At 38.5% G+C, this 58,380-nt stretch overlaps 1 protein-coding gene across 1 annotated transcript; it reads right to left on the reverse strand.

Annotated features, from left to right (window-relative positions):
• Nucleotides 1-12,952: 12,952 nt before the first annotated feature.
• On the reverse strand, nt 12,953-48,864 carry LOC116894373 (vomeronasal type-2 receptor 116-like). Its single transcript, XM_032896079.1, has 5 exons — nt 48,595-48,864; nt 47,453-48,259; nt 38,701-38,928; nt 37,201-37,324; nt 12,953-13,890 (listed from the first exon to the last, which is right to left on the reverse strand). The coding sequence occupies exons 1-5, from the start codon at nt 48,847-48,849 to the stop codon at nt 12,953-12,955; spliced, it is 2,352 nt and encodes a 783-aa protein (XP_032751970.1). The 5' UTR covers nt 48,850-48,864.
• Nucleotides 48,865-58,380: the final 9,516 nt, after the last annotated feature.

The raw sequence follows: 58,380 nt of genomic DNA on the forward strand, positions 1-58,380 counted from the left end.
CCAGCAAAATGAAAATAAGCATTTCTAATAGCTCAGATAGTGTCCTGAAAAGGGTAAGGGGAAATAATCAGAATAGAAAGCGAAAGGTAAGGGTACCTGGGTTCAGTTGAAGCTCCAGTCTGCTATTCCCCAAGAAACACACTTTGACAACAAATGGGAAAGATCCTGAGCCGCCTGATCCTAGTCGCTGTGGATCAGAACTTAATGTTCAAAAAAAAAAGTGTGGAAAAAGAAAAAAAAATCCAAATAACAAAGTGAAAAACTCCAAACCATAAATAAATAAATAAATAAATAAATAAATAAATAAATATCCAAATGATAAAACCACAAGAAAAGGGACTGAACAGGCAGAGAATTCTCAGAAGACATACTTTTAATAATTCTCTGTAGTGTTATAACCTAACATGTAAGGGAAAGGCAAATTAAACTGGTTTAAATTTCCATCTCACATGGGTCAGAATGCTCATCATAAAAGGACAACAAGGTCTGCTTAGGATGTGAAGAAAAGGGAGCCCTTATACACTGTTGGAGGGGAACTTAGTTGTGGCAATGTTAATGAAGTCAGTAGGGTTTTGGTTGTTGTTCTTTGGTTGTTTGTTTAGATGTGTTTTTGAGATAGGGATTCATTATGCAGCCTCAATAGTGTTTTCTAAAATTACTAAAAGTAGATCTACCCTGTGATCCAGCTAATCATGTCTAGCTACACATACACTGGGAATCCATATCATAGCAAAGAGATGCTAACATATCCATGCTTACCACTACTCCTTCCACAATTTTCACAAATGCAAATAAATGGACTCAGTCTATAGGTTCAGCAACACAGATAGATGTATAATGAACTCTGGCATAAATTTAATGGAATTTTTTATTGGGTCATCAAAAATGAAACTCATAGAAAGATGGAGTAAATTGGAAAATATGAGTGAGGTACTAGAGGACTAGAAAGACAATCCCACCACGTTCTCTCTCGTGTACAGATACTAACTGCTGATTTCATGCATGTGCAGCTTCAGCTCTGTCTCTCTTCAGTGACTCATCACTGTGTATGAGGCAAGCACTCCATCTTCTTGGGGAGTGAGCTGTGGTTCAGTCTAAAGATGGATGGGCATTGTGAAATGTTTACTGACTACAGTGTAACAGTAAGGAAAGAAATTCTGGAAAACCAGGTGGTGCTTGTTCCCTTCTGTCCTCCTGGTGTGTACACAGACATATAAAACATCCCTGTAAAATAATAATAATTTTTATTATTAGAAAGAATAGACTGTTAAAAAAATCTTTTTCCCCAGTGAGCTACTTTCTACAAGTAACCCCCCCCCCCATCTTTTGGGACAAGAAGGAAAGCCAGAGGATGAGATTCCATACTAGAAAAAGTACTTTAAGGAGGATATAATACCACAGTCTCCTAGAAATAGATACAAATGCTGGTGGTAAACAATGCCCCTGGCCATGTGAGACAGCGTTGGACTTTCAGTGCATCACATTCCTTCGGCCTTGTCCCATTGTAAGGAACTTTGATGGCGTCCTCTTTATCATTGGAGCGTGAGTGCAGCTGTGGTCTTTCTGAGAGAATAAGAATCACTAGATGAGCCATTGTAAGTACTGGCAAGATTTACCTCTGTCAGTGGTAGCGCTCATGCATGCCTTACCACAAGTGGGAGGTGTGTATGCTGAGGTAACCATTAAGAAAGAACCGGAAGTGACCTAGGGGACACACCCTCTTGGATCCTAAGGAGTTTGTGGTTAGGACAGCGCGTGTGTTTTGATATGGACCATTGGAATTGTGGGTGTCTGCGGGCGGAGTTTGTTCCCGGCTCTGTGGGCTGCAGCATGAGGTGAGTGGTGGCCGGGCTGGTAGGAAACTGGGTTGTCACGCCTCGGTTTGTGCTGACTGACAGCTGCAGATGAGTATCAGCCCTGTTTTCATTCTTGTCTTTTGCTTCTCTTTTGTCACTTCCCCATGTGTTCTGCCATAGGATTTTGCCATGTCGTTCGCGAACGTTGTGCATTCAGGACACAGTTTGGGACAGACTCAGTGCCTGGGTGCTGCAGTGTCCGAGCCTGGGACCAATGAATGGTGCTTGGGAAGGCGACCGCGGTGCTTGCTGAAGGTGACCGCGCCATATTCTGGTCCCTTATTATTTAAGCGAAAAACTCCAAGGAGTAAGAGAAAACGGGAAAATGAGTTTATGTACGTTTGGCCCAAACTACGGACACAGTATCTATGATCAGCCTAAGCAGCATTAGCAACAGATTGTTTCTATTAAATAGAAGGACCTGTGTGGAAGCCAGGAAATCGGGGTAAGCTATTTAGTATGGTCCCAGTCATCTGAGCTGGGATATAAGGCTTAGTGTTTGCCCTAGACACCAGGCATTCTGATCATTTCCCTTCCCTGTGTCATATTTCCTACATGGAGCTGAAAACAGAAAGGGGATTAAAAAAAAAAAAAAAAAAACCTAAACCGAATTCAATTTCTATTGAGTTTACCTAACTATTGGGGTCCTGTAGCAGATGTGTGGCTAGGTTGGGTAGTCTGGCCTGTCCTTCTGACCCGTGGATGTAGGGAAGGGCAGGGGTTGGTGGAAGGAACAGAAAGGTGATCTAAAGAGGTTTTAGGTCAGAAACCTAGGTTTTGCATCCAAACAGGCCTGGGCCAGCCTCAACTAGTATGTCTCCTGTAGAGACCAGTGATGAGGAAGGGCGGAAAGAGGGAGGGAGCTGAGATGTGGATGAGCAGTGTTGGGTTCCCAGCACCCACATTCACACTGTGGCTTTGAGCTGCCAGGAACAGTTCATAGGAATCCCTTGTTCCCTTCTGTCCTCCTGGTGTGCACACAGACATATAAAACATCCCTGTAAAATAATAATAATTTTTATTATTAGAAAGAATAGACTGTTAAAAAAATCTTTTTCCCCAGTGAGCTACTTTCTACAAGTAACCCCCCCCCATCTTTTGGGACAAAAAGGAAAGCCAGAGGATGAGATTCCATACATTGCTCATGTTAAGAAGAATAGTTAAAGTGACCGAGTGTCCCCATGTCTGTCTCTGTTGTACAGAGATCCAGTGTCCCCATGTCCGTCTCTGGTGTTCAGATGTGAGGTTAAGTTTAGAAACAAGAATTATGTATTAAAGTAGTTCGGCAGGCTGTGGCAGCACACAACTGTCCTGCAACCTTAGCACTCTCCATGCAGAGGCTGGGGGATGACTGCATTGTGGAGACCAGGCTGGGCACGAAGGAGGTTAGAGTCAGCACAGAGTAGGAGTCAGAACCAAAGAGGACAAGACATACATAATGCTTTTTAGTAAAAGCAGATTCGTGTGTGTTTCATTTTTAAGTATTTTTGTTTTATGTATATAAGGGTTTGACTCGATATATATAGGCACATCAAGTGTGTGGCAAGTGCCCAGAGAAGCGAGGAGATCTGAGATCCTGGAATTAGAGTTTCAGGAGGTTGTGAGCCACATGTGGATGCTGAACCTGGGACCTCTGTAAGATCACCAAATGCTCTTAACCTCTGAGCCATCGTTTTCAACTTTGTTTTGTTCTCTTACTACAGCAGCTTTGACAAGCGTAGAAGACAGACAGCATTTGGTTCAAGCGTGGGAGAGCCCAAGTTTGTCAAAATTACACATCACGCTTGCCAGCCTCATGTCTATAAATCAAACTAGATTAGCTCTGGGAACATGGCCAGTCAGAGACATGCGTCTTTGACATGCATTGTCCTTGATTTTAAATTAAAAGTTGTTGAGGTTTGGTCTTCTGCACTGCGTATTCAGATGCTGATTTCTGTGTGCTGAGATCTCATTAAAGCCCGGACATGGGAATGGTCATGAATTTTGAAGAATCTCCTATATCAATGTGGTGTAATGAATGCTCCCCAATTAACTCAAATGAGTGTGCAGAGAGCCAGGGGTCCCAGGGAGAAGAGCAGGGAGAAGGTGCTCACCACAAGGCAGGTGAGGGTACAAGAGAAGAAGGGCCATGAGGTAGAGGAAGGAGGAGATTGTTGCTATGGGATCAGGCACGATTCACCAAGGGGGTTCTCCATGGGGACACCCAGGTACACCAAGGAGCCAAGCAGAGACCGAATGCAAGTAACTCAGAGTGTGGCTGGGAAGTAGCGAGGTAGCATAGGGGCTTAAAACTTGTGCTAAGTTATTCTGATTAAAAACTTATTGAATAAATCAATAGGTCTCTGTCTCAAATATTTGGTTGCTAGTCAGGTTAGGAAAACTGTCTCTTAAATCGAATCATGTGTGGTGTTGAAACTCACAGTGACAGCCTGGCACGCGGTGTGTGGTGCCTTCTTTGCATGGCCCGAGCAGACTGTTCCCTGAACCTCAGCGAGTACAGCGTGCGTTCTGCAGGCGTGGAGTCGGCACCGTAGAGTCAGAGAGGAGAGGACATCATGCGTCTAATAGCGGTGCCATTAAATCTTCAGAGATGTCTTTTTAGTAGCTATTATTTCAAATTCAGTTACCCAAGAAATGACTGTGACCAAGACTCTGAGTTAATATGGGTTTATCTTCCTGCCTTCACTCTGAGTAAGGGGAAGCATAGCTGTGTTGCAGGAGAGCACGGATGCTCTCATTGTAGTCCTGCCAAAATCCCTAAATGCTGGGTCTTTTTTAATTTTATTTTTGCCTACAAAGAGGTTGTTTTGTTTTGTTTTTATTTCCTTCCTCCTACCATGGTGTGGGGAGCGGGTGTGGCGGCAAGCCCAAGATGGCGCACAGGACTGCTGCCAAGTCTTATGATAGCACTTGACTTCCTCATACACCCAAAAGTAAGCCACGCCCATCGTGAGAGCTGCGCAAGCGCACCATGACACACGATCAGGCCGGTTGGCATAGACCTATGAACTGAGACTACATAGACTGGACTGATGGGGCATGGTTACAGGTTTGTTAGTAGGGGAGTGTGCTTGGGGGTAAGAGATTGCTGCTTGCATGCAGAAAGAAAGGTTCCTGAATAAACTGCTTTGAGAAGAACATCGTGGTGTCGCTCCTTTCTGCGGGACGGAGACGGAGATGACACCATGGGCTGCTAACCTTTCTTTTTTTTTTTTTTTTTTTTTTTTTTTCGGAGCTGGGGACCGAACCCAGGGCCTTGCGCTTCCTAGGCAAGCGCTCTAACCACTGAGCTAAATCCCCAACCCTAACCTTTCTTTTTTGACAGTGTCTTAGAGTGCAAAATTGGACGTTGGTGTAGAGGCTTACTTTATGTTTGACGTGCTTCCTATGAGATGGTGTTGGAACAGTTTGTCTTTAGGGCCTTTTAAAGTTAAGTTTCCACTTTCATTTCTAACTCAAGGAATTGATTATACACAGGAACAATATTGAGCTCTTAAAATTCTATGGGTCTTTATTACTTATAATAATTTAAAACTTACCAGTTTTCTGCGACTTTGGGATTGATGGGAGAAAGTATGTGTGGTGTCTGAATGATGCACAAAGTCATTTCTCAGTACTGTGCATTACATTCTTGGTGCAATTGAATTAATGAAGTCCTGCTTTGCAAAGAAGACTCAAACATGAGAGAATATTTATCTTTTAATAGATGTTGAAGTGCCAACAAGGACAGTGATGTTGGCGGATGGAGGTTGGGCATGTATCTTAACAGCAAAGGTATTTTACAATACTGAGATCTCATGTTTTGGTATGAATTTTGCTTTCTGTTTCTCATGTGTCTCATGTGCTTTTGACAGTGCATTCAGGAGAAGCAATGGTGTTGTGAAAAGGAAACTTGTGAATGAATCTACTCATGAATCTCACTGCAATGTTTCAGCATATGATATTTTAGGCTGGGACATGGAAACCCAACAGAATACCTCAGTGGAGGCAATGGTGGAACATTGATTTCCTCCTTCTTGGTCCTAAGCATCTAGATTTTTCACCCAGATTGAGAGATTGTTTCAGCTGCTGCTAAGCTGCAGATTTCATTAGTTATTCTCAGTAGAAGCATCAATGTTGTTTTATACAAATGCCCCATGGAAATATAAACCAAGGAGTTCTTTGGGTGTCTGACTGATAGCCATGTTCAGGCTCTTTGGAAATGTAGGTCTGCATGTGTAATATATCGCAAGTCAAGTCACCTGCACAGGTCCACATTGTAGTCCTTCCTCTTGCTTACAAATCAGGGTACCTAAGTGCCAAAATGGCAGACCCTAGGCTTGGCCTGCCTCTAGGACCTTGTGGGGAAGTACATCTGCCTTTGTTCAGGGAAAGGGGTGAGCTCATGTAGGATTCCTGCTTTCCAGTCTTTGGGTATAGTAGGAGGTGGGAGTTTGTTGTTGGCTTCAAATCCAGATTATCAGGAAGGTGAAATTTTGAGAAGCAGTTTCTTGCAAAGATCTGAGCAGAAGGGTAATGGTAGATGCCCTGTTCTCAGGTAAACGTATACTCTCTGTGCATGGGGAGTGGACACATTGACTGTTCTTACAGGAATGCTGGTTTGCAGAATCCATCACCTTTCCTACTTCCTCCCTTTTTACAGTGCTTTGTTTTCCTTTTCTCAAATGACTGTCAATGTCAACTCCTGTGAAAAGCATGTTACCTGTTTGCCTTTGTCTGTTTTCCATTTTCTATTCTTCAGGATAAATTCTCCCCAGCATACATAACCTGCAGTGTCTTTAAAATTTTAATTTTATAAATAAAAACAGCCTACCGATAATGGAATTGGGTCATCATTTATGAATAAGGACCCATTTTTTTAATGGCTCTTTTATCTAGAGTTCTATTGGACTTGGTATTCAAGTCTGAGAAAGAGACACAAAGAAATGGTGTAATTCCTTGACAAGAATGATGTTTGAAGCCAAAGTATCAGAAGAGACTTCTTCCCTCCTATACTAAGATGAAATATTTAACTGTGTTATAAACTTGCAGGTCAGAAATGTGTTAGTCATAGGTAGTGTCAACTTTTCTTAATTTGTTCTCGTTACCAATCATCTTGACTTTATGTGACTTGAAACAGGGAGTCCTACAAATTGTTCTGGTTGTTACCTACCAAATCACCCTGAACAAGCAATGCCCTTCCTTATGCTGACACCTGCCAGCAATCTCTCCAGTGGGAGTTGGTTCTAATTTTCTTGCTGTGGCTGAGGACCTTCCCCATTATTTACCTTCACCATGATTTTTTTTCCTCTTTACCAGTAGTATCAGCTTTAAGGAAATTTACAGAGAAATGTGCAAAAGTTAACACACCTAATATCACCAAAACATTACTTTTTTTTTTTTACAAAGCTAAAAAGTAGGGCATTCAGGAAAAAAATACTTACTGAAATATGATCATGAGAATCATTCTCCTTTTCACCAAAACAATTTATTAAAATCTCAAATGGTAGAACTTAATATTTATACTCACCTTCCCTTTATTTTCTCATGAGCTTTCTTATTTGTTTGTTTGTTTATTGTGTGTGAGTACATGATCGCTGTCTTCAGAAACACCAGAGGAGGGCATCAGATTCATTACATGTGGTTGCAGGGAATTGAACACAGGACCTCTGCAAGAGCAGCCAGTGCTCTTTACCTCTAAGCCATCTCTCCAGCCCTCTCATGAGCTTTCTATTCTGCTGCTTTTCATAAATGAATGGTTATTACCTCTTTATATAACCAAGTTGTGTTTAATTATTATTTGATCAACTTCTGCTACCTTCTTATTGTAGTTTTCTGTTGAGAACAGAAAGCATATGTCAAAATTCCATTTTATTTATATGCATGGGATAGAAGAGTACATATGTTTTTACATTCTTACCACTCTATTTGGCAACATGACGCTGGAGTTGGAGAACCTAAACATGAAGGAGACTAAGGTCTCACATATCAAACATCTTTTTTCAGGGAATAGGATAGTATATACTTTGAGGGTTAGGCACTTATGAGCAGAGTTCACTTGAGCTGAAGCTACACACAGTTTCAAGGGTGAGGTCACATGAATTAAGGCTGTGTATTGTTACAAGGGTAAGGTCATTAGTTCAAATTGTATATAGCCAAGAGGGCAAGGTCACATTAGGCCAAGCTGTATACCAGTGGTTCTCAACATTCCTAATGCTGTTATAGGTTAATACAGTTCATACATGCTCATATGTGGGTATACCTGTGTGTGGGCAGACCCACCTGGACCCACCTGGCAATTCCCATGACCATCAGGAATAGTGTTTTCTAATGTTTTAGGCAGAGTCACAACCTACAGTTTGAGAAATGCTGTTAAAGAACTTTCGGGTGAGCTTTTAAGTTGCTAGAAGAGATTGTCAGGTTGTGTTATGTAGGCACTTAGTGCTATGAATTTTTTTCCTCTTAGCATTGCTTTCATTGTCTTCCATAATTTTCAGTATGTTGTGTCTTCATGTTCATTGAATTCTAGAAAGTCTTTTATTTTCTTCCTTTATTTGTGTCTTGACCCATTTTTCTTTCTGTTTCTTTTTATTTTTTCATACAATGCATCCCAACCATAATTTCCACTCCCTTCACTGCTCCCAGTCTCCTTCCCTCTTCCTCCCCTCCTGTTTGCCTTCAGAAAACAGCATGCCTCCCAGGTACGTCAGCTGAACATGGCACGAGAAGACATGATAATATGAGGCAGAGGCCTTCATATCAAAGCTGGATGAGGCAAGCCAGTAGTGGGAAAAGGATCCCAACAGGCAAAAGATTCAAAGCCCCATCCCCTATACACACATAATACATACCTACTGTTAGGAGTCCCACAAGAGCACCAAGCTAAGCAACCATACATATATGCAGATAAGCTAGCAGAGACCTGTGCAGTATTCATGATTGCCTCTACAGTCCCTGTGAGCCCATTCGGGCCCAGGTTAGTTGATTCTGTGGGCTAGCTTTCCTGTTATCTTCAACCTCCTTGGCTATGATAATTCTTTCTCCTCCTCTTCCACATGGTTTCTTCAGTACTGCCTAATGTTTGACTGTGAGTGTCTGCCTCCGCAAATATCAGCTGTTGGAGGAAACCTCTTTGATGAAATTGGAGCTAGTCACTGATCTGTGAGTATAGCAGAATATTATTAATAATCATTTCATTGATTTTGATTTTCTTTTTCCAGTCATATTTGGTTCTATCCTAGGTCTCTGCACTCTTCACTGCCCAGCTCCTACCTATCCAGGAACTGTCTGTCACGGCTTCCTCTTGTTGCATGAACCTCAAGATAGTTCAGTCAATGGCCACTCCCACAAGTTTAGTGTCTGCATTGCTCCTGCACATCTTGCAGGCAGGAAAGACTGCATGTTGGACAGATTGTGGGTTGAAACCTTTGTGACTGGATTGGTGTCCCAGTCCCACCACTGGTAGCCTTGCTTGTTTGCAGAAGATGGTTTGTTAGTGCTCCTTACGCCCCATTACTATGGGATTTCACTAGGGTTACTCCCATAATTTCTAGGGAATTTTCATAGCATTAGGCTTCTTTCTCACCCCACCCCCAAATACGCCCCCAATTTAGTAGACTCCATGTACTCTCTCCTTCCATCAATCTCCCCATACCTAATCCCTCCTGTTCTCATCCCACCCATGGAAAATCTATTCTATTTACTTCTTCCAAGGAAATCCAGAGAGATGTCTCAGGCATTAAAAGGTTAGGCTCACAACCAAAATATCCTTAACCCATTTTTTGATTCTATAGATTGTTGTTCAGTTTTCATGGTTAGTAAGTTTTCTGTTTCTGTTATTCTCTTTCTTTTCCAACTTTAATCCATGGTGGTATGATAGGATGTAGGAGTACTTCAGTTTTCATGTATTCTAAAGACTTACTTTTTACCCAAGTATGTGGTTAATTTTGGAGAAAGTTCAGTTAAATGTCAAGAAATTATATTGTTTTTTGTTTGGGTGAAATGTGCTGCAAACGTGTGTTATGCCCATTTGGTTTATAAAATCCGTTAGCTCAAGTATTTCTCTGTTGTGACTGGATGACCCTTTCCACTTTCTGGTTTTTAAAGATTTTGTTGAGAAGTAGGGTATAATTTTAGTAGGTCTGACTTTATATATTATTTCATATTTTTCACTTGCAGCTTCTAATATTCTTTCTCTGTTTTGTATGTTTAGTGTTTGATTACTATGTGGCAAGTTTATTTTTTATCCTGGTGCAATCTATTTTGTGCTCTGTATACTTCTTGTAATAGTATAGACATCTCCTTTAGGCTAGGAAACTTTACTTCTGTGATTTTGTTAATGTGTAGCAATGAACATATATGTGCAAGTATATCTGTGTCAACAAAATGGTATACCATGTGACATACTATGACACACTATAATTTCCAAAATGAGATGTTTTTGTTTCCTTTTGTTTTTTTTAAAGATTTATTTATGCACATCAAAACAATCATCCATCATGATCAAGTAGGCTTCATTCCAGGGATGCAGGGATGGTTTAATATACGGAAAACCAACAACGTAATCCACTATATAAACAAACTGAAAGGTAAAAACCACATGATCATTTCATTAGATGCTGAGAAAGCATTTGACATAATTCATCATCCCTTAATGATAAAAGTCCTGGAAAGAACAGGAATTCAAGGCCCATACCTAAACATAGTAAAAGCCCTATACAGCAAAACAGTAGCTAATATTAAACTAAGTGGAGAGAAACTTGAAGCAATCCCACTGAAATCAGGGACTAGACAAGGCTGCCCACTCGTTTCCTACTTATTCAATATAGTCCTCGAAGTCCTAGCCAGAGCAATCAGACAACAAAAGGAGATCAAAGGGATACAGATTGGAAAGGAAGAAGTCAAAATATCACTATTTGCAGGCAATATGATTGTATACTTAAGTGATCCCAAAAGTTCCACCAGAGAACTACTAAACCTGATAAACACCTTCAGCAAAGTGGCTGGGTATAAAATTAACTCAAATAAATCAGTAGCCTTTCTCTACACAAAAGAGAAACAAGCCGAGAAAGAAATTAGGGAAACAACACCCTTCATGATAGTCCCAAATAATATAAAATACCTCAGTGTGCCTTTAACCAAGCAAGTGAAAGATCTGTATGATAAGAACTTCAAGCCTCTGAAGAAAGAAATTGAAGAAAATTTCAGAGATGGAAAATCTCCCATGCTCATAGATTGGCAGGAATAATATAGTAAAAATGGCCATTTTACCAAAAGCGATCTACAGATTCAATGCAATCCCCATCAAAATACCAATCCAATTCTTCAGAGAGTTAGACAGAACAATTTCCAAATATATCTGGAATAACAAAAAACCCAGGATAGCTAAAACTATACAATAAAAAGGCTTCCGGGGGAATCACTATCCCTGAACTCAAGCAGTATTACAGAGCAATAGTGATAAAAACTGCATGGTATTGGTATAGAGACAGACAGATAGACCAGTGGAATAGAATGGGACCCCTGTTGAAGGAATCAGAGGAAGGACTGAAAGAGCTTGAAGGGGCTTGAGACCCCATATGAACAACAATGCCAACCAACCAGAGCTTCCAGGGACTAAGCCACTACCCAAAGACTATACATGGACTGACCAGGGCTCTAACTGCATAGGTAACAATGAATAGTGTAGTAAGAGCACTAGTGGAAGGGGAAGCCCTTTGTCCTGCCAAGACTGAACCCCCAGTGAACGTGATTGTTGGGGGGAGGGCGGCAATGGGGGGAGGATGGGGAGGGGAACACCCATAAAGAAGGGGGGAGGAGGGGTTAGGGGGATGTTGGCCTAGAAACCGGGAAAGGGAATAACAATTGAAATGTAATTAAGAAATACACAAGTTAATAAAGATGGAGGAAAAAAAGAAAATATGTAAGAAAAATAAATAAAAGCACATTGCTTTTCCAAAAAAATTATTTATTTATTATATATAAGTACACTGTAGCACCCATATAGAAGTGGAGGTGGAAGGGTTAGGGGGATGTTGGCCCAGAACCCGGGAAGGGGAATAACAATCGAAATGTAAATAAGAAATACTCAAGTTAATAAAGATAAAAAAAAAAAGAGAAGGGAGAGTGCTTCTGGTAGACCAGCCTTGTGCAGGTTGGTTTTGGTTCTGAAGGACTGTGGGACAGCCTTAGCACTGGGCACATATGAAGACTCTATGATAACGTTTTTCAACATTCATTTTTCAACATTCAACATTCAACATTCATTGGAATTTATACATTACTTTCATGTCTCTAAGAAAGACTTTTAATTTTTCAATGAAGTATATAACCTCCATATTACGTCTGCTGTAGAGTTTTACTAACTCCATCTTCCATAGTGCTCTTAGTAATCTGAGCTAACCTGCATGCTTCTTTCCAATGTGGTGTGCACATAACAGCCTATGAAAAACCTAATCAAATCACTCCCATCTTGTTTATGAGCTCTAAGTTTGTAAACAAATGCTATTTACAACTCAGGCTCTTTTGTAGTTCCCCTGAGTAAGAGGCTTCATTTTCTCTCATGTAACAAAAGAATGATATATTAAAATAGAAGGAACTTGTACTGCATTCAACACCATACTATTTTTTTTTCTGATCATTGGAAATAAGAACCTGTTAAATTGAATCTTGAGAGACACTTTGTTCTAATAATGGTCAGCCTTCAGAGTAGAATATAATAGAATATTCTGGAGTCCAAAACTAAACAAATCAATTATATGATTTTTTTAAAGGAAAGAAGGGCACAAAGATTACACCATGGCTGGATATGGTGACACATCTTCCACAGCAGCACTTCGAATGCAAAGTAAAACACATTGTGTCCATTAGTTGATGATACATTGGTATAAATATGGCAAAGTAGGGCAATAAAGGGTACATAGTAAAACAAAAAAAACCATTCAATGAATCTAAAACATAAAATAAAATTAATGGTTTCAGTACAAAGGGAGTTTAATAAAATTGGATAAAGAACTATGAGTGTACACAATCACATCATATTATACCTGAATAAGACATTTAGAATGCTGGAGCACTGAATTAAACCATAATATTTAACTTACTATCATAGATATATTTTAATTTTTAACTAAATTTAAATGGATATTTCTTCTTGAATGTTTTTTGTGCCTGACGCCAAGACAGGAATTTTTTTCTGGCCTTAACAATATAATGTAGCACTTGGGTGTAAAAATCAATCCAAGGAGTGCTATACTGGAAGCCAAGATGGAGAATACTTCCATAGCCACCATGACCTTTCCCTTCGTGCTGTGATAGACAGGGAGGAATGTGATCCAAACACAGAAGAATACCTGCATGCTGAATGACAGGAACTTGGCTTCGTTGAATGTGTCAGGCAGATTCCTGGACAAGAAGGCCATGGCGTAGCTCCCAAGTGCTAAGGAGCAGAGGTACCCCAGGACAGTGTGGAAGGCAACTGTTGAACCCATGTTGCACACAATGATGATGTGACCATGCTCAGCATGAGTATCTTGATCAATGAAGGGTGGAGAGGTAACCAACCAGATTCCACAGATAATAAGTTGGACCAGTGTGCAGAAGGGAATGATGAAATTAGGGGCTCTTGATACCATTAACCACCTCACCATTCTAGCTGGAACAGTGGCCTTGAATGCAATAACCACTGTAATGGCTTTGGCCAACACTGTGGAGAGAGCCACAGTAAACAAAACTCCAAATGCTGTCTGCTGCAAGATGCAAGTGGCTGTGCTGGGCTGTCCAATGAAGAGCAAGGAACTGAGGAAACAGATGAAGAGTGTCAATAGCAGGATATAGCTGAGAGACCGGTTGTTAGCCTTGACAATGGGTGTATCTCTGTGCTTCACAAAGACTACAAGAACCACCGCTGTGAGTACAGAGAAGCCCAGTGCTGTGATCGTGAGTGCCATCCCCAGTGGCTCTTCATAGGCCAAAAAGCTCACAGATTTCCGGAGGCAGTGGTTCTGCTCTGCGTTGGCATAGTGACTTTCTGGGCACTTCACACACTGATCCATATCTGTTTACAAATGAAAGTGACTGTGTATCAAGTGTTCCTTTCTTTCTTTTCTTTTTCCTTTTCTTTTCTTTTTTTTTGGAGCTGGGGACCAAACCCAGGGCCTTGAGCTTGCTAGGCAAGCGCTCTACCACTGAGCTAAATCCCAAACCCCAAGTGTTCCTTTCTCCCCTTAATAAATTAATTATGCCCAGCTCATTGAAGTACTTCCTGATTCACCTCTTTTTATTGTTTCAGAAAGGCATTTTTAAGGATTCTGTGCATTATTTCAAATCTATACTGTGCTCTTTGCCTATGCTGAAAAAAATCAAACAGCCCACTGCCTTTGCTCTCCCTTTGTATGCTTTCCTGCAATTTGTGACTCTGTTGCATATATTTTATGAGTCATAACATTTCAGAGCAATATTGTATAATTGCAATTTGATTCTGACATCACCTTATGAAAAACGTCTAATCCTGGACATATTTTTTTTTACAATACTGTCATTACTGTTTGAAATTCACTACTTAAATTGTGTTGTCAGATTTGGGACCCATAGTTACTTATTTTCATAAAATCTCTTGGGAACTCCAATTTGGTTAATACCCTGAATGATTTCAAACTAATAAACACTATTACATTTTTGGAGCTTAATTCCTTCACTAGTATAATGTTGTAACATTTATCTATGGCATTATTTGTTAGCACATAGGTAGAGAACTATTACTAGGTATTAAAAATAGTTTTTGAATATTCTGCTCCTAAACATTTGTGAATTTTACCTTGAAATAAAAAACATGTACCTCAGTTTATAATGCCATATTTCTATTACATTAAATCTTTATATTTCTGGACACTATCAACCTTATCAAGGGATTTTCTCTGCTTTATATTTTTTTAAAGATTTTATTTATTCATTTTATATATGACGAGTGCACTGTCACTGTCTTCAGACACACCGGAAGAGTGAATCGGGTGGTTGTGAGCCACCATGTGGTTGCTGGGATTTGAACTCATGACTTCTCGAAGAGCAGTCAGTGCTCTTAACTGCTGAGCCATCTCTCCAGCCCTCTGCTTTATATTTTGGGCTAGCATTTATCAAGGTTATTTTTAGAAGTATCAAGTTTCTTCTCTGATATCTTGCTCTCTTTTCTTTAATGACCATGGAACTCTACTCATATTTTCTCAAGCTTTTTACACATACACAACTTGTCCCTTTGCTACTATTATGAGCATTTTGCTGTTGCTTTTATATTGTACAGTATATACTTCAAGAGTAGAATTCTATCTTTGACTTACTTAAGAAACATGATGTCTGTGTCATTAACTAATTCATGTAATAATGACACTTTATTTGAAAATTAGGTTTTGCTTATTCTACCAGCTTGCATCAATTATATCTTGAATTGTAAATTGTTATCATGTGTATTTTCACCCTAATATGTCTTATGTATGGCTTGGAAATATATTCACTAAAATAAAATTGTGCAGGACTTTGTATCCATGAATGAAGTTCTCCTATTCTGTTCATACTGAAAATATCTACGGACATTCCCTATAGCTTAAGTGCAGGCAAGAGACATTTATCAAAGTAGTATTTCATTTCAAAGTTACTATGAGCGCCCATGAAAATTCATGGTGGTAGGAATTCGTATCAAAGAAGGATGAACTCAATGCTGTCCTTGAGCTTAATCTACTTATTGTAAAAAAATCTAAATGTTTGTTTTTATGTACATCAACAGGTGACATTTTCATTCAAACTCCAAGAAACCTATCTTTTTTTAAAAAAAGAATTATTTCATTTATATGAGTACTACATTGTACATGTTTTCAGTGGGTCCCATTATAAATAGTTGTGAGCCACCATGTGGTTTCTGGGAATTGAACTCAGGACCTCTGGACGAATAATTAATGCTCTTAACCACAGAGCAATCTCTTCAGCCCCCAAGAAGCCTATCTTAAGTGATCTGTGATGAAGGCCAAGAGATCTGACTGTGGAAGATTCTGAAGTAAGTGATGTCTATCCATACACAAGTACTTTATAATGCATAGGCATTCTAAGGCATAGTGGAAATAAAGTCATAATGATTATAAGATGAGGACTGAGAGTTGCATCATACCAGGCAATACACACATAGCTTTAAGGAACTCTCAACAATTAAGGATAAATTTTTTGGTTGTTTCTGCATAAGTATGGGTAGTAATAAAATGAGCAAATTATATTATCCTTCCTTGCTAAACTATACCCTGCAAAACAGTCAAAGAAATAAGTTAATCATTTCATTTACATAACAGTTGATAACTACACTGGTCCCCAAGTACATTCTAAATGCAAAGGTCGTGAGGATGATGATGATTAAACCAAAGAGGTGATGTACCAAATGAAAAACATCATGAAACTGGCAAAGAGATGATGAAAGATGGAATTACTTGACAAGTGCTAGAAGGAGTGAGTGAACCTCAGAGGTATTGAATACATGTGGGAAACTGTCAGAGAATGACATTGACAAAAGAAAAAATATGGAGGATATACTCAACAGAGAATGAGGTAGATTACCTGCAGACCTTCTCTTCTCTTATTCCCCCAGAGCTTATTCTTCAATGTCGTCTTTAGTGATGCAACAAAACATCAGCTGCACCCTTCCTTCCTCCCACATTTCTGTGGATACCACAGATCATCCCACACATATAACAAAAAAGGGTATTAAAAACAAGTGGAAAAGATGGAGCATATAAAGCAGACACAATACAATTTCAACTGATACCTCATTAGAAACTCTAAGTCCAGAAGGCTCTGGAGGGATCTACTGCAGTCTGTATGATTCTCACACATATGACTCTACCCAGCTAAATTTTTTTTTTAAGTTCAACTTTCTCTTTAAATAAGACATTTGGGAAGGGAATCAAACTTGAAAAACAGTAACACTTATTGTGGCAAGATAGTAACCAAAATCTAAAGTACAAGATTTAAATTATTATTTTAATTATTATTAATTTAAATTTAAATTAAAACATATTAAAGAATAAACCATAATATGGGGGAGGGGAAACACTGCAAACATAAGATACAGTATGTCTAAGAATTTTGAAATAATAATTTAATGGTAAAAACTGAAAATTTTTGCTGTTTTAGCCAGAGATTAACTGTATCTTTTGTTTCTCCCAAATATAATCAGAGTTTATGATTTAATCATACCTCATAGCTTTTTTCTCAGTACAAAGCAACCACCAAACACACACAAAATACTTATTTGCTAATAATTTTCCTGCTCAATCAACATAGATGCAAAAATACAATAAAGTCAGATTTAAATACTATCTATCTACAAATCTAGCCATAGAAAAATGTGTGAGTGGCAAAAGTCTAATTTATTGAGGTTAAATACATTGACAAAACCCAGGAAACAGAATACTCTTACTGAAAAATTAATAGAAACAAAACACATATGACCACCACTACTACCACCACCACCAGCAGTCACAAGAGTACAATAAAAGAAATCAACAGTTATTGGTCATTGATATCCCTCAATATCAATAATCTCAGTTTATGGATTCAGAGATACCAAATATAGGAACACAATAAAAAACTTCCTGGCTGTTGAGTATACAGAGAAAGTTGATAAGCTTTTCTTTTCCTGACATAAAAGGCGGAGTTCCTCTGGGGAGTCTTTATATAAAGAATTCAACAGCATACCTGAAAGCTCTAGAACAAAAAAGATAATCTGAAGAAATAATAGAAGCCTTATTCATAATAGCCAGAAACTTGAAGCAACCATCATGAATTTTGTAGGCAAATGGGTAAAAGTAGAAAATATTAACCTGAGTGATGCAAACAGGACCCAAAAGGACACACATGGTCCATACTTACTGATAAGTGCATATTAGCCAAAGTGAATACACATGATACAACCCACTGACCATAAGAAGTTTAGCAAAGAAGTTTAGCAAAAAACTTCCCAAGTGAGGAAGTTTCAGTAACACTTAGAAGGGTAAATAAAATAATCACAGGAGACAGAGGGAGGAAGGGAGTAGAAAAGGGAGCATGCTCAGGTATTGGGAGTGGGAGACAGGAGAGAAGCGCAGAGGGCCAGGATAATGAATGCAACTATGTGAATGCTGGAGATGGTTGGGGAGAATCTCTACAAAGTGCCAGAGACCTGTGGTGTGAGAGGCTCTCAGGATTCAATGGGGGTAACCTTAGCTGACATGAACCACAGTGGGATCAGAACCTACAGACACCACCTTTAGTAGATAGTTAGGACCCCTAAGGAGGGATGGGTCACCAATTCACCTCCAAAAATTTTGACCCAAAATTGTTCTTGTCCAAAAGAAATGCAGGAACAAAAATGAAGCAGACTGAACAAAGGCAGTCTAGGGTTAGACTGGCCCAACTTGGGATCCATTCCATGGATAGGCACCAACCTGACACTGTTATTGATGTTTTGTTGTGCTTGGAGACAGGAGCCCTAAACATGGCTGTCCTCTCAGAGATTCTACCAGCAGCCGACTGAGACAGAAGCAGATAGGTTGGGGACCCATATGGAAGAGGTAGGAGGATTGAAGGAGCTGAATGTAATGGCAACCCTGTAGGAAGACCAACAGTGTCAATTAACCCAGACCCCTGGGAGCTCCCAGAGTCTAAGTCACCAAACAAAGAGAATAAATGGCCTGGTGGATGCCCCCAGTACATATGTAGCAGAGGGACACCTTGTTTGAGCCCAGTGGGAGAGGATATGCAAATCCTATAGAGATTTGATGCCCCAGGGAAAGATCATGCCCTCCCTCCTCCCTTGTGGGGCAGCCTTTCAGAGGTGAAGGAGAGGGAAGATGGGGTGAAGAACTCTGGGAGGTGGGATAGAAAGGAGGGTCAACATAGAAAGGAGGGATGTGTGAAAATAAAATAAGTAATTAAAAAATAAAAAAAATTAGGGCTCAAAACAATACAATAACAATAAACAAAACAATCCAAAGAATCAATAAAATAATTTGTTCTTTGTGAAAAAATCAATAAGAAATCCTTCTCTAAGTTAATAAAAGATAAAAGTGACTTTTGAAAGTTTTAAAATCAGAAACAAACAAACCAAACAAGCCCCCCCCAATCAGAAATAAAAGACTTCTAAAAAGAGACAATTTATAGGATAAGGAGATTCTTTTAAAATTTGTATCCTACCAAATTGAAAATCTAAATGAAGTGGAAATTTTTATCATTTGATACTACTTACCAAAGTTAAATCAAGATCATGTAAATAATTTAAATATACCAGTAACCCACAGCTAGATAGAAGCAGTCATTAAAATCTCCCAAACAAAAACATGCTAGGGCAAGATGGTTTTAGTGCAGAATTCTCCTAGATTTTTCCAGAAAATTTAATGCCAGTATGTCTTAAATTATTCCATAAGAAGCAACAACAACATGCCCATTTTGGTCATGCTTCTTCTTGAGTTTCATGTGGTTCATGGATTGCATCTTGGGTAATTTGAGCTTTTGGGCTAATACCCACTTATCAGAGAGTGCACACATTGTGTGTTTTTTTGTGATTGGGTTACCTCATTTAGCATGATATTTTCTAATTCATTCCATTTGCCTATGAATTTCATGAAGTCATTGTTTTTGATAGCTGAGTAGTACTCCATTGTGTAGATGTACCACATTTTCTGTATCCATTCCTTTGTTGAAGGGCATCTGGGTTCTTTCCAGCTTATGGCTATTATAAATAAGGCTGCTATGAACATAGTGGAGCATGCATCTTTGCTCTATGTTGGAAATTTTTTGGGTATATGCCCAGGATTGGTATAGCTGGATCCTACGGTAGTGCAATGTCCAATTTTCTGAGGAACCTCTAGACTGATTTCTAGAGAGGTTTTACCAGTTTTCAATAGCAACAACAATGGGGGGGTGTTCCTCTGATGAATGATGACCAAAAAAATTGTTCTTTCAAAGAGGGGACCAAAAATAATATTTGATGCCCCAGGGAAAGATCATGCCCCTCCCTCCCTCCCTTGTGGGGCAGCCTTCAGAGGTGAAGGAGAGGGAAGATGGGTAAGAAAGGGGGATAGGGAGGGTCAAAAAACAATACAATAACAATAAACAAAACAATCCAAAGAATCAATAAAATAATTTGTTCTTTGTGAAAAATCAGTAAGAAATCCTTCTCTAAGTTAACTAAAGATAAAGACTTTTGAAAGTTTTAAAAATCAGAAACAAACAACCAAACAAGCCCCCCCCCCCAATCAGAAATAAAAAGACTTAAGAAGAGACACTTATAGGATAAGGAGATTCTTTTAAAATTTGTATCCTACCAAATTGAAAATCTAAATGAAGTGGAAATTTTTATCATTTGATACTACTTACCAAAGTTAAATCAAGATCATGTAAATAATTTAAATATACCAGTAATATGCCAGATAGAAGCAGTCATTAAAATCTACCAAACAAAAAAACATCAGGGCAAGATGGTTTTAGAAAAGCAGAATTCTCCTAGATTTTTCCAGAAAATTTAATGCCAGTATCTCTTAAATTATTCCATAAGAAGCAACAACAACATGCCCATTTTGGTCATGCTTCTTCTTGAGTTTCATGTGGTTCATGGATTGCATCTTGGGTAATTTGAGCTTTTGGGCTAATACCCACTTATCAGAGAGTGCACACATTGTGTGTTTTTTTGTGATTGGGTTACCTCATTTAGCATGATATTTTCTAATTCATTCCATTTGCCTATGAATTTCATGAAGTCATTGTTTTTGATAGCTGAGTAAATCCATTGTGTAGATGTACCACATTTTCTGTATCCATTCTTGTTGAAGGGCATCTGGGTTCTTTCAGCTTATGGCTATTATAAATAAAGGAACTATGAATGAGGAGCATCCTCTATGTTGAAATTTTTTGGGTATATGCCCAGGATTGGTATAGCTGGATCCTACGGTAGTGCAATGTCCAATTTTCTGAGGAACCTCTAGACTGATTTCTAGAGAGGTTTTACCAGTTTTCAATAGCAACAACAATGGGGGGGGTGTTCCTCTGATGAATGATGACCAAAATGAGGATGCTTCACTCCTTCTTAAAGAGGGACCAAAAAAATATCCCAAAAGTTTAGAACAGAGATCAAAGGAAACAACATTCAGAGGATATATATATATATATATATATATATATATATATATATATATATATATATATATACCAAAACAAGATACAATGGCTGAAGCTAAGAAGTTCATGCTGACAGGAACTGGATATAGATCTCTCCTGAGAAACACAGCCAGAACATGTCAAATACAGAGGTGAATGCTATCAGCAAACCACTGAACTGAGAATGGGATCCCTGTTGGAAGAATTAGAGAATGGATTGAAAGAGCTGAAGAGGCTTGCAACCCCATAAGAACAGCAATGCGAACCAACCAGAGCTTCCAGGGACTAAACACCTACCCAAAGACTATACAAGGAATGGTCCATACCTCCAACTGCATATGTAGCAAAAGATGGCCTTGGTGGGTACCAATGGAAGGAGAATCCCCAGTGTAGAGGATTGTGGGTGGGGGGAGGGTGGCTGGATGGGGAGGGGAACATCCTTATAGAAGGGGAGGTGGAGGGGTTTTGGGGCTTATAGATTGGACACCAGGAAAGGGAATAACATTTGAAATGTAAATAAGAAATACCCAATTAAAAAAACAATGACTTCATGCAATTCATAGGCAATGGATGGAACTAGAAAATATCCTGAGTGAGGTAACCCAATCACAGAAAAACACACATGGTATACACTCACTGATAAGTGAATATTAGTCCAAAAGATGGAATTATTCAAGATATAATCCACAAAGCACATGAAGTTCAAGAAGAAGGATGACCAAAATGCAGATGCTTCACTCCTTAAAAGGGGGAACAAAATATTCATAGGAGGGGATATGGAGGCTATGTTTGGAGCAGAGACTGAAGGAACGGCCATTCAGAGCCTTCCCAGCATGTGGCATATATATATATATATATATAGCCACCAAAACTAGATAAGATTGATGAAGGTAAGAAGCGCATGCTGACAGGAACTGGATATTGATGTCTCCTGAGAGACACAGCCAGAGCGTGTCAAATACAGAGGTGAATGCTAGCAGCAAACCATTGAACTGAGAAAGAGATCCCCATTGGAAGGGTTAGAGAAAAGATAGAAGGGGCTGAAGGGGTTTTCAACCCCATGAGAACAACAATACTAACCAACTAGAGCTCCCAGTGACTAAACCACTACCCAAAGACATGGACAGACCCATGAATCCAGCTGCATATGTAGCAGAGGGTGTCCCTATTGTGCCCCAATGGAAGGAGAAGCTCTTGTTCCTGCCAGTGTAGGGGAATGTTGGGGAGAGGAAAAGGGGTTTGGATGGGGGGGGTAACACCCTTATAGAAGAAGGGGAGTGCAGATGGGATAGGAGGTTTATGTCCAGGAAACCAGGAAAGGGAATAATATTTGAAATGTAAATAAAAACTATCCAATAAAAGAAAAAAGAGAAAAAATTTCATTACTTAACAACAAGACAAAGAAATTGTAAAAAAAAAAAAAAGTCCTACTTGTTCTTTGTGTATTCACGTACCATTAACTGCTGGAAGTAACTCTTAGTGTACCCACAGAAATGAAATCTGACTGATGGATGTATTTTGCTTTGCAGAATTTGGGAAACTAGAGTGTGTATATCATACAATTGATGTATTTGAGATTTCAATAGGCTTCTGCTTTGAGTTCTGAAAAGGCTGATTCTGTAATTGCCCACTTGTTGCTAGTGATGCTTATCATGGGGAAACCTTTACAAATTTAGACTGATAACGCCTCCGCAAACATTTCCAATAATATAAAGCTATTTTGTCTATTATAACATAAAGCATATTTCAGGTATACCAGACAATCCAACAGGACAAGCAATTATACAAAGATGTAATCATACCTCAAAGGAGATGCTTAATAAACAGAAAGGGAGAATAAGAACTCCCAGAAATAGACTTAATACTGCCTTATTAGCTTTAATTTGGAATTTGTTGAATGCCAAGGAATGATGCAGGGACAACAGTTGTAAAAAACAAAAAGAAGCAACAAAAACAATATTCTGAAATCATTTGATATGGTACAGTTACCCTGGTACTCAATTCACATAGCACCTGAAAGAAAAATAATTACAGAGTAATATTTTTATGTACATGGTTGCAAAAATACTAAATAAAATTCTTGAAACTGGATGTAACAATACATCCACCAGACAGGATGAATAAGCTTTATCTCAGTGATTCAAAGATAGTAACATACAAAAATAAGTAGATTCAACATTTCATATAAATTAACTGAAAGAAAAAATGAATAATCATATCATTCGATACAGAATAGGCCTTTGATAAAATCCAATGTACCTTCATTATAAAAATTCTGAAGAGATGAGGGACACAAGGGCCATACTTAATTGTAAGGAAGGTAATTACAGCAATCATATAGCCAAACATCAAACCAAATGGATAAAAACACACAATGTAATTCCACTAACATCAGGAACAAGACTAATTAGTGTATTCTCTACATATCTATTCAGTATAGTACTCCAAGTTTTAGCTAGAGCAATAAGACATCTGAAAGAGATCAATGCAATAAAATCTGGAAAAGAAATCAATGTACTGTCATTTGCAAATGATAGGATATTATACATAACTCAATATAAGACTTCCACTAGAAGACTCCTACATCTGAAAACCACTTTCAGCAATGTGGTTGGATATAAGATTAACTAAAAATAAATCAGTAGCCTATCTATATACAAAAGGCAAATGGACTGATAAAGAAATCAGAGAAACACAACCAATTCACAAAAGCCTCAGATAATATTAAATATCTTGGCATAATTCTAACCAAGGAAGTTATAGTCTTCTGTTTAAAGGTTCAAGTGTTTGAACAAAGAAATTGAAAGAGATATGTGAAAATGAAACATTATTCTATGCTCATGACATCTATAGGATTAACACATTAAAATGAACACCCTACCAAAAACATTTTAAAGATTCCATGCAACCCCCTTAAAAATTCTAGCATGGTTCTTTGGAACTTTAGAGGATAATTCTCAACTTCACATGGAAAAACACACAATACCCAAAATAGTCCTGAACAATGAAATCATTGCTGGATATATCACCATCCTTGATTGAACCCTGTTTAACAGAGATATAACAAAACCTGCATTGTATTGGCATAAAAACAGACACTTTGGTCAATGAAATTGAACTGAAAACCAAAATATAAATCCCAATACATATGGACACCTGAATTTGATAGAATTCAAAAATACATACTGGGAATAAGGCAGCATCTCCATCAAATGAAAATGGTAAAATAGATTTCTGCATGGAAGACAGAAATAGCTCCATATTCATTGCCTTGCAATAACCTCAATTCCCAATGTTCCCAGACCAGGACATAAAAGGAGAGACACTGGATCAGAGAGAAGATAAAGTGGGGAGTAACCCTGAATTCATTGGAACAAGTGAAGACTCTTTTCACTGATAGCATAGGCACTAAGGTGAACAATTAATATATGGGACTTCATGGAAGTGACAAATTTGTAAGACAAAGGACACAGTTATTTAGACAAAGCAGTTGCTTACTAATTGATAAATCTTTTTTTTTACCAAACTATACATCTGACAGAGCACTAATGTCCAGAATCTATAAAGAACTCAATAAGCTAGATATGGAAAACAAATTATCCAACTAGAAAATAATGTAGAACCCTAACAAAGGATGTTCAATAAGTTGAGAAAAACGTTAATGTTCAACATCGTTAGACAACATGGAAATCTAATATAAATCAGATCTACTTTTGGTTTACACCCCACATTGATAACTGAGATCAATGATACAATGATACCTCATGTTGGCAAGGATATAGAGTGGGAACACTTCTCCATTGTTGGTGGAAGTGAGACCTTGTATAACCACTCTGGACATCAATAAGTTAACTCCTCAGTACATTAGGAAGTGAGCTATCACAAAATCTAGCTATACAACTTTTTAGCAAACAACCAAAAAATACCCCATCCTAAATATTAAAACACTTCCTCAAACATGACCAATGTAGACTTATTATTCAAAATAGAAACTAGAAATAAATTACATGCCACCCAACTGAAAATGGATAAAAATCGTGGTATGGTTAAACATTGGAATATTATTCAGCTGTGAAAAAATGACATCATGAAATTTGCAGGAAAATGGATACCAGAAAAAAACATTCTCTTGAGTGAGATAACCCAGACCTAGAAAGACAAATATGATACTATCACTTACAAGTTGATATTTGTCCTTAAGTAAATAATAAGCAATTTACAATAACTTGACTCAGAGATGTTAGGTCAGTGGTTCTTAACCTTCTAATGCTGTGATCTTTTAATCCAGTTCTTCATGTTGCTGTGATATCCAGCAAAAAGTTACTTTTTTGTTATTTCATAACTGTAATTTTGCTATTGCTATGAATCATAATGTAAATATATTCCCCTTAATACTCTTAAATGACCCTTGTGAAAGAGTTTTTCAATCCCCACAGATTGAGAAACGATGGACATTTTGAATCTCTGAAAGTGATTCTATTGAGGACTCCTAGTAATAGATGATAAGGAATCTCTTGTAGCCAGGCTAGAAGTACTGGAACTAAATGACATTCATTCAAGTTTTTGGCCAAGAAAGTCTTATGGAATCACCAAATAATTCAGGCTGACAAAGGCCTAGTCTCCAAAAACTGACAGAATGGGTCCTTGTTTCAGAGGACAACATTCATACAAATTATTGAATATAGAAAAGTTGACCTGGTGCCCACATGGAGCCTTGATGCCTGCGTTTTCTCAGCCATTTGTGATTCCTCTATTTAGAATTCTCTGTTCAGATCTGTACATCATTTTTCAGTTGAAATTTTTATAGCTATTTCACTAAGTTCTTTATATATTCTGGACTTTAGGGATTTTTTTTATTTGGAGTTGGTAAACATAATTTATTGTTCTGTAGGGAGCTGCTCTGTTTGGTTGTTTTCACTTATAAACTTGCTCTTTTGTAATGAGAGAAAGAACATGAGTTCATCCACATGTTGGAAGGGAACTGAGAGGAATAGAGTGAGGAAAAACTATAAGCATGATACTGTATAAAGACAAATTGTTTTCACTAAAAGAAAAAAAATAAAATAAAATTAGTAGTGAATTCAAAAGAAAGCAAGGAAGAGTTTATAGAAGAATGTGTGGGTATAAAATGAAAGAATAGAATGAAATAAGAAAAATAACAAAATTAAAAAATAAACTAAACATGTTAGTTTGAGAGAAGCAGAGGTTAAAAGATCAGCACCAGATTTCACACACAGATATATCCAGATGTGATGTTCCCATTTGAAAAAGAAATTGGATCTAAACTAGTGATTTTAAGTGATAATGAATGATTTCAATATAGCATTCTAACAAGAGGTCAGAAGGATGAAACTCTGTACAACATCATCATCTAATTAAGACCAGCATAATGGCAATGCCAGTTGACATTCCAACATTCATTTGGGTCTTTCAATCTTTGTTCATAAACAGAGCTTTAACACTATGATAGAGGAAATCTAATTTTAAATGTGGTTTTATTTTAAAATAGTTTTTCAAGGAGCTAGCTGTGACCTGACCCCAGGTCTCCATTGTTTAGCTGCTCTACTAGCTGCCATGAGGCCCTCTGAACAAGTAACAATCAGGTCAGATCCCTTCCCCCAATTCCACTGTCTATCTCTCAGGGCATCTGGGCTAGCTGTAGACTGTCACGCTGACCTATATTGTTTGTTCTCAGTTCTGCTGGCCTCGATCAGGCCCAACAAACATGGAATATCCAGGCCTGCTACACTAAGAACCTCCATTACACAACTGTCCACCAGAGGCCTCCTACACAAGGAACATCCAGATTAGGCCTGCTTTCCCAATATTTGGTACACTAGGAATATCCATGGACAACCAGATGCCGAATGGCCAGCACTAGATTCCAAACAAGAGCCAAGGTAACATGGAACCTTCAGAGCAAAGCTATTCCACTATACCAATCCCTGAATATCCTAAGACAATCAAAGCATAAGAAAATGACCTTAAATTCACCCTTATAAAGATGATTGATACCTTTAAAGAGAAGTCCCTCAAAGAAATTTAGGAAGATGATAAATGTAGTTGCCTTTAAAGAGAAAACTGATTAAGTCCCTTAAAGAAATACAGGAAAATACAATTCAACAGGTGAAGTAAAATAAGTGAATAAAAAGCTCAAGACCTATAAATGAAAATAGAAGTAATAAAGAAAACACAATCTGAGGAAATCTATGAAATTCCTGATACAGAACACCTAGGAAAGACCAAACCTAAAAAAAAAATAGGAATAGAAAGGAGGAGAAGAGAACCAGCTTCAAAGACTGCAAAATATTTTCAGGAAAATTATAAAAGAAAATTTTCTCAATCAAAAGAAACAGATGCCTATAATAATACATGATGTGTACACAAAAGCAAGCCAATCAGACTAGAAAGGAAAATCCTCTCATCACATAATAAATGAAACACAAAATCTCTAAAGAAAATATATTGAGAGTCATAAGGGAAAAATGGCAAGTGACATACAAAGTCCTACAAGAATTACACATGACTTCTCAACCTCAACAGAGACTATAAAGGTTAGAAGAGCATGAACAGAGAAATGTCTTACAGCTTCTAATAAAGCACAGATGCAAACCTAGAATATTCTACCCAGCAGAACTCTCATTCACTATAGGTGGAGAAAATAAGATATCCCAAGTCACAAGCATATTTTAAAAATATCTATCTACAAATCCAGCCCTACAAAAAGTACTAGAAGGAAAATTCCAACCCAAGGAGGAAAAGTAGACATAAGAAAACACTAGTAATAAGTAATTTTACACCAATGAAAACAAAATAAGGGAAGTGTGGGGCAGTGGATCATGTCAGGAAACTTGATGAGGCTGAGTGGGCTTGGAAGCCCTGGAATCTCATATCAGAGAATGGTAGGTATTCACCTGTTCCTGACCATGCCCCTGTCATGTAACCACAGCATCCTATGGAGAGGATCATGACAATAAGTCACATAGGGGCAGCACCCCGAGCCCCTCTATAGTAGATGAGGCATTCCTAACATCTCAGACCAAGCCAATGTAAAGCATCTATTGTCAGATGCCAATCTACACCAAAATGTATATAACACCCTATCCAGAAGGAATAAATGTGTGAGAATTATTCTATCAAGGATATGAGAACTTTTGTCATATAAGAGTTGTAACACTTGCAGGGGGAATATTATTCTTGCCCAAAGCGCTGACTCTGGAGCAGTGGCAGAGGTCAGAGCAGTAGAAGCAGATGAGCAGTTACAGTCCTCTCTGTTTTTGGCCAGCCCTTCTGCTGTGTAGAAGTATCTTGCTGCTCTAGAGTAGGAATAGCCACAGGACAGAGCAGTGGCCTTCTTGTTCTGACTCTCTTCTCCCCTTCAGAGAGTGTAATTTCTTGACCACTCCAGTCAGGCCTGAACTCCCACGGATCTCTATGGATAGTGTATATAGACTGGTAATATAGACTGGCAACAGGCAACCACATGGGGCAAGAATAGCAGTCACACTAAAATCAATGGGATGGGAAGGTGAGGGCTCCTACCCCACTCCAACTCTAGAGACAAAGTGCCTTTTTGTAGATTTAGACAAGCTAAAGGGACGTTTAAAGTCTTCTGGCCAGAGCAACTCTCTGGTATTGGCTGAAGGTTCCTCTAGCCCCTGTCTAAAACCCAATAGCCCATAACAGACATTGACAAACGCTCTATCTAACTTTTCCTTAAAACAAAAACAAAAAACCTGGTAACACAACAATCACATAAAAGCCACAGGGTGGCTGCCAGTTCTTAAATCAGCAGAAAGGATTAGGATTTTAGACCTCTGTAAAGTTCCTCCAAAGCCAATAGGCCAAGCAAGTGTTCCCATTAGACAAGACATTTCTTCTCTTTTCTGTCACGGATAACTCCTCATCACATAGAGGAAACCCAGGTTATAGAGATATATGCCCTACTAAAAGCCCACAAAATAAAAATAGCCAAAACCCAAGCTTCCTTATTTTAGGAAAAAGTCCTTCAGATAGCACCATATGTGGTCAATGATAATATTTACAACCCTGAGTTAGGGACCCAAGAAACTTTTCTCATCAGAAATAGAGATACTAAAGAAGGAAAAACCCTCCTGTGATTTTTTGCCAATCTTAGCTACAGTCTGACAATACATAAGACTGTCTGAAATAGGACAGATTAATAACAACATAGCCCCAGAATTCACTCAGCCAGATGACCCCAAAGATCAAGGTCTTAAAGACCATTCTATTTCAGATCTCATATCTCTTATCCAATGAGCAAGAAAAATAAAAATCATTCTACACAGCCCCTGCCCCCTTATCCCTCAAAAAAGTACTAAATGAACCATATACTCACCTCCATCCTCCTTTCCTCACCTAAAGACTGGGCTCCATTAAAAAACAACTAGACTGCTTCTGGCCTCTCCCTGCACTTCACATTCTCTCTTGGGAGAGAGGTATCTCTCTTCCCCTCTCCCTGAGACACAAATGACAAAGTCCTACCAAAGCTTCAACAAAAACCTGCCAAACTCCAGAGTCACCCACCCTCAACCACCTATTATACAACTTTATAATTTTCATTACTCCCTTATAAAAACAAACCCTGTCTTTCATACTGCTCAAGACTCTGATACAGAAATCCCCAAACAGCCAATCATTCTCTATAAATATTAACTCCAATCAAACTAAACCACTCAACCCATTCCAAGTATCCATGCTAAGCCTCAGACTTAAAAATCTCAGAAAATAAAAAAGTATGACACCCACACACCTTAGATAAAATCTCTCCTACAGAGCCATATTGTTCTGTAAAATGCCCCAAATTAAAAAAAAATTATTTGTCAGTCCTACCTGCCCAGTCTGATATTTTTACAATGAGAGACACTATTTCAAGATAAATGTCTTCAACAAGTCAAACAAAATCGAGACTGACGTGACACTCCATAGGATTGTGATAAACTCTTTGGCCAAAAGGATGTTTCCACTATAACACAACAAACAACACAGGCAACAATCTATTATAATCAGGTCTGCCTCTTAATAACCCAAGCTAGAGACAGTCTCAAACTACTCTCAGGTTTAAAAAACCTTGCCTTCTCCCTGCTTTTTTTTTGCCAGTCACCACCACCACCACCACCACCACCACCACCACCACCACCACCACCAACAACAACAACAACAACAATACCCCACAAATATATCTATTCATAACACTTCCTGGGGAGGATTGTTCTCTCCTGAAAGTTTCATCACTGAAGCTGCCTGGGACCACCACACTCACTTCCCACCCAGAGTCCCTGACCTTGATACTAGCTCATCCCCTCTCCACAGTCTCCCTCCTCTCCCCCTCCCTCAGCATCTTACTGCTTTGTTCCTCAGGAACAGGCATGATGGTCTAGCTTCCCCTCTCTGCTCAAGCAGAAGTTGCCCTCTCTGCTAATGCCAGCATTCCCAACTCTAGAGTAGCAACAGCTGTGAAAGAGAGCAGAGAATACCTCAGTCTGACTCCCCTCTCCCCTTGGGAGATTACAATTCCTTGAACACTCTAGCTGGGTCAGAATCCCTACAGCTATCTCTGGATAGCATCCCGTATACACACCAAAAGGGAAGCACACATGAATACACAGACACACACAGACACAGACACACACACACACACACACACACACACACACACACACACACACACACACACACACCAGTACCACCACCACCACCACCACCACCCCCACCAACACCACCCCCAACCACAACAAACAAAACAACAACAACAAAAACAAAATAATAGAAATCAAAAATCAATGGTCATTAACATCTCTCAACAACAATTGACGCAATTCCCCAATAGAAGACACACACTAAGAGAATGAATGAGAACACAGGACCCATTATTTTGCTGTATACAAGTAACACACTCCAGCAACAATGACAGTCATTACTTCACAGTAAAGCCTAAAAACATGTTTATGAATAAATAGAGCCAAAGAAGCAAGCTGGAGTAGCTGTTATAATATCTAATAAAATAAGCTTTCAATGAAAATTAAGCAAAAGAGATGGGGTATGTGCAGTTCATACTCATCGAACAAAAAAATGCAATAAAATGACAGCTCAATTTGAATATATATGTCCCAACTCCAGGGCACCCACATTCATAAAAGAAATTTACTAAAACTTAAACCACACCTCAAACCTCATGCATTAATAGAGGGAGACATCATCACACTCTCCCCAGAAGACAAGTCATCAAGAATCAGATACTAACAGAGAAATAATGAAACTAAGTGAGGTTATGAATCCAATGGATCTAAAAGATATTTACAGAATCCTTCACCCAACACACACAAAAAAATACCATTTTCTTAGCACTTCATGGAACCTTCTCCAAAGTTGACTATATAGGTAGTCACAAAGCAATCTCAACAGAATCAAGAAAATTGAAATAATTCCCTGTATCTAATTAGACCACCATGGGTTAAAGCTGGATTATTAAGAACAACAGAAGCAACAGACAGACCACATAATCATGGAAACTGAACAACTCTCTACTCAATGATTAGTGCTAAGAAGAAAGTTCATAGCACTGAGTGCCTTTGTAAACAAATTGGAGAGTTCTCATACTAGCAATTTAAAAATACACCTGAAAGCTCTAGAAAAAAAAGCAAATGCACCTAAGAGGAACATATGGCCAGAAATTATGAAAATCAATCTGGAGGTTCCTCAGAAAATTAAACATTCCATTATCTGAGGACCCAGTAATACTTCTCTTGGGCATATACCCAAAAGATGCTCCAACATACAACAAAGACACATGTTCCACTATGTCCATAGCAGTCTTATTTATAGTAGCCAGAAGCTGAAAAGAACTGAGATTCCCTTCAACAGAGGAATGGATTAAAAAATGTGGTACATCTACACAATGGAGTACTACTGAGCTATCAAAAACAATGACTTCATGAAATTCATAGGCAAATGGATGGGACTAGAAAATATCATCCTGAGTGAGGTAACTCAATCACAGAAAAACACACTGGGTAAGCACTCATTGATAAGTGGATATTAGTCAAAAAGCTCGAATTACCCAAGATGCAATCCATAGACCACAGGAAGCTCAAGAAGAAGGATGACCAAAATGCTAGCAGCAAACAACTGAACTGAGAACAGGACCCCCTTGGGGGGAATTAGAGGAAGAATTGAAAGAGTTGAAGGAGCTTGCAACCTCATAAGAACAACGATGCTAACCAACCAGAGCTTCCAGGGACTAAACCACTACCGAAAGACTACACATAGACTCACCCATGGCTCCAACTGCATATGTAGCAGAGAATAGCCTTGTTGGGGCACCAGTGGAAGGGGAAGTCCTTCGTCCTGCAAAGGTTGGACCCCAGGGCAGGGGAATATGGAGGGGTAGTAAGGGTGATATATGGGGGAAATACACATATGGGGGAGGGGAAAGGATGGGGGATTATGGACAGGAAACCGGAAAGGGGAATAATAGCATTTGAATTGTAAGTAAAGAAATATGTCCAATAAAAATTAAAAAAAAACCTCTGGGCTTTTGAGGCTATAGAGATGGCTCAGTGAGTAATAGCACTGACTGCTCTTCCAGAGGTCCTGAGTTCAAATTCCAGCAACCACATGGTGGCTTATAACCATATGTAATGAGATCTGATGCCCTCTGCTGGTGTGTCTAAAGACAGCTACAGTGCACTTATATTTAATAAATAAATAAATATTTTAAAAACCTGGACTTTTTGTCTGCATGTGATGAGCTACCGGAGAGTGGTTCTTTTTTTTTTTTTCTCCATCTTTATTAACTTGAGTATTTCTTATTTACATTTAAATTGTTATTCCCCTTCCTGGTTTCTGGGCCAACATCCCCTAACCACTCCCCTCCCCTTCTATATGGGTGTTCCCCTCCCCATCCTCCCCCTATTAACGCCCTCCCGCCACCAATCACGTTCACTGGGGGTTCAGTCTTGGCAGGACCAAGGGCTTCCCATTCCACTGGTGCTCGTACTAGACTATTCACTGCTACCTATGAGGTTGGAGCCCATGGTCAGTCTTTGGGTAGTGGCTTAGTCTCTGGAAGCTCTGGTTGGTTGGCATTGTTGTTCATATGGGGTCTCGAGCCCCTTCAAGCTCTTTCAGTCTTTTCTAAGATTCCTTCAACCAGGGTCCTGTTCTCAAATCAGTGGTTTAATGATGGCATTCACCTATGTATTTGCTGTATTCTGGGAGTGTCTCTCAGGAGAGATCTACATCCGGTTCCTGTCGGGTGCACTTCTTTGCTTCATCCATCTTATCTAGTTTGGTGGCTGTATATGTGTGGGCCACATGTGGGGCAGGCTCTGAATGTGTATTCTCTTTCTGCCTCTGTTCTAAACTTTGCCTCCCTATTCCTTCCCAAGGGTATTCCTGTTCCCCTTTAAAAGAAGGAGTGAAGCATTCGCATTTTGGTCACCCTTCTTGAGATTCATGTGTTCTGTGCATCTAGGGTAATTCAAGCATTTGGGATAATAGCCATTTATCAATGAGTGCATACCATGTGTGTTTTTCTGTGATTGGGTTAGTTCACCAGGATGATATTTTCCAGTTCCTCCATTTGCCTATGAATTTATAAAGTCATTGTTTTTTGATAGCTGAGTAATATTCCATTGTGTAGATGTACCACATTTTCTGTATCCATTCCTCTGTTGAAGGGCATCTGGGTTCTTTCCAGCTTCTGGCTATTATAAATAAGGCTGCTATGAACATAGTGGAGCACGTGTCTTTGTTATATGTTAGGGGCATCTTTTGAGTATATGCCCAAGAGAGGTATAGCTGGGTCCTCAGGTAGTTCAATGTCCAATTTTCTGAGGAACCTCCAGACTGATTTCCAGAATGGTTGTACCAGTCTGCAATCCCACCAACAATGGAGGAGTGTTCCTCTTCTCCACATCCTCGCCAGCATTTGCTGTCACCTGAGTTTTGATCCTAGCCATTCTCACTGGTGTGAGGTGAAATCTCAGGGTTGTTTTGATTTGCATTTCCCTTATGACTAAAGATGTTGAACATTTCTTTAGGTGTTTCTCAGCCATTCGGCATTCCTCAGCTGTGAATTCTTTGTTTAGCCCTGAACTCCATCTTTTAATAGGGTTATTTGTCTCCCCGGGGTCTAACTTCTTGAGTTCTTTGTATATTTTGGATATAAGCCCTCTATCTGTTGTAGGATTGGTAAAGATATTTTCCCAATGTATTGTTTGTCGTTTTGTCCTAACAACAGTGTCCTTTGCCTTACAGAAGCTTTGCAGTTTTATGAGATCCCATTTGTCGATTCGTGGTCTTAGAGCCTAAGCCACTGGTATTTCGTTCAGGAAATTTTCTCCAGTGCCCATGTGTTCAAGATGCTTCCCCACTTTTTCTTCTATTAGTTTCAGTGTATCTGGTTTGATGTGGAGGTCCTTGATCCACTTGGACTTAAGCTTTGTACAGAGTGATCAGCATGGATTGATCTGCATTCTTCTACATGCTGACCTCGAGTTGAACCAGCACCATTTGCTGAAAATGCTATCTTTTTTCCATTGTATGGTTTTCGATCCTTTGTCAAAAATCAAGTGCCCATAGGTGTGTGGGTTCATTTCGGGGTCTTTAATTCTATTCCACTCGTCTATCTTTCTGTCTCTGTACCAATACCATGCAGTCTTTGTCACTATTGGTCTGCAATACTGCTTGAGTTCAGGAATAGTGATTCCCCCAAAAGCACTTTTATTTTTGAGGATAGTTTTAGCTATCCTTGTTTTTTGTTATTCCAGATGAATTTCGAAATTGTTCTGTCTAACTCTCTGAAGAATTGGATTGGTATTTTGATGGGGATTGCATTGAATGTGTAGATAGCTTTTGGTAAAATGGCCATTTTTTACTGTGTTAATCCTGCCAATCTATGAGCATGGGAGGTCTTTCCATCTTCTGAGGTCTTCAATTTCTTTCTTCAGAGGCTTGAAGTTCTCATCATACAGATCTTTCACTTGCTTGGTTAAAGTCACACCAAGATATTTTATATTATTTGGGACTATTATGAAGGGTATTGTTTCCCTAATTTTTTTCTTGGCTTGTTTCTCTTTTGTGTAGAGGAAGGCTACTGATTTATTTGAGTTAATTTTATACCCAGCCACTTTGCTGAAGGTGTTTTTCAGGTTTAGTAGTTGTCTGGTGGAACTTTTGGAATCACTTAAATATACTATCATATCATCTGCGAATAGTGATATTTCTAAATTTAACCTGTTCCAACTATAATTTTTGTTTGTTAAGGATAGACACTCAAGAAAATACCTGGAGTCATGGCCTCACTTAGAAATTTCTAACTTTGTGCTTATTTGTGCTTATCATGATCTCCAGAACACAGAAGGGATTCAAAATAAGGTCAAATAAAAGTGTTTCCTTAAAAAACAAAAGGAATACTTTGTTTATGACGTTCCTAAAGACTTAGACATAATTTTCTCTGGAAAAGACATAAAATAATTCATAATGCACACAAAAGCAATAGATGGCAGAAAATAATCAAATTCAGCGCTGATATAATCCACAGACCACATGAAGCTCAAGAAGAAGGATGACCTAAGTGTAGATGCTCCAGTCCTTCATAGAAGAGGGATCAAAAATATTCATAGAAATATGGAGACAAAGTTTGGAGCAGAGACTGAAGAAATGGCCATGCAGAGCCTGCCTCACCTGGGGTTCCAGCCCATATATATACAGCTACCAAACCAGATAATATTGTTGATACCGGACAGCGCATGCTGACAGGAGCCTGATATAGCTGTCTCATGAGAGGCTCTGCCACAGCATGGCAGAGACAGAGGTGGCAGCTTGCAACTAACCACTGAACTGAGAATGGGTTCCCCATTGGAGGAGTTAGAGAAAGGATTGAAGGAGCTGAATGGGTTTACAACCCCAGAAGAACAACAATACCAACTGACCAGAACTCCCAGGGACTAAACCACCATCTAAACATCACACATGGACAGACCAATGGCTCTATTTGCATATGTAGCAGAGGATGGCCTTGTTGGGCACCAATGGGAGGAGAAGCCCTTGGTCCTGTTAAGACTTGACTCCTCAGTGTAGGGTAATGTCAGGGAAGGGAGGCGGGAAGGGTGGGTAGATGGGTGGGGGGAACATCTTCATAGAAGAAGGGGCAGGGGGATTTCAATAGAGGGTTTATGGATGGGACACCAGGAAAGGGGATAACATTTAAAATGCAAATTAGAAAATCCAGTAAAAAATACAAGGAAAAATACAAAATATCTTGCTGGGATCTCCATGGGATGATAGAATTTCTGGGTGGATTGAGGCAAGGGAGATGAAAATAGGATGAGCTGTAAGAAGTGTGATATGAGATGGAATTGAGGGTGAGAATGAGGACAAGAACAACTAGAAATAAAGTGTATTGAAGGAACAACATGGAAACCTGATGCAAGGGAAACATCCTTTAACAGTGATAGAAATAGAATCCCACTGCCCATCTCTGGTCAACAAATGAAGTTATGAATACAGGGACTGGGTTTCATGAATGAGTTGTTTGTTCAAAAGGTGCCCCGCATTCCTTCCCACCCCCACAAAAAACAGGCTATTGCCAAGACAATAAGTTGCTCTGCAAAACCTGATAACAAAGTCCCACTGCTCCAGATAAAACAAAAGAAACTTAGCAATGATAGAGATTAAATATATCTACTGGAGAAATCAAATCTAACTGCTTATTCCCCCAAAAGTGTAAAACAACAGCAGCAGCAGCAGCAGCAGCAGCAGCAGCAGCAGCAACAACAACAACAACAACAAATCTCTGTGTTGGAAATAATGGTAAAGAGGATGTGAGAAACCCAAGTTTTAAGTGAATCCAACATGTGACTGAGTATTGTTTGAAATTATATAGAAATGGTGCTAAAAACACTGTGTCCATGGTGAAATGAAAAAGGCCATTAATGTGTGGGAAAAGTGAGTATTCAGGAAAAAATATGTGTAGTGGATCAGCAATATAAGTTAAGGATGATTTCAATATCTAGAGAATGTGATTTCAAAAAAAAATAAAACTAGCAGCAATCCTTAAATTTCTAATAAGGAGATGTGAGAAAATCTCTTACTTATTTCCAGTCTTTCCCCATTTGCTTAGGTATAGCAGACTCCTGTGGATGAGCTGGAAATTTCCCTGTAAGCCTGTATTTACCTGTCTCGTTTGAAATCTCATTGTCTGCACAAGGAGTACAATCAAAGCAGCAGACAGCCTTGCCTTCTTGGGAAGTTTTCCTGAATCCAGGCCTACAGCTCTCACTGCACACAGACTGAGGAACCTGAGAGAAATGTAAGCTATTAGTCAATGCTTGGGCTCATTTGAAAAATCCAAGTATTTCTGACTGTAATTGAGCAGTTAATTTTACAATTGAAGCTAATGGGTTTTGGTATTGCTAATTTTATCTACACAGGCCATATGTTTAAGCTTTGTCCAATTCCTGAAGACATTGATAAGTATAGATGATTAAAGGAATGTTCAAGAAAGTCATGATATGAATTCAGATTTAACTTGTCTCTATGCTTACTAGGGGGAACTTTTATATTGAAAGTAATTGTTTTTTAAAGTTGTTTATATTTTATTTTATTTTTATCAGATGTATTTCTTTACTTACATTTCAAATGTTATTCCCTTTTCTGGTTTCTGTCCATAAGTCTACATCCCCTCACCCCCCATACGGATGTTTCCCCCATCTATCCCCCTTACCCCCCTCCCACACACACATTTCCCCTTCCCTGGGGGTCAAACCTTGGTAGGACCAAGGACTTCCCCTTCTACTGGTGCCACAACAAGGCTATTCTCTGCTACATATGCAGTTGGAGCCCTGGCTCAGTCCATGTATAGTCTTTCGATAATGGTTTAATCCCTGGAAGCTCTGGTTGTTTGGCATTGTTGTTCTTATGTGAAAGTGGTTGTTAATGTTGACTGACAACTTTTCAGATCTTGGATTCATCATGGAAGCAAATCTTATACATCTCCATGCTTAGTTTTATACAGGCACTTACTGAGATCTCAAAATGGTGGTCAGTATTTCACTGGCTAATGTCACACAATGAAAAGATGATAGAAGTGAGCAACCACATCCTTTCTTCTCTGATTCTAATTCTGGTCTATGAACATGTTGTCATCACTACTTCTGGCTTTCAAAACATTTTTTGCCCAACACAATATAACGAGTGTTACAGAGTCAGCCAATAAAAACTTGTCCTCCTCTTTGTTGCTTTGGTTGAATATTTACATGAAGTAGCAAGTCAAGCATTACACATAACAGAAACACACACAAATATACACACAAACAGCACATACACCTGTTATACTATTGTGCCTTTTCTCAAGCTGGGAAACTAAAATGCCATCTTACATTACTGTAATTTCTTCATTTTGGTGACAAAATGAATATATCAGTGGCCTGAGGCAGTAACTAATAGACAATCTATTTTTAAGAAATGTTTGGGCATTATCAAATTTAAAATAAACATATCCATTGACCAGAGTCAAGGCATGAGAAAATAGTCTATGTTATCTGTTTTTATGTGAAGATCCTTAATGGTAGTTCAATATTTATTGATATTGAGTAAGAGTCTAATGATCATTACATCCTGAGAATTACCTTAGTTCTAAGAAAGGTCAGAGAAGTCAAAAAATGACACAACTCACCTTTGTAAACCTTGTAGGCCATTGTATCATCTCTTCACATAAAGATAACTGTACACCCTGGTGAGCACTTAGAGAATAGGTTCCTACTTTCACCTTTAATCCAAGACCACTTGGAAAATTCCAAAAATTAAGAATGTCATACTTTGTATCTAAGTTTCTTCCCCCATCCATTAGTGTGTGTCCTCTCACATGGCTTTTCATTATTGTGTTCTTTAGGAAAGGGAGAAGCTAAAAGAAATGCAAAAACATAGGTTAAAAATCATATGAGGTACTAAAACATTTTTAAAGTGCTACAATAAATTTCAGTTGACACAGCCATGTCCATTGGAAATGGTGAAAGTCATGAAGCTAGGACAGTTGTTTGTCACAAGTCAAACAAAGATAAGCCAAATGCTGGGATCATTTTCGTGCTGTTTCTCTTTTAGGATTGGTCTCTGTCTCTAGAATTATTGGAACTTTCTGCATTATGATTTATTTTATGTCTTTTCCAGAGAAAATTATGTCTAAGTCTTTAGGAAAGTCATAAACGAAGTATTCCTTTTGTTTTTAAGGAAATACTTTTATTTGACCTTATTTTGAAGCCCTTCTGTGTTCTGGAGATCATGACAAGCACAAATAAGCACAAAGTTAGAAATTTCTAAGTGAGGCCATGACTCCAGGTATTTTCTTGAGTATCTATCCTTAACAAACCCAAAAATCATAGTTGGAACAGGTTAAATTTAGAAATATTTGACAAATTCTAACTGGCCAGGAGAACTGATAACTGACTGTACACCATTTTTTTTACAATACATTTAGAGTTCTCTTAAAATGTACTTTAACTGTAGGGCATCATACATGGTATACTCACTGAGGAATGGAACTCAGTAAATGAGATAGATTGATTAAAATAAACTTTTATTACTTAATAAACATGATGAAATTATATAAATAAAAACATTACATACTAGTATTAGCTATTCATGAAATGACCAGTTCATGTATTTTTTATTTGTCTGGAGTGTAAATACTGTAAATACTGACAGCTTAAGAGCATGCCGTTACATAAGAAATGTTTGCTTTGGTAGAGACATTTTTTAAATTCTTTGAATTAGAATTGTAAAGTAGATTTAAAAAATCTGTTCTATTTGTACTTTCTAATTTTGATTGAACTTCTAACCATGAAGATGTAATGGAAAATCAAAAACATGCATGGAGACAAAATGATATAATCTGTATTTCTTGGATAATCATTGGATGTCATTCTTCTGTGGAACCTGTATAAATGAAAATCAATCTGACTATTAGTGGGGCAGAACATTGTGATTTCCCTGACAACCATGCCTAAGTCACTCCTCTCTCACAGACTCATGATCTTCTCTTGAGGAGCCCTAAGTACCTTCAGGGTTGCTCCCTGACCCTCAATGGTGTCCACACAACAAGGATCATCATTAAAGGAGCCATCAAAGATCCTGAGATACTTGCATGGAAATGCATTAAATTTCAAAAGTCTCATTCTGTACAAGATGAATCATTGAACTAAATATTGGAAAGATACAAAGACACCAATGTACATGGACTGAGATAATTCATATTTTGTTGATAAGCTAGCCCTGCCTATTCACTTTAGGAATATATTTAGAGATTCTGTCCTTAAAAAGAGGACCTGAAAGTCTGAAGTACACTTTAAAGTAATCCTTAACTTTATAACCCTATGGTAGTATTCAGGATCATTTTAACTCTTAAAGATATACTGCAGGCAGTCCAGACACCACCTGGACATGAAGGGAACTAGTCAACAGTTCTCTGCACCCAAATCCCATGGGAGGGAGAGCTAAACCTTCAGAGGGACAGACATGCCTGGGAAGCCAGAAGATGCTACACTCTGCCCACATTTCTTACTCCAGAGGAAAATACCTAATGCCATCTGGGACCCCGGTGCACGGGGCCACAGGAAAAGACGGCGCAGTCCCTCCTGGTTGCTGCCCTCATAGAGAGCTCAAAAGCAGCCCCCTACTAGCAACTTGAGCTGGGGGACCACAGGTAAGATCAACATTTCTGCTCCAAGCGACCTGCCAGATGGACTCAGGACACAGGCCCACAGGAACTGCTGAAGACCAGTAGACAGGAAAGACTACACACCTGAAAGCAGAACACTCTGTTCCCATAACTGGCTGAAAGAAAGCAGGAAAACAGGTCTACATCACTCCTGACACACAGGCCTATAGGATGGTCTAGCCACTGTCAGTAATAGCAGAACAAGGTAACACCAGAGAAAACATGATGGCGAGAGGCAAGCACAGGAAGCCAAGCAACAGAAACCAAGACTACATAGCATCATCAGAGCCCAATTCTCCCACCAAAGCAAACACTGAAAATCCAAACACACCAGAAAAGCAAGATCCAGATTAAAAATCAAATTAGATCATGATGCTGGAGGACTTCAAGAAAGACATGAAGAACTCCCTCAGAGAAACGAAGGAAAACAGCAATAAACAAGTAGAAGCCTATAGAGAAGAATCACAAAAATCCCTGAAAGAATTCCAGGAAAACACAGTCAAACAGGTGAAGGAATTAAAAATGGAAATAGAAGCAATAAAGAAAGGACACAGGGAAACAACCCTGGATATAGAAAACCAAAGGAAGAGACAAGGAGTCATAGATACAAGCATCACCAACAGAAGACAAGAGATAGAAGAGAGAATCTCAGAAGCAGAAGATTCCATAGAAATCATCAACACAACAGTCAAAGATAATGTAAAACAGAAAAAGCTACTGGTCCAAAACATACAGGAAATCCAGGACTCAATGAGAAGATCAAACCTAAGGATAATAGGTATAGAAGAGAGTGAAGACTCCAGCTCAAAGGACCAGTAAATATCTTCAACAAAATCATAGAAGAAAACTTCCCTAACCTAAAAAAAGAGATACCCATAGGCATATAAGAAGCCTACAGAACTCCAAATAGATTGGACCAGAAAAGAAAATCCTCCCGTCACATAATAATCAAAACAGCAAATGCACAAAATAAAGAATATTGAAAGCAGTAAGGGAAAAATGTCAAGTAACATATAAAGGCAGACCTATCAGAATCACACCAGACTTCTCGCTAGAGATTATGAAAGCCAGAAGATCCTGGACAGATGTCACACAGACCCTAAGAGAACAAAAATGCCAGCCTAGGTTACTGTATCCAGCAAAACTCTCAATTAACATAGATGGAAAAACCAAGATATTCCATGACAAAACCAAATTTACACAATATCTTTCTACAAATCCAGCACTACAAAGGATAATAAATGGCAAAGCCCAACATAAGGAGGCAAGGTACACCGTAGAAAAAGCAAGACACTAATCGACTTGGCAACAAAACAAGGAGAAGAAAAGCACACAAACATAATCTCACATCCAAATATGAATATAATAGGAAGCAAATAATCACTATTCCTTAATATCTCTCAACATCAATGGTCTCAACTCCCCAATAAAAAGACATAGATTAACAAACTGGATATGCAACGAGGACTCTGCATTCTGCTGCCTACAGGAAACACACCTCAGAGACAAAGACAGACACTACCTCAGAGTGAAAGGCTGGAAAACAACTTTCCAAGCAAATGGTTGGAAGAAGCAAGCTGGAGTAGCCATTCTAATATCAAATAAAATCAATTTTCAACTAAAAGTCATCAAAAAAGATAAGGAAGGACACTTCATATTCATCAAAGGAAAAATCCACCAAAATGAACTCTCAATCCAAAGTATCTATGCTCCAAATACAAGGGGACCTACATACATAAAAGAAACCTTATTAAAACTCAAAGCACACATTGCATCTCATACAATAAAGCAGGAGATCTCCCCCCCTCTCATAAATGGACAGATCATGGAAACAGAAATTAAACAGAGACATAGACAGACAAAGAGAAATCATGAAACAAATGGACTTAACAGATATTTATAGAACATTCTATCCTAAAACAAAAGGATATGCCTTCTTCTCACCACCTAATGGCATTCTCTCCAAAACTGACCATATAATCAGTCATAAAACAGGCCTCAACAGATACAGAAAGATAGAAATAATCCCATGGTCCTATCGGACCACCCTGGGCGAAAGCTGGTCTTCAATAACAGTAAGGAAAGAAAGCCCACATATACATGGAAGTTGAATAATGCTTTACTCAATGATAACCTGGTTAAGGGAGAAATAAAGAAAGAAATTAAAGACTTCTTAGAATTTAATGAAAATGAAGGTACTACATACCCAAACATATGGGACACAATGAAAATTGTGCTAAGACAAAAACTCATAGGTCAGAGTGCCTGCAGAAAGGAACAGGAGAGAGCATATATCACCAACTTGACAGCACACCTAAAAGGTCTAGAACAAAAAGAACCAAACACATCCTCGAGGAGTAGAAGGCAGGAAATAGTCAAACTCAGAGCTGAAATCAACCAAGTAGAAACAAAAAGAAGTATACAAAGAATCAACAGAACCAAAAGTGGGGTCTTTGAGAAAATCAACACGATATGTAAACCCTTAGGCAGACAACGAGAGGATACAGAGAGTGTGTATAAATTAACAAAACCAGAAATGAAAAGGGAGACATAACTACAGATTCAGAGGAAATTCAAAAAATCATCAGATCTTACTATAAAAGCCTATACTCAACAAAACTTGAAAATCTGCAGGAAATGGACAATTTCCTAGACAGATACCAGGTACCGAAGTTAAATCAGGAACAGATAAACCACATAAACAACCCCATAACTCCTAAGGAAATAGAAGCAGTCATTAAAGGTCTCTCAACCAAAAAGAGCCCAGGTCCAGACGGGTTTAGTGCAGAATTCTATCAGAACTTCATAGAAGACCTCATACCAATAGTATCCAAATTATTCCACAAAATTGAAACAGATGGAGCACTACCGAATTTCTTCTATGAAGCCACAATTACTCTTATACCAAAACCACACAAAGACCCAACAAAGAAAGAGAACTTCAGACCAATTTCCCTTATGAATATTGAAGCAAAAATACTAAATAAAATTCTGGCAAACCGAATCCATGAGCATATCAAAACAGTCACTCACCCTGATCAAGTAGGCTTCATCCCAAGCATGCAGGGATGGTTTCATATATGGAAAACTATCAACGTAATACACTATATAAACAAACTGAAAAGTAAAAACCACATGATCATTTCATTAGATGCTGAGAAAGCATTTGACAAAATTCAACACCCCTTCATGATAAAAGTCCTAGAAAGAACAGGAATTCAGGACCATACCTAAACATAGTAAAAGCCATATACAGCAAACCAGTGGCTAACATTAAACTAAATGGAGAGAAACTTGAAGCAATCCCACTAAAATCAGGAACTAGACAAGGCTGCCCACTCTCTCCCTACTTATTCAATATAATTCTTGAAGTTCTAGCCAGAGCAATCAGACAACAAAAGGAGGTCAAGGGGATACAGATCGGAAAAGAAGAAGTCAATCACTATTTGCAGATGATATGATAGTATATTTAAGTGATCCCAAAAGTTCCACCAGAGAACTACTAAAGCTGATAAACAACTTCAGCAAAGTGGCTGGGTATAAAATTAACTCAAATAAATCAGTAGCCTTTCTCTACACAAAAGAGAAACAAGCCGAGAAAGAAATTAGGGAAACGACACCCTTCATAATAGACCCAAATAATATAAAGTACCCCGGTGTGACTTTAACCAAGCAAATAAAAGATCTGTATGATAAGCCTTTCAAGCCTCTGAAGAAAGAAATTGAAGAAGACCTCAGAAGATGGAAAGATCTCCCATGCTCATGGACTGGCAGGATTAACATAGTAAAATGGCCAATTTACCAAAAGCGATCTACAGATTCAATGCAATCCCCATCAAAATACCCATCCAATTCTTCATAGAGTTAGACAGACCAAATTGAAAATTCATCTGGAATAGCAAAAAACACAGGATAGCTAAAACTATACTCAACAATAAAAGGACTTCAGGGGGAATCACTATCCCTGAACTCAAGCAGTATTTCAGAGCAATGGTGATAAAAACTGCATGGTATTGGTACAGATACAGAAAGATAGACCAGTGGAATAGAATTGAAGACCCAGAAATGAACCCACACACCTATGGTCACTTGATTTTTGACAAAGGAGCCAAAACCATCCAATGGATAAAAGATAGCATTTTCAGCAAATGGTGCTGGTTCAACTGGAGGTCAGCATGTAGAAGAATGCAGATCGATCCATGCTTATCACTCTGTACAAAGCTTAAGTTTAAGTGGATCAAGGACCTCCACATCAAACCAGATACACTCAAACTAAGAGAAGAAAAAGTGGGGAAGCATCTCGAACAAATGGGCACTGGAGAAAATTTCTTGAACAAAACACCAATGGCTTATGCTCTAAGATCAAGAGTCAACAAATGGGATCTCATAAAACTGCAAAGCTTCTGTAAGGCAAAGGACACTGTGGTTAGGACAAAATGTCAACCAACAGATTAGGAAAAGATCTTTACCGATCCTACAACAGATAGAGGGCTTATATTCAAAATATACAAAGAACTCAAGAAGTTAGACCCCAGGGAGACAAATAACCCTATTAAAAATGGGGTTCAGAGCTAAACAAAGAATTCACAGCTGAGGAATGCCGAATGGCTGAAAAACATCTAAAGAAATGTTCAACATCTTTAGTCATAAGGGAAATGCAAATCAAAACAACCCTGAGATTCCACCTCACACCAGTCAGAATGGCTAAGATTAAAAACTCAGGTGACAGCAGGTGCTAGCGAGGATGTGGAGAAAGAGGAACATTCCTCCATTGTTGGTGGGATTGCAGACTGGTACAACCATTCTGGAAATCAGTCTGGAGGTTCCTCAGAAAATTGGACATTGAACTACCTGAGGACCCAGCTATACCGCTCTTGGGCACATACCCAAAAGATGCCCCAACATATAACAAAGACACATGCTCCACTATGTTCATAGCAGCCTTATTTATAATAGCCAGAAGCTGGAAAGAACCCAGATGCCCTTCAACAGAGGAATGGATACAGAAAATGTGGTACATCTACACAATGGAATATTACTCAGCTATCAAAAACAATGACTTTATGAAATTCATAGGCAAATGGAGGAACTGGAAAATATCATCCTGAGTGAAGTAACCCAATTTCAAAAAAACCACATGGTATGCACTCATTGATAAAGGTCTATTATCCCAAATGCTTGAATTACCCTAGATGCACAGAACACATGAACCTCAAGAAGGGTGACCAAAATCCGAATGCTTCACTCCTTCTTTAAAAGGGGAACAAGAATACCCGTGGGAAGGAATAGGGAGGCAAAGTTTAGGACAGAGGCAGAAGGAACACCCATTCAGAGCCTGCCCCACATATGGCCCATACATATACAGCCACCAAACTAGATAAGATGGATGAAGCAAAGAAGTGCAGCCGACAGGAACTGGATGTAGATCTCTCCTGAGAGACACTCCCAGAATACAAAAAATACATAGGTGAATGTCAGCAGCAAACCACTGAACTGAGAACAGGACCCCAGTTGAAGGAATCAGAGAAAGAACTGGAAGAGCTTGAAGGGGTTCGATTTCCCATATGAACAACAGTGCCAAGCAACCAGAGCTTCCAGGGACTTAGCCACTACCCAAAGACTATTCATGGGCTGACCCTTGGCTCCAACCTCTTAGGTAGCAATGAATAGCTTAGTAAGAGCACCAGTGGAAGAGGAAGCCCTTGGTCCTGCCAAGACTGAACCCCCAGTGAACATGATTGTTTGGGGGAAGTTGGTAATGGGGGGAGGATTGGGAGGGGAAGCCCATACAGAAGGGGGATGTTGTTCCAGAAACCGGGAAGGGGAACAATAATCAAAATGTAAATAGAAATACTCAAGTCAATAAAGCTAAAAATGATGCTAATATTATATTTTGGGAAATTAAAAAAATAGATATACTGCCACGATATCTTCTCTGAGAAATATATATGACAAAGCTTCAAAGCAAAGGGGCAGAAATTGGAATTTACTATCAAGGTAGTGGGATAGTGGGAATGTACAACCACGCTCACTTTGAAGATATTGTGAAGAATCCTGTGAGGCAATGTGGTACATAAATTCCATATTAACATAAGGTTTGTTTCTTGTTACTGACACTTCATTAAGAACCCTTATTCAGGTTTTAACATTTATCTCCAGACATAGAAAAATATTCTCTCCCTTGTTTATTGTTAACATAATCTAGAACTTAGGATGTCCAATTTGAGACAGATGAGACTCCAACCATTGGACTGAGAATGGGGTTCCCAATGTAGGAGTTAGAGAAAGGACTGAAGTAGCTGAAGGGGTTTTCAACCACATAAGAATAACAACAATATCAAACAACTAGACAACTCAGAGCTCCCATGTTCTAAACCACCAACAAAAGAGTACACATGGTGCAACCACTGGCTTCAGTCCCATATGTATCAGAGGATGGCCTTGTCAAGCACCAATGAGAGGAGAGGACCTTGGTCCTCTGTGGTCTAGATGCATCAGTGTAGGGGAATGACAGTATGGAGAGGCAGTGGGTAGGTAGGTGTGGCAGCACCCTCAAAGAAGGAGGGGGGATGGCATAGGGGGATTCCAGAGGGAAAACCAGGAAAGGCGTTTGAAATTTAATAAAGAAAATATCCAATTTTAAAGAAAGTTAAAAAAAGAAATAATAAAAAAATGCCACATGGCAGACATTACAATACAAAGGAAGAAATATCACCTGCCAGTGTGAGAATACCATTCCTTCTTCATTAGCATACGATTGTGTTTGTATTTGTTGAAGATTTAACTCATGGAGACTATAGGCCACAGCATACACAGCATTGTATATATTGTAGCCTTCTTCATTCATAGTTGGGTCAAAAATGTGTCTGGGAAGTAATTCCAAAGAAGCATTGGGTTGGCAGTTCTCCAAAAGTTGACAGTCAAACTTAGAAAATGAGCACTTGAAAAACAAAAACCAAAATTTAGGAAGATAATCATCCTCTGGGTATTTGTAGGGATTAACTGTTTGAATAAAATTCATAAACTCAATCATATCTTCATGGTGGTATGAAAAAATGATACTCCCATGAAAAGACTCTAACATAAAATAATCAGAATGGCTATCAACATCACATGAAAAGTTCAAGACCCAAACTTTCCATGTAACTAATAGTTGTGCAATATGCCGAATTAATCCTTCTACAGAAATGATGTCTCCATAAATAACTATCACATTTGCTGATGATTCCTCAATCTTCTCCATATTTTTCCATAATGCATTGGAAAATGCATTCCATGTGCCAGGGATCATTTTCAAAAATGCTATGCAGATGCCATTGCTCTCCATATTTTCTCTCAAGTCTGATAGAAACTGAGTACCTCTGTGGTCATCTGGGAGCATCAGACCAACCCAGGACCAGCTGAAGTGAAGCATCAAAAGGACTATGGCAAGTGACAGAGATGTGTCCTTGGGAGCCATCTGATAGAGTGAATTAAATTGACCTCGGTCATTCAAGATAGAATCAAAAGGCCCAAAAGTGATCTGAAGAGATCATAAAATACATTGCCATGAAATACAATCTCAGATCAAAATCAGCAGATGGAAACAGAAGTCAAGATGAAGATGGGCTTATTTGTAAACTCACTACATTTTTTCTCTACAAAAATCGCTGACAGGCCTCCAGTTCCAATAACCTAGCTGGTCTTTCCCACCTCTCCATTCATTCTATTTTAAGTAATGGAAATATGGTTCTATTAAATATCTTCATACTTTTCTTTGATAGGTCATTAAATCCAGTGCCCCTATCTTACATTTTCAGATACCTATAATGCTAACAAAGGATATTTTTCTCCTAGTTCTTACATCCCATTCCTCACCTGAGGTATTTTGTAGAGTTGTAGCAGTGTTCCAATGTGGGCAGAGGCTGACCATGATGGTCCTGTGAGTACAGCAGGTGACTTTCTCTTGTACCCACAGTCACAGTTAGGAAGGGGACTGATTATCCCCGTACGCCAAAGAAAGGCACTATAAAAAATATTCCTTTCGGTATATGGAATATTATAGACATCATATCCAAGAGTTGTATTGGGTAGAAGATCAGGGTTTCTGTTGATCTCTTCAATGGCAAACATCAGGGCCAGAACAAACTTGTAGTTCTTAAATTTATACCTGCACAGATTTCACAAAATTACACAGGAAGAAACCATAGACCATACAACCTTTCTATTTGGTACAGTGGTTTTATAATATAAATGTAAATGTTTCTATGAAATCATTATTTTAGTATCTTCTCATGAATAATTGGAATGAGAATGGAGGTTTTAAGCAGATGAGAATAGTAATATCCTACACTCATTAATTATGGTGCATGAGATTCTAGTTTATCATTATATTGCTTTATTTATCTTTAATGTGTGGAAAAATTTTAAAAAAACTCCATGAATAAGGAATTAGGTTCTGAAAAACAGCAGAACTCTTGTTTGGAACTTGGCCTTTCAGTCTCTTCAATTATTGAAGGACAATATGTCTTGATCCAATCTCCCACTTTTCTGTAACAATACCCACCTTAAAATTAGCAAAAAATTAATTCAAATAATATATCACCACAGGTGTCATTTCTAAGACTTTTTAATAAGGTGGTCTGGAACGTACTATGTAGAACAGGCTGATCTTCAAGTAATGAAGATCTTCTTGACTCTGTCTCTTGGTTAATGGGATTAATTAATGTGAAACCACACCCAAATTTATTTCACCTTTGTGTGTGTTCATTAGTTTTGTATAACACTTATGTAGATGTGAGGTTTTGTATAGGTATAGATTCATCAGTTTCATGAACTATTAGTCCAAGGCAGAGAAAGACATCCAGGGTCAGTTCAGGCTGTCCACATGATTTCACGTGGAGTCTATTAATAATTTGCTTAATTATTGATTGACCGACTAACTTATTTGATTGACTGAGACAGGTTCTGAACATGTAGCCTTGGCTGGCATGGAACACACTTTGTAAACAAATTTGACCTCAAAATCATGAAGACTTTCTGCCTCTCCTTTCCTAGTGCTGGAGAAAAGAGAGAATACTATGCTAACTGACTTCCAGTTTCTTCATTGTTTTCAGCACATAAGACTTGAACTCTAGCCAGCAAACTAGTAGGGAGTCACCTCTCCTATTCTACCCTCCATATGATCATTAGAATACAAGAGTATACTCATGATTGTTAGGAGGTCCGAGCTAAGGTCCTCAAACTTGCACCTAGAGCATTTTACCTTGTTAGGCAACTATGTCTAACAATAATGTGATAAGAGAAAACATTAGACCTTTAGTAATGCCAAAGATTCACACACAAAGAAATAGCATTACATGTTAGTGTAAAAGTATGCAATTGACAAAAACGGTTTCCTTAAGATTATATTTAGCAAATTGTTCTTCAGTTGCATATAAAATACTTCTTAAAGAACATTTTCAGCATTTTTATAGAAAAGCAGCATTATGTTTTATAGTTTCAAAAGACATATAGGGAAGAAGAATATTTCTACACTAAAAAATACTTGAAAAAAAAGGAACATGACATCTTTTTTTATTTTTTATTTTTATTTATTTATTTTTATTAACTTGAGTGTTTCTTATTTACATTTCGAGTGTTATTCCCTTTCCCGGTTTCCGGGCAAACATCCCCCTAATTCCTCTCCCTCCCCTTACTTATGGGTGTTCCCCTCCCCATCCTCCCCCCATTGCTGCCCTCCCCCCAACAATCTAGTTCACTGGGGGTTCAGTCTTAGCAGGACCCAGGGCTCCCCCTTCCACTGGTGCTCTTACTAGGATATTCATTACTGCCTATGAGGTCAGAGTCCAGGGTCAGTCCATGTATAGTCTTTAGGTAGTGGCTTAGTCCCTGGAAGCTCTGATTGCTTGGCATTGTTGTTCATAGGGTGTCTTGAGCCCCTTCGAACTCTTCCAGGAACATGACATCTTTAGATGCAGAAATTTTCTACAGAATTCTGGCATTTTAGTCACATTTAAAAAAATGTTTTGAGTTTTTTGTTTATGCTTTAGTGAATGTTTGCCTCTTTGATACTTTGTACTTCACTCCTTTTCTAAAACTTCTTTTTTTCCATTCATGTAACTGCAGATATGCCACATATCTGACATGCATGATGGCACAAAAGTGTTGCTGTTGTTCTTCCCTCCTCTATACTCCTTTTTATATTTTCATGCCCCGAGGTATATTTTATTTAAACCAAGTGGACTTTTCTAGTAACATGACACAAAATAAAACAAAAGACTTTGTGTATATCATTATTTAAAACAATATGTAAGGATAAAACTTTTATTTATCAGGATGAAATTATGACAGCTACAGATTTCATAAAGAACATGAAAGACTACAAAGACAAAAATATGGGTAAAGTATAGGTATGAAAATACTTTAAGTAAAAATGTATTATGAAGGAAGCTGAGGAGGATGGTGGCCCTATGGAAAGACCAGCAGTCTCAACTGACCTGTATCCCTGAGATCTCTCAGTACCTGGCCCACCAATCAGCCATACCAGTTGATATGAGACTCCCGACACATATACATCAGAAGACTTCCTGGTCTGGGCTCAGTGAGAGAAGATGCACCTAGCCTTTGAGAGACATGAGGCTCCAGAAAGTATGGAGGTCTGGTGGGGTGGAGGTGGGGGAGTGGTGACATACTCTTGGAACCAGGGAGAGGAGGTATGAGATAGTGAGTGTTCAGGGGGCAGACTGGGAGATGGATGAAGACTGGACTATAAAAAGGATTAAAGAATAATAATTTAAAAAAGAATTCTTAAATCAAATGTACAGGGAAACAAAATTAACCACACCATAACCACAGCTCCATGAACATTCATACAATTAAAATAACCATTCGGAGTCACATTTAGAAAGTCAAATATCATACATTTTCATACTCTTCATCTAGAATATTTCTCAGGAGGACACAAGATTGGATCCTGCAGAACGTGATGGAAAGACTCCATTTGCTGAGGACACTGCATACCTGAATCACGGAATATAGAGAAATGACACTGTTATCACCTGGATTCTTTATTTCTCCTGGCTAGATTTCAGAGTGCTGGAATATGCTATTCATGCTACCAAAGAAAATGAAATAATCATCATTCTCACTAAGCTGTGTACCATGAGGGATACCGTAATGACTGGGTTTATCTGATATGCCATCTGATACTAAGATGGGCACACATGTTACATGTGGATCCAACCTTTGTCTGATTCAATATAATATTCACTCCCCAGTATAGAAAACATCCATGGCACTATAAAATTGCAAGACTCTGTGATAAGGAAAGCCATAGTCATACAGAAATAGTTTAATAATTTTATTATATTAAACCCAACCACTAATAGTTAATTGCTGTACTGATGAATTAGTGCATCCATTAGATATTCTCATAGGGTGTTTTTACAGTAAATGATACATAGTACACAAACCAATGCCTCATGATACAGAAAATAATAGACTATAAACATGGGTTAGATATCACACCCCTACAAACAAGGCTGAGCAATCATGGCCAAAAAGAAGTAGAAAGATTGTATAGACTAGAGGCTGTGGATAACCTCAAGAAAGCAATATTTTCTGTCCACAAGAGATGCACATTTGAACCCAGCACAATTATGAAAGCATGTACAAGACTATGTGTATTCAAACAAGACACAATACCAACATGGAGGAGATAGTCATGAAATTTCACCCAGAGCTAAGATACTATTGAGATTTGATAGTTACTAGGTGAGAGATAGTCTATTTCCTCACTGTTGTCACCCTTAGGAGGTCAACCGCACTCAAAGGAAGGTTCCAGTGATGATAGGACTTATAGAACACAAACTGTACTTGACTGGAAAAAAAGAAACAAGTTAGTTTGGTAAGAGGATAAGGGTCAAAAGAGAAGATATGAAAGTATAGCATGCAGTGGGTGAATATACTCAAAATGTTTTGTATGAAGTTAATAAAGAATTAAATGCTTTTCAAGGAAAAAAAATTTAAAAGTTCGAGTTAAATGATACCATTGCACAGTTCCTCACACCCAAATCCCATGGGGAAGAGAGCATACTACACAGGAGTGTGGATATCTTGATGCTGCAGGACAGACTGGCACCACTGCACACCTCGGTCCACATCCCTGGTCCAAGGGGAAACTGCACAGTGCCTCTGGACACAGGGATATGAGAACAGTCAGCTGCCATACCCGCTGTTCTGGTCTGTGCCCAGGACCATCTGAACTGGCCAAACAGCTCCCTGCATCCAAATCCCGTGTGGGAGAGGGCTGGACCCTCAGAAGTGCAAATATTCCTGAGAAGTCAGAGGAGAATACCCTCTGTCCACAGTCCAGACACAAGAGGGAATCGGATATTGCCAACTGTGCCTGTGGGTTCCAAGGACTTACATGAGCAACCAGGGGCAGGACTCTTTGATTCCGGCCCACACCTAGAGCTGGAAGACAGTCTTCAGGAGCACTGACACACTTGAAATCAGAGCACCTGTTCTCAGAAAAGGCTGTAAGAAAACAGGAAATCAGTTCTACAGGAGTGCTGACTCAGAGACCTACAGCAAGGTAAAGTCACTCCCAGAAACAGCAAGACAAGTAAAAACTCATGACAACCCAATGGCTAGAGGCAAGTGCAAGAACCTAAGCAACAGAAACCAAGACTACTTGGCATCATCAGAGCCCAGTACTCCCACCAAAGGAAATACTGGATATCCAAACACAGCAGAAAAGCAAGAATTAGATTTAAAATCACATTTTTTTTGAGAATGATGGAAGACTTTAAGAAAGACTTAAAGAGCTCCCTTAGAGAAATGGAGGAAAACCCAAGTAAACAAGTGGAAGCCCTTAGAGAGGAAACACAAAAATACCTGAAAATTACAGGAAAACACAACCAAACAGGTGAATGAATTGAAAATGGAAATAGAAATTATAGAGAAAGCACAAAGGGAGACAACCCTGGAAAAAGAAAACCAAAGGAAGAGACAAGGAGTTGTAGATACAAGCATCATCAACAGAATACAAGACATAGAAGGGCAAATCTCAGGGGCAGAAGATACCATGGAAAACATTGACACGACTGCAAAGATAATGTAAAATGCAAAAAGCTTCTAGCCCAAAACATACAGGAAATCCAGGACACAATGAGAAGATCAAACCTAAGAATAATAGGTATAGAAGAAGGTGAAGACTCCCAATTTAAAGGGCCAGAAAATATATTCAACAAAATTATAGAAGAAAACTTCCCTAACCTAAAGAAAGAGATACCCATAAACATACAAGAAGCCTACAGAACTCCAAATAGATTGGACCAGGAAAGAAAATCCTCCTGTCACATAATAGTCAAAACACCAAATGCACAAAACAAAGAAAGAATATTAAAAGCAGTAAGGGAAAAATGTCAAGTGATATATAAAGGCAGACCTATAAGAATTACACCAGACTTCTCACCAGAGACTATGAAAGTCAGAGGGTCCTGGACAGATGTCATACAGACCCTAAGAGAACACAAATGCCAGCCCAATCTACTGTATCCAGCAAAACTCTCAATAACATAGATGGAGAAACCAAGATATTCCACAACAAAACCAAATTTACACAATGTATTTCTACAAGTGCAGCCCTACAAAGGATAATAGATGGAAAACTCCAACACAAGGAGAGAAACTACACTGTACAGAAAGCAACAATATAATTTCCTTGCAATGAAAACAAGAGAGACAAACAAACATAATTCCACCTCTAACAAGAAAATAACAGAAAGTGACAATCACTGTTCCTTAATATCTCTCAACATCAATGGACTAAATTCCCAAATAAAAAGACATAGACTAACAGATTGGATACATAAAGAGGACCCAGCATTTTGCTGCATGCAGGAAACACACTTCAGAGACAAAGACAGACACTACCTCAGAGTAAATGGCTGGAAAAGAACTTTCCAAGCAAATGGCCTGAAGAAACAAGCTGAAGTTGCCATTCTAATATCAAATAAAATTGACTTTCAACCACAAGTCATTAAAAAAGATAAGGAAGGTCACTTCATATTCATCAAAGGAAAAAAAATCACAAAGATGAACTCTCAATCCTAAATATCTATGCTCCAAATACAAGGGCACATACATTCATAAAAGAAACCTTACTAAAGTTCAAAGTACACATTGCACCTCACATGATAATAGGAGGAGATTTCAACACCCCACTCTCATCACTGGACAGATAATGGAAACAGAAATTAAACAGAGACATGGAGAAACTAACAGAAATTACAAACCAAATAGATTTAACAGATATTTACAGAATATTCCATCCTATAACAAAAGGATATACCTTCTTCTCAGTACCTCATGGAACCCTCTCCAAAATTGATCATATAATTGGACACAAAACAGTCCTCAACAGATACAGGAAGATAGAAATAATCACATGCATCATATCAGATCACCATGCACTAAGACTGGTGTTCAATAACAACAATAATGGCAGAAAGCCCCCATATACATGGAAGTTGAACAGTGCTCTACTTAATGACAACTTGGCCAAGGACGAAATAAAGAAAGAAATTGAAGACATCTTAGAACTTAATGAAAATGAAGATACAACATTCCCAAACTTATGGGACACAATGAAAGTAGGACTAAGAAGAAAACTCATAGCTCTGAGTGACTGCAAAAAGAAACAGGAGAGAGCATATGTCAGCAGCCTGACGGCACATGTAAAAGCTCTAGAAGAAAAAGAAATAAAAAACCTAAGAGTCAGAAAATAAGAAGTCAGGAAATAAACAAACTCATAGTTGAAATCAACCAAGTAGAAATGTAAAAAACTATACAAAGAATGAACAAAACCAGGAGCTGGTTCTTTGCGAAAATCAATAAAATAGATAAATCCTTAGCCAGATGAAACAGAGGTCACAGAGAGTGTATCCAAATTAACAAAATCAGAAAGGAAAAGGGAGACATAACGATAAAATCTGAAGAAATTAAAAAAATCAACAGATCCTACTACAAAAACCTATATTCAAGAAAACTTGAAAACCTGTAGGAAATGGACAATTTTCTAGACAGATACCAGGTAACAAAGCTAAATCAGGAATAAATTAAACATCTAAACAACCCCATAACTACTAAAGAAATAAAAGCAGTTATTAAAAGTCTCCCAACCAAAAAGAGCCCAGGTCCACATGGGTTCAATGCAGAATTCTATCAGACCTTCATAGAAGATCTCATACTAATACTGTCCAAACTATTCCACAAAATTGAAACAGACAGAGCACTACCAAATTCCTTCTATGAAGCCACAATTACTCTTATACTGAAACTACATAAAGACCCAACAAAGAAAGAGAACTTCAGACCAATTTCCCTTATGACTATTCATGCAAAAATACGCAATAAAATTCTTGCAAACTGAATCCAAGAACACAATCAAAACAACCATCCATCATGATCAAGTAGGCTTTATCCCAGGGATGCAGGGATGGTTTAATATATGAAAATTCATCAATGTAATCCACTATATAAGAAAACTCAAAGATAAGAACCGCGTGGTTATTTCATTGGAGGCTGAGAAAGCATTTGACAAAATTCAACATCCCTTCATGATAAAAGTCCTGGAAAGATCAGGAATTCAAGGCCCAAATCTAAACATAGTGAAAGCCATATACAGCAAACCTGTAGCTAACATCAAACTAAATGGAGAGAAACTTGAAGCTATCCCACTAAAATCAGGGACTAGACAAGGCTGCCCACTCTCTCCCTACTTATTCACTATATTACTCGAAGTCCTAGCCAGAGCAATCAGAGAGCAAAATGAGGTCAAAGGGATACAAATTGGAAGGGAAGAAATAAAAATATCACTATTCGCAGATGATATGATAGTGTACTTAAGCGACACCAAAAGTTCTACCACAGAACTACTTAACCTGATAAACAACTTCAGCAAAGTGTCAGGGTATAAGATTAACTCAAACAAATCAGTTGCCTTCCTGTACTCAAAGGATAAATAGGCTGAACATGAAATTAAGGAAATGACACCCTGCACAATAGTCCCAAATAATATAAAATATTTTGGTGTGACTTTAACCAAGTAAGTGAAAGATCTTTATGACAAGAACTTTAAGCCTCTGAAGAAAGAAAGTGAGGAAGATCTCAGAAGATGGAAAGATCTTGTATGCTTATGGATCGGCAGGATTAATATGGTAAAGATGGCCATTTTGCCACAAGCCATCTGCAGATTCAATGCAATCCCCATCAAAATTCCTACTCAATTCTTTAGAGAGATAGAGCAATTTGCAAATTCATTTGGAATAACAAAAATCCAGGATAGTGAAAACTATACTCAACAATAAAAGAATTTCTGGGAGAATCACCATCCCTGACTTCAACCAGTATTACAGAGCAGTAGTCATAAAACCTGTATGGTTTTGGTACAGAGACAGGCAGATAGATCAGTGGAACAGATTTGAAGACCCAGAAATCAATCCACACACCTACAGTCACTTGATCTTTGACAAAGGACCTAAAACCATCCAATGGAAGAAAGATAACATTTTCAACATATGGTGCTGGTTCAACTGGAGGTCAGCATGTAGCAGAATGCAAATTGATCCATTCTTATCGCCCTGTACAAAGTTTAAGTCCAATGACATCCACATCAAACCAGATACACTCAAACTAATAGAAGAAAAAGTGTGGGAAGAGTCTTGAACACATGGGCACTGGGGAAAATTTCCTGAAGAAAACACCAATGGCTCATGATCTAATATAAAGAATGGACAAATGGAACCTCATAAAATTGCAAAGCTTTTGTAAAGCAAATGACACTGTCATTAGTACAAAACGGCAACCAAAAGATTGGCAAAAGATCTTTACCAATCCTACATCTGATAGAGGGCTAATATTCAAAATATACAAAGAACTCAAGAAGTTAGACTCCAGAGAGCCAAATAACCCTATTAAGAAATGGGGTACAGAGCTGAACAAAACATTCTCTGTAGAGGATTATTGAATGGCCAAAAAGCACCTAAAGAAATGTTCAACATCCTTAGTCATCAGGGAAATGCAAATCAAAACAACCCTGAGATTCCACCTCACACCCTTTAAAATGGCTAAGATTAAGAAACTCAGGTGACAGCAGATGCTGGTGAGGATGTGGAGAAAGAGGAACACTTCTCCATTGTTGGTGGAATTGCAAAATGGTACAACCACTCTGGAAATCAGTATGGAGGTTCCTCAGAAAATTGGACATTTCACCAACTGAGGACCCAGCTATTCCACTCTTGGGCATATACCCAAAGGATGTTCCAACATACAACAAAGACACATGCTTCACTATGTTCATAGCAGCCTTAATTATAATAGCCATTGGCTGGAAAGAACCCAGATGCCCTTCAACAGAGGAATGGATTTAAAAAATGTGGTACATCTACACAATGGAGTACTCCTCAGCTATCAAAAACAGTGACTTTATGAAATTTATATGCAAATGGAATGAAGTAGAAAATATCATCCTGAGTGAGGTTACATAATCACAGAAAAACACACTTGGTATGCACTCATTGATAAGTGGATATTAGCCAAAACCCTCAAATTACCGAAGATGCAATCTACAGACCACAGGAAGCTCATGAAGAAGGA

This window comes from Rattus rattus, chromosome 2, assembly GCF_011064425.1.
Source record: "Rattus rattus isolate New Zealand chromosome 2, Rrattus_CSIRO_v1, whole genome shotgun sequence".
Taxonomy (NCBI): Eukaryota; Metazoa; Chordata; class Mammalia; order Rodentia; family Muridae; genus Rattus; species Rattus rattus.

What these genes read in the sequence shown, in the direction of transcription:
- LOC116894373 (XM_032896079.1), bottom strand. Translation starts at nt 48,849, where the DNA reads ATGTTTGCCATTGAAGAGATCAACAGAAACCCTGATCTTCTACCCAAT. An exon ending in GGCCTACAAGGTTTACAAAG is followed by an intron (nt 37,325 to 38,700) that starts GTGAGTTGTGTC and finishes CATTTCTCTCAG; the next exon opens with GTTCCTCAGTCTGTGTGCAG. An exon ending in TGAGATTTCAAACGAGACAG is followed by an intron (nt 13,891 to 37,200) that starts GTAAATACAGGC and finishes ATTTGTAAACAG; the next exon opens with ATATGGATCAGTGTGTGAAG.